The sequence below is a fragment of the Quercus lobata genome, chromosome 1, assembly GCF_001633185.2.
Source record: "Quercus lobata isolate SW786 chromosome 1, ValleyOak3.0 Primary Assembly, whole genome shotgun sequence".
Taxonomy (NCBI): Eukaryota; Viridiplantae; Streptophyta; class Magnoliopsida; order Fagales; family Fagaceae; genus Quercus; species Quercus lobata.
The window spans coordinates 18,999,915-19,071,292 of record NC_044904.1 but is presented as its reverse complement, the minus strand read 5'-3'; the positions used below and the strand labels follow the sequence as shown (position 1 = coordinate 19,071,292).

Sequence of the window (71,378 nt, the reverse complement as noted above, 5' to 3'; positions counted from 1 at the left end):
AAAAATAAAAGAGCGATGTATTAAAAACCAAATAAGAAAATAGTCGATATTCACAAAATAAAAAAGGCACACCACAATATAATCAATGAAAACCTATAAATTGTAAAAATCCAAGATCCTCTCCTTTGTTTGCCATATCAAATAAGTAAACATAGAAAGACAAAATACATGCAATTATTTACCTCGTGCATGTATTTTCTTGTCACATATCTGACATAGATGGATAGAAGTATCCATATATCATAATAAAAAAGATAATAGTAAAAAAAATATCAAGAGCCCATTAAACTCACATGTCTATCCAAAATAATTGATAAAAGTAATATAGGAAAGTCAAATAAAAACAACAAAACTTTTATTTCTATCTAAAAAAATAACTGCACTCACGAACATGCATGACTTCTAACCCCAACTTATTTCTATTTAAAAAAAATTTCAAACCCAAAATTCTAAGCCCTGCCTGATTAGATCAAAACCTTGTGTGGATTATTCAAATTTCAAAGTGAAACTCATATCAACGAGCATTACAAACAGAGAAAAAAGGCCTAAAGGAAAGCAAAGATATTCTCCTCCATTTTATAAACCCTAGCATAGTCTTCTCTTCAAACCCTAGCTGGCTAAACATGGCCAGTATGTTTGAGCTAGTTCGGAATGTCTACTACTTCTTCATGGGTCTGTTGGTCATGTACGTCTCTTTCCTTTCAGACCAATATCTTTGGTCCAAAGAGACAACACCAGCAGCTTTTCAGTATATAGAGGAAATATGCATTCAACCCAACTTCAGAAACTACACCTTTGATTGCACCAAGCTTTTGACACCCGACCCTGAGAACGTCAAAGCTGTAACTTCTAAGGAAGATCTTCTCATGGTTGCTTTAAACAAGACTCCTACTTTGGCTCAATCCCTTCTAGACGACTTAAACGAGCTCAACTGCTCGAGTCTCGGTTGGGGTTGGGTCGATAACAAGTCAGAAGTTTTGGATTGTATAGATGAATTCGATATAATAGTAAAGCTGTTCGATGAAGCTGTGTCTTCCTTGCGAGGTGGAGATCCAGCTACGCTCGATTATGTCTTCAGACACATTGAGATATATCAAACAGCTTGCATGAACAGGTTAAGAGAAGTCAGGACCAGTTTTACAAAGAAAGATTCAAAAATGTCAAAAAAGCAAAGGAGTTTGCTCGTTGCTCTTTTCATCACTTCGTCCTTACTGAAGAAGAGTATTGAGTTAGGCGAATCGACACGGGATTGGCTCACTCATTTCCATTCGTAAGAGTTTAAAAGGAGAGACGATGTTAAGCCTGATATAGTTGTTGCACAAGATGGATCAGGCCATGTCAAATCTATATTTGAAGCTGTTGAATTAGCTCCTAAGTTTGGAAGCAGACCTTTCGTTATAAAGATAATGGCTGGAGTTTACAGAGAATACGTTGTCATCCCCAAGGACAAGACTAATCTTCGATTTGTTGGTGAAAGCAGTAAAACAACTATCATAACTGACAATCGATATCATTGTGGAGTATCGATAATTGAATCTGCTACCATGTGTAAGTCTCTCAATGAAACTTTTCTCTTTTGATATTTAGTTCTATTGTTCATAGTTGTTAATATCTTACATATAGAATGAGAAAAAATATCGTATCTTAGATATCTTTTGACCGTGGAATCTTATGAACATATCAAAAAATCATAAACATGTAACATGTGGGTCTAAATTGAGTTTTTTTTTTTTTTTTTTTTTTTTTTTTTAATTTGTGTTTTGATTTTAGTAGAACAAGTTGTTAGACTTGTGTTTTAACACAAAATTGTTAGGCTACTTGATTGAGTTCAATAAAAAAACATGTCTATGAGTTTTTTTTTCTCATAATTATCTCTTTCTTCTACAAAATTTACACCACACTTGAGTACTTCACTTTTATTTTATATAATAAAATGGCAATATAGTTTTTTTTTTGTAAGTTGAGAAGTTAGAATGCCAAGAAGAAATGTAAAGAAAAATTATTAAAATAGAAGAACAAAAGGAATTAAGTAATAGTAAATGTTGATGATGAAGAAGAAAATGTCAATAAAAAAATAATTTCATAAGATGATAAATATGATAATAACATTAACCTTAATGATATTATATTACATATTTTGTCGTTTTGTGACTAAGTACGATAATGAATGGCTAATTTTCTAATTTCCTTTTTTTTTAACATAACTTTTTTGGCAATTCTGTGTAAGAAAAGATATAATTTTCTTTTGATATTATTTTCAGCTGTATGTGGTTTTGGATTCACTGCTGAAGAACTAACCATTGAAAACACTGCCAAACCTACAAAGCAAGCTGTTGCACTTGCTGTTTCTGCAGATAGAGTTGCCTTCTATAAGTGCAACTTCACTGGATACCAAAACACACTCTATGTGCATAAAGGCAACCAATTTTATAAAAATTGCATTGTGGAAGGCACAATGAACTTCATTTTTGGAAAGGGCAGTGCTGTGTTTCAAGAGTGTCTTATTTTGGTTAAAGAGCCATTGTTAAATCAAAAGCATATATTAACTGTTGATGGAAGGAATGAGGACCCAAAAGTTTTGGGAAATATGGTATTAGCATACAAAAGTCTGTTATTGGAGCAGCAGCTGATTACACTTCGTTGAAAAAAATCTAGTAATACTATATTTCTTGGACGAACATTTGGAAATGTGAATCAAACAGCCATCATTCAATGTTATATTGGACATTTGATTCATCCTAACGAATGGTTAGTGTTAAAGATATATTAGCCCATTAGTATAGGCCCAAGGCCTAATTCTAATGGGCTAATATATCTTTAACAGTTGGATTGGAATGATCAAGGCCAGCTTGGTTCTACAAACAACGTTGAACATGAAAACTTTGGTGTTGGGACTAATTTGGAAAGTGTTAAAGGGAAAGGATACAATAGTAAACTCCCATGAGAGGAAGTCGAAGAGTATAGCGCAAGAAACTTCATATATGGCGAAAGCTGGTTGTCGGAGACTGGGTTTCCCTTTGATTTAGATATTGCTTAGTATAGAATTTTATTTTATTTTTTGTTACTTCAATAGTTACTACAGGGAAGATGGAATTTGATTCATTTGAATGCAGGATATTGTGCCAGTTGTACAAGGCTATTGGCATTAGTTTATAGTTTGTACAAGGCTCTTTTCATTTTTTTTTTGAGAATCTGGCTCTTTTCATTAGTTTATAGTTTGTTCTCTCAATGTTCTTAGTTTAGTAGAATTATCTATCTTTACATGATTTTGGACATGAAGTTACCTAATTTATGTCTTCTAAGTTATTTATTTCTTTTTAGTTTTGTAAGATCTTTTATGTCATCTTTTGGTTATTTTATGTTGCATTTTATTAAAGTGACCCAATTCCAAGGTACATTTTCACCCCAACCCCCCCCCCCCCCCCCCAAAGGTAAAAGGACCAAATACTTCAAAAAGAATAAAAGAACCTAGCTAGCAATGGAATCTACAGAACTGACCTGTAAATGAGAGACCAATGGAGGGAAATACCCACTTTCCTGAAGACAATCAATTGAAAGAGAAAAATAAATTTGCATCATTCACTATAAGAATATAAATTTTAATCCTAGTGTTGTTATAACCACTAGAGAAAATGAAGTTAGTAGAGTCATGATCAAGGTGATGCCCCAGAGGCAAGCCAACTAGAATTCTTGTCACTAGAGATCTAAAGATTAAAACTTCAATCCAACCTGCTCTATCCCTAGGCATGGTAGGCCTCTGACTCTAAGGCAATTTGGCCCAATGTCTATAGGGATGGTTCCCTCATGGTCATGGCCACCTATAAAGCCTTTTTATGTATTAATGCAATTATGTATATGATGATGTTCACTTCTAGAAGTTTAGTTGGCTAATCATCCTCATAAATTGCAATGGAGTAGTCAGATGACTCAGAACAAGTAGTCACCTATATGAAGCCTTTTTGTCTTAATGCAATTATGCATATGATGCTGGTCGCTTATAGAAGTTCAGTTGGGCTAATCAATTTCACAGTGACTCCGTTTGCCATATCTTAAAGTCACCCAAATAATAGTCCTCTATGTCCGCTTCAAGGTGGCAATCATTTTACTTTATTTCTGAAGCTAAACTTACATCTTACCACTTACGAATAAACTTTCATAAGTTGTTTTGTTTCAAAAATTAACAAGAAGTACACCTTTTAACTAATGTTTTTAGAATACTGTTGATTTACAATTTTTGTTCAATGAGACAAACCTTTTAAGAGTAACGCTACATGCCTACATACATTCAAACATTGAGTCAACAAGCTTTTACCCACTGATAGAATTTTTTACTTAAAGCAGTTGTGATTATTTTTAATCTCTAGAGTTGTTGTTTAAAGAATCTCAGTAAGTACATATTAAGAATGCTAACCTCGGTCAAATCAAAACAAAACAGTATACTAATCAGGAAGTATTAAAAAAATATAATCAGCAACATGTCGGCTAGCTGAACTAAAATTATCTCTAGCAAGACTTTAGGTTCAGGTAACCAAAAATGTTAGGCTGGTTCACAAATCACCATGCCAGCTTTTGCATACTAACTTTTCAATACAATAATGAGCAAGTCTTATGGTATTGATGATGGGTCCAGAACTTATACCATACCATGTGCGAGGAACTGATTGTGTGGAAAAAAAAAAAACTAATAGCAAAAAGGAAAGCAGAGAGATACTTCCATGGATACATTATTACAGAAAGAATTATATTCTTTATTGTATTTCACAATTTTCCCTGTTTAAATGTTTTATTCAACAGGCAGAAGACAACGTGCAAGATACTCCGCCCCATTCCATCTCGATTCGATTACACACGACATAAACCCAGCCTCCTAACAAATTTTTAGATTGAGAACAAAATACACTTATGTACTAAAATAGTAGGTATATATGAAACTAGAGTAACTCTTTAACCTCCTCAGGAACCCAAACCCACAAAAAAAAGAAAAGGGAAAAGAGAAAAAGAAAAAAGTGAAAAGTGAAAAAAGGAAAACCACAAACTCAGGTCACCCCTAGTTCCAAACTCAAGGTGAGCTGCCTTCCAATTCCATAACTTTTACATCCTTTGCTTTTCTATGAATCTTGTCTCGTTGCATCTGCATCAATAACATTCATATTAATTGAAGTTCTATATAATAATAAACAATGGCTTTCAACAAAATTTATGGTAATCAGTCATTTACTTGGGAGGTTGTTTACTAGCCAACCACCATTTTATTGCCCAACAATTCAAAAATGTGAGAGAGAGAGAGAGAGAGAGAGGAAATATACAATAATACATGGTACAAACTTGGTACAATTAATCAGCAAAGAACCACATGTTTAGCTATTAAATACAGACCCACAAAAGGACAATATTCTTTTCCTGTGTGAGAGGTCTTGGGCAACCACCTAGCTAGGGTTTTTTTATGTATATTTTTATCAACATTTTTTTATGGCTAGCTTTGTGATCAATGTTGAAGAATAAGTAAAGTGACCCTGACAGCATTTTAGATGATTCACACTCACATACCACATAATTCAATTAGAAATACCAGAAACCATCAGTGACAGAATTACAGTACACATGAGGCCAGAAAGATATGTTCATGAATTAAGTTAATGATATCCAAAAACCCCTTTACTAACATAGCTTGAATATAAAGGGAATGTGAGAGAAATTAGAACCTTAGTATTTTTCAGTGATGTCGGCCAAAGGATAGTGGGGGATTTTTCATAGGCAAGTGGTAAATCGAGAATCCTGTCCAACGGCTCCAAGCAACCGGCATGCTACCTCCATCAATTTTCCTGCATTCATCAATTTTTATTTCAGCAGAAATTAATGGGAAAGATGTTGCTGCCTACCCAACTACTCCTAAATTAATAATAAAAATCAACAAGAAAACCAAAGTTAAATGATTAATTTCTTTATGTGATTTCAGCTTCCTAATTAAAGATGAATTTAAAAGAAGATAAAGGAAAAAGTTCCTACTTTTGTCAGCTAGACTAGACAGCATGCTTTTAGGTAAATTGAGGTTAGGCATGGGCATTATCATCAATCATGGTTTTCTGACTCTTTTGCTTCAGGGGATGTATTTCATATTAGACAAAGTTTAGCTACAAAATTGGTTGTAGCGTAAGGCTACAACCTTACTCAATGTCTTATTATTAGAGGTGAATTTTGACAAATCTACAATTAGATTACATTTTCTTCTTATATCCTTCATGCTTACAAAATTTCTAGAAAATTAAAGATCAATAGCTATGTCGTCAATAAATTGTTTAAATTACAAGTTTTTGTAATTTAAAATTATGCATAAAATATAATCGTATAGATCTTATAGTAAATAATATCTGATTGACACAAAATTTGATATGTGTATTAAGAGCATAAAGAACATGCAATTCAACAGTTTGATTTTTGAAATATGTAATAATATTAATAATATTGAATAAGGTTGTAGCCTTTATAGTTAAATTTTGTCATTTCATATTTAAACATAAACTATTGCCAACTTTTACAAATTCAACCTAAGGTTAAGTCTTAAAACGCAAATTGAAACGTCCATATATTTTGGTCCCTAAAGACCTAAAAATAGTTCATTATTACATAATTATGCAACAAACCACAACCAACGAAATGTAATTTTGTATTATAAACACAAAAACACAATAAACCATCACAAGATTTACAATGTGTTCATCAAACTTAAAAAAATAAGCTATCAATCTCCTAACTTTACTCAAAAGTAGTGCCTCCTGATATTAATTTTCATTGAATTGAAGAAAATTTTCTGTCTAATAGCCTTTACCTTCCCTCTCAAATACTCAAGATTCACTCAAAAACCCCTAAAAACTCAAAAGTTGAAGTCCCTATGATGTTAACTTTCTTCCTAAAATAAATATTAATATTGACAGGGGACTATTTGCAAAAGTGAAATTAGAAGGTTGATAAGGTTGATTGCTTGATTACCCAAAGTTTAGGGAGGTGGTAAATGGTAAGAGTGTAGAGTAGTTTTTTTTTTTGGCAATTTACCCTATCAATTTTCCATGTTAAACAAATTAAGGAAATAGCAAAAATATACAATCAGGATTAATTAGAAACTACAAAAGGTCCAGCTGTTAGCTAAAAGAGAAGGTATACATGTTTACTTATGTGGGTCAATACAAAGTCATGCAATACAATAGTCGTTGGAAATAAAAGGTAATCAGGAAAGATACCAAAGACAAAACATCATTATCATGACTAACTGGATTTTGTGCTGTTTTCAATTTTCTAATTATAAGGCCCTGCCCTACCCTACCATTCAATTATAAAATTCTAATACCCTCACAAAATTAATTTTTCCTCTTAGTTGCCCACTTTCTTATTAACTCATCCATTAACCCACCCCAAACGCTTTTTTCTTATTAATGCTTCTTTTGGGTTTTTGACAAGGTCAAATTTTCCAACTGATTTATAATTCAGCATTATCTTACAACAAATAGTGTAAAATATATTTTAAATAAGCACACCAGAGACACAACAGAAATTTGAGAAAGTATTTTTACTTCGTACCGAAGAGTGATTTTAAATTTTCAATACCTTCTAAAGATTTTCTATATTATCAACACTCATAAAGAATGAGAAACAGGTAGAATTTCATTATCAGAATATAAATAAAAGTCTTTTTTTGATATCCAAGTTGATTGGTGATCCTATTTTACAAATTTACTGCCAAATCAACAATTTAATGGCTTAATTGTTCGGTCCAATGTTTCCAAAAATTTTAAAATTTCAACCTAATATAAGAAAACATTAAAATGATAAAATACCATGAATGAACTATTGAAAAGTAATCCTAACAAACTAGGTTCAGTTTTGGCATGGTTCAAATGTAAATTCTGCTTGGCAATAGTGAACCTCAAGACTCATGATCAACGTAAAGCAATCCATAATGACATACAAGTAATTCCACATCCAATAACTAACCTAGTCTATTTCACATCATGCTAAGCACCTCGATCTTTCATATGCTACCCAAATTTCCGCACTAAGATTCCAAACTCCCAGTCTAAGTCATTTCCTTTCACTTTCTTTCTTCAAAAGCAAACATCCCATTAAATTAAAGACCCCAAAATGCAATTCTTTCTACCCCATACTTTACTCCACAATAGCATCTTGACCCAGTCACAATATCTCACTTATACTTCACTACACCTAACCCCAAAAAGAACAACAAAACCAAAAAACAAAACTGTCACATTCTATAACACTTCAGTATGTATTTTCATGATTAGTCTGCTGATTTTGATTATCATCCCCACCTAGCAATACCAGAATCCGGACAAGCAACACAGAATGAACTTACATTTCATAAAATGGCAATTAAATCACTATCATAAATGTTAAAAATAATGATCAAACAATTAAACTCACACTAATTTAATTATCGACCAGTAAAAAAAAAATTCACATACCTCTCCTGGGCTTGGACACAACCTTGGTGGGCACGGCGGTTTTCTTGGGCTCCACCTCCTCCGGCGGAAACAAAACACCGTCGATCCCTTGCACCGAGATCCGGCCATCGGTATAAATATCCGGGTCGAATAAATAGGCCGATCCATCACCTTGTCCAAACTTTACAGACCCATCAGCTTCCTGGGCCACCACTTTATGCGGCAAACGCAGCGTATCGTATCTAACTTTCCCAAACCTCCTCACCGCATTGTACATACTCTCCTCCGTCTGGTACTCCGGCACCAAATGGTAGTACATTATTTGCTCCGGTGCCCCTGGCTCACTCAACTGCTCCGTCGTTAGCTTAGCCATGGCTTCGTCGTTTGGAGCCAAGACAGTTAAAACGTAGCCTTCTGAAACTAACCGACCCATTTCGGTTGCTAAGGAAGTCAGGTTCACCAAAATATCAGCCATTTCGTTGTACCCGCCGTAGTGAAGAAGGGTGTGAATGAAGTCTTTTACTTGAGCTTCGCCGTTGAAGTGGTGGTGGGGTCCGCCGGGTCCGGGTGCCGGTGCCGGAGCTAGAGACGGGCCAGGTGCTAAAGCGTCGAAGATCGGAAGAGCCGGCGGAGAACCGGGATTCGCAGGCGGTGCCGGTTTCTTCAAACGGTGAGTTCTCGGGTCGACTTCCGGGGCTCCTTCGGGTTTGACGGCGGAGATTGAGCGGAGGCTACGGCGTTTGTTGAAGTCGTCTTGCACGGACTGTGGGATGAGCAAGCGTTCGATTCCGTGGATGACTCCGTCGGGTCGGGTCAGGAAATCTGGGTGGATGAGCTTCGCGCGGTCAACGGTTTTGTCTCCGGTCTTCTCGTGGTGGGTGAGGAATAGGTGGTCGTGTGAGAGAGTGCGGTGGTGTTGAGTTGACTCGGGGTGAGTTGGCCACTGGTTGGATCCGATCCGAGTTGGGATAATGTGGAACATCAAGAGCTTTTGGAGCGACTTGAGATTGCCAGGCTCGAGCAAAAAGCGCTTGAACTCAGGGTCTAGATCGCGTTCGAGAGCTTCATTTCTGGGTGCGAAGATTGTGATGTTGTGCTTTCCGACAGTCTCTTCTAGCGTCTGCAACAGCAAAGCCTTTTCAACCAACTCGGCGAGCTCAGTGTAATGCGAGTCCAGAAGAGCGACGAGGACCGAGTTGGAGTTTATTTGGCCGGAGTTATTCGCCGGAGAGGACGATCTGAGGTTGGGATTGTCCGGCAATGCGAGGCATATTCCGACGAAGAAGACAAGAATAGATGATATAAAAACGAGCTTCGAAACGCCATAGACGTGGAAATCCATGGCGGACGAAGAGTGCGGTGGATTCAGAAGAGAGAGAGACAGTAGAGAGAGTTCTTCTGGGTTGTTGTGTGTGATATGGTTTATGCGGTTGTGTTTCTGTGTTTTTCTTTTTGTTTGGTCATTTGTCATTGATGTGTGCTTTTTTTTTTAGTTTTTACTGTTTCAGAGTTTGTGTGTGATTGTGTTTTTTCTTTTTGGTCAATAAATACACTGGGTTTTTTTTGGGGTGTTTGTTTAGAAGTTGTGGAGGAGTTAAAGTAAAAGTGTTGGGTTTGGTAAGGGAGAGAAGGTGTCGGTTGCGATGTGAAACAGTGAGGGACTATAATAAGTCTATAAGTAGAACTAGTATAGTAGTGTGTTAAAGAAGAGTAATACTATTAAAATAGAGAAGTGTGGAACGTGGCAAACATGGAATTAATAGGTCTGGCTGGCTGGGCGTGACGGCAATAGTGGGTTCGGACAGGCTGGTTAAGTAGGGTCCAGCTGTTGGTCCAAAAGCCATAAATAACAGCTTGAAGGCTTTGAAGTCAAGTCTCGTGGCTCATGGTGGAAGTGGCTTTGATGGGAGAGTTGAGAGTTTGACTCTTCTGTTCCGGGGTTGACTGTCGTAAGTATTAAGTCCAAATACATGTTGTACGTCTACTAGCTTCGTATTCCACATGACCAAAATACATGCACATACGACACCACAGAACAGTCTACGGACAGGAATACGGGTGCAATATGACTATGAGTACTAGAAATTTGAAAACATGGTTATAAATATTGGGTCATGGATCATATTAAGAGATTCTCTTAAAACAGTTATTAATAAATTATATTAGAAAAGTTTTTTAACATTATTTTCATGAAAAATATAAAAAACTGTCAAAAAAATTAATTATTGTATCATTTTTTCATAAAATATTTCTAAAAATAATTTATAAATCAATGCTCTTAGAGTATTAACATTGGGGGTGTAAAAACCCCCTATTGCTATTTTACCCCCTCAACCCTTAAAATCATGCCACATCTAAGTATGTAAACCCAAAATTTTTCTTTCCTGCTATAGTAAGGCTGCATATGCAACTTCACTATTCACAAGTTGTATTCTTAAATCCTATTATTTTATTAACTCCCACTTCTCTCTCTCCTCCGACTCTCCCTCTTTCTCACTATTCTTTTTTGCCTTTCTCGATCTCTCCCTCTCCTCCCTTCTCCGTCTCTCTTCCATCTCTCCCTATTCTCTCTCCATTTCTCTCTTCTCTCTCTATTTCTCTATTCTTTTTTCCCCTTCTCGGTCTCTCCCTTTCTAAATTGGTGATTTTTTGGTTCAATGGTGGTGTTTTGATGGTGGGTTTTAGTGGTGGAGTTGAATTGGTGGCCAGGTTTGGTGGTGATCGTTTCGGTGCTTGCTAGGTCTGTTTAATGGTGGGTTTCGATGATGGTTGTTTTGGTGGCTGGGTTTCGATGGTGGTTGGGTTCTATTTGGGGTGGTGGTGGCGGTGGTTGGGGTTGGTAGTTTGGGTTTTGGGTTTTGTTTGGGTGTGGTGGGTTTCAGTGTAGGTGTTTCTTGGTTGTGAGCCGTCGAGTCAACTCGGACTCATTTCGATGGAAATTCAAGAAGAAGAGGATAAAGTTGTGCTTGAACCTATTGAGCTTGGGTGAGCTCTAGGGAGTGTAGGTATGACAAGTGGTGAACGGTGAAGATGGCAGTGGGTGGCTAAGAGAGAGATAGGAAGAGAGACCGAAATTAAAGAGAAAAGAGAGAGAGAGTCAATTTTTTATATTATTTTAATAGGTTGTGAGTAAAAATAAAAATTGGGATGTGAGGTGTATTGTAAAGTGAGTTGGTATAATAGATAAAAACAAGTTTTTAGATGGTAAAATAAAACTTTTATACCATCTCCAATGCTAGTGCTCTTAGAGCATTCGTAAAGGAGAATGAAGGTGAATTTAGTCTAATAATAATAGAACAGTAGCAAAAATCATGGAATTCTTTTGTATATAATTAGCAAAAAATAGTAAGAGTTTAGAGGCACAATTTCTGGAGTAATTCTTAGGTACTCTCGGAGTATGATAAATGGTACTTCCTCCTTTTACATTTGTAGGTGCTCAAGAATTTTTGCCTTTGGCTTTGGTATTTTTGGCTTGATTGCCTAACCTTGCCTTGGCATGAATTCTTGTTGTCCCACATTGGAAAGATCTCTTTCCAATGTGGGACAACAAGAATTCATGCCAAGGCAAGGTTAGGCAATCAAGCCAAAAATACCAAAGCCAAAGGCAAAAATTCTTGAGCACCTACAACATTAATGATGATGTTTATTCATTAAATTCATAACAAGGTTTATCATGAATGTGAGAGGAGAAAATACTATTTATCATGCTCTGAGAATACCTAAATATTTTTCCAATTTTTGTTACAACTTAATAAAGTGAACCGATGTAAGTGTGATGGTGAACAATTATTTTTTTACTATTTCCAGTCAACCATTTCAATAGACGGTAACAAAAATTGTGTTAGTAAACTTATTATATAAGATATATAAGTATTAATAAATAAAAAGAATGCTTGAAAAATACTCCCTCTTAAATCTCATTAAATATAATATTTATGTCCAAATATCAAATTATGTTGTATTTATAACATGCTGAACATTTAAACTCTTTGTGTTAACCTTTCAAGCTTTCACCATTAAAGAGGATTGAGATGTTCCTAACAGCTTTTTGAAAATAAAGTTAAATTAGTTTTTCGATGATAGCAGCTGTTATTACTGCTTGGTAATTCCTATTAACTAATGTGTATTTGGTAATTCCTGTAAAAGTTTTAATCTTTTGTCTCATATTTTTATTGACTTTTGTCTTAAGTAAATAAAGTAACGGCAATAAGTTTCTTTAAAAAAACAAAAAGCAAAAAACAAACAAATAAAAACCAACCAATAAAATAAAACTACTCCCAAAAGTATATTTACTCCTTCGTATCTCTAAAAACAAAAGTGAGTAAAACTGTAAAAACAGTAAACTCCGAAAGCCAGTCATGTTAGGCCACCTGGAGCCCATCATGGAATGGCTCGGCTTAGAACTCGGAAACAGAGATGGTGACAAAAAAAAAAATAGTAAAGTGGGGGACCGTGGAGACTTTTGGTTAACCCCTGATACGCATATAAATTTTGCGGGCAGAAGCTGAGCTGTTGCTGTCTGACAATATATCTTGTTGTAGGAGGCAATAAATGCATCATTCTGGAGAGAAAGTGAGAGGCTGTGATTTTCTTAACAATAAAAAATAAAAATCAACGGTTTACTCTTTATTACACTATAGTACTATACATTATAAATTATAAATTTAATTCTCTATTCTGATTTTCTTTCGATTCTGAATTCTGATTTTAATGTAACCGATTCTCCACCAAAAAAAGGGTCCTTAATGTAACCAAAACTTGAGAAATATATTTCAGCCTAATAAGAAATGTTTTTAGGCAGCATAACTTTAGTAAGATAGAGAAAGGAACTATTCCAATATAAATAAAAATCGTGGGTTTTGTTCGAATAATATTAAAATGACTTTAGGTAATGTATGCCTTGAGAAGGATATGGAAATGAAAAATCCGTGGTAGTGTTACTTGATAAAATTCACACTAAAATTTGGAAGCTTCAAAGTGATATTGGAGTAGTATTGTTAACAAACTGGTTTTGAGCTATTCTCTTGTCAATGTTACAAGCAATCTTAGGCAAATACAACACTCTCTAGAAGTTCTTACTCTCTCAATCCTAAATTTCTCAAGTACCCCTCTAAGTATGGGGTAAAACCCTATTTATACACTCGGCCCATCCTTTCAATAGTGGGTTGCCATAGGGAATGTAAAAAGATGTTTGTTCCATCATGTGTCTTTTCCCTCTTATTGATGATGGAAATGGACTTTTGGAGTATGAAACATTATTTATTCTAGTGATTCAGCATTAAATGCGGTTTGAGTTAGGTACGGACATTCAATTATTGTGTAGGTGACTATTACTTGGGTTGCAAGCCACCTTGTCTGGCTCATCGACTAGATTTTTGGGAAGTGCCTTCTTCCTCAATTGCCTCATCAGTTGTCCTTTCTCGAGCGAGACTGCCCTGCGGTACAGTGAGCTTCATCGACTATCCTCAGCAATAAAGAAGGCCCTTCCCCATTAGAATTAGCCCCCTATTCAAATATGAGCCTTCTCTCACGTGGCTTAGGTTGGATCTGATACCTCGAGCCATTTTGTTCACCCATTGGGTCTGCCATCATAGGCCCAAGAAGCACATTTAGGGGGCCATCCCCCTACAATTTTTGTTTATGAGCTTATAAAAATTAGATTCATCAACCTTGTATATTGTTAAAAATTGTATACAATTTTACTACAAAATTGACTATTTATATCTTCGATAAATGACAAGTAATGATTGATATCTTATAAATTTATTTAAAAATTTACATAATCAAATATAAGGACACATTTTCAACACACACAAACATGCATTAATCGAGCCTTAAATTCAATAGCACATTGTAAGGACACGATTTTTGTAACGAACCATAACAGTATTGGGTTCGCACGTAAAAAGGCCCAAACAATATCATTTGTAGAGCATGAGTTTGAAAGGCTAGGTCTTGGTCACCAGGCGGTGGGTTTTTCGTGATATCCATACATGGTTAAGTCGTCTTCGCCCCTGGAGTCTTTCTCCTGGAGGCGGGCTGGGAGGCTCTGGTTTTTGGCCATTTTTCCCAACCCTTTTTCCTGATTGTTCCCTTCCCCTTTTATACTAGCCTGTGTTTTTTTATCCTCCGTCCACGTGTAGGATCGACATTCCAAGACTGATACTTGTCCCATCAGCCCATACCCAGAGTGGTTGGGGGTGGTTGTAAAAACTGGAAGGTATGGCTCTGTCAGGTGCAGAGTATTGAATGACAGTAAAGGCAGCTTTCCCTGGTCGTTATTCCTTCCAGCATACCCTTTTCCATTGGCGCAGATATTTTAGATTTTTCCCAAGTTATTTCTATACCATTTTTGCCCTTTCTTTTTATGGGACCTCGGACATGCCGAGGACTGAGTCGTCCTCGGCTGTGTCCCAAGGCCATTTTGTACTTGTTTTAATGATCCTGAGCTATAACCCTTTTCGACTCGAGCCTTGGGCCCCAATGAATAAATGGGATTGGCCCACGAATTGTTGGGCCCCACAATAACCCTTCAAAACCCTACTGTCCGACCTCTTGGTTGGAGAGGAGGGTTTTGATAATACCTAGCCTTTATTATGGCTTGTTTAGCTCAGCCTCTTTATTAATGTTGGCGTTTCTTTATCTGCTCAGGAAACGTACCGGTCTACGAGACATTCCTTTGAATTCATTCACAACGCGTTCCTGCCGTTTGGTTTATCCAAAACGCGCCTTTAATGACTTACATTTACGAGACTATTTAATTTCGATGGTTTGTTGACGACGCGGGGAAGTGGTACGGGTACATTCTCGTTTACCAATTTTCTTGGAAATCTGGATCGATTAAATACCTTCCGTTCCACCCTTCGTATAAAAAGGGAGGCAAGAGGATATTTCTCTCATACAGAGACCCTTTCAATCCCTCTGAAGTCTGAAACCTTTAGCTTTCTCCAGAGTTTACTTTATTCACTAGTTGTATCCTAGCTCGTGATACACTCGAGATAAGAGAAAATAATGAAAGAACCATACCCCACCCAGAAACTCCACATTCTTACAAAGCTTAAAATGGCTCGGTCAGAGCAAGAATGGGGGAGACTCAAAATCTTTTTTACCCTCCTCTCAGCCAAAATCCGAAGCAGGGGCTCGTCACGTCAAACATTCGGCGTGACTAAGTTGAGGTCACCTATTATCAGTACCAGCAGCTCTCTCATGAGCATAACTAATATGGTACCAGCGTGTTAGGAGTCAGGACTGAGGCAGGGACTAAGTGCCCCTGCTTCTTCCTCTCTTCGCTCACTGGTGTCTCCTTTTGCCTCTCTTTCTTCGTCTTTCCACCACCAAATCCATCCTGTTACTTTTCCTTCTCCCTCATTTGCTCATCTTTCTTTCCTTTCATCTCCTCCCTCTTCTTCTCCTCCTTCTTTTCATTCATCTTCTCCATCTTCTTCTGGAGAAGGTCCTTCTCTTAATATGGGCGCTACTGGGGCAGAGTTTGGAGGGATTTCGGAGGCGAGTTTAAAAAGGCATCTGACTGTTTATTTGTCTGCATTGTTGTTGTTGTTTTTTTTTTTTATTATTGTTTTGGTGATCCACCTTTTGTATAGGCTTGTTTAAGCCCCTCTTTGTACGTTGTAATACATCTTTATATTAATAAAAATTGTTACTACTTTACTTCGCATGTTCTATCTCTATATTTCCGAAATGATAACGCGATGAATAGACGTACAATCTTGTGAATTCTTTTTACTTTTAAACTTTGACCGACGTCTAGGACCAAAGTCCTAGTTAATAAAAAGATCTTGCTCTGTGTTTATAGAAACAATCCGGCTTAATAATACTGAATCGAACAGGTGATACTTAGAGCTGAAACTTCTATTAGGCAGAAAAAGAAAGGACATTATGATAAGCTTACTGAGTCAGCCTGGCGCAATACCGCCGACCTTAGAGTACAATACTTGGGGCCGTAATCCCTTATCAAAGAGAAAGGCGCTATTATGAACTTGCAAGTGCTCTTCGGCACAATAATATAGCATTGAATTAATGACACCTGGGGTCAAAATATTTGCTAAGGGAAAGATATTATCATAACTTTAATAGAGTTGTTTGGCACGACAACGCCGACCTGCGAAAACAACACTTACCCCAAAAATAGCCGAGACGACAACTGAATGCTCGATACGGTGTAGGAAGTAACCATCCGAAGACATATCACCTGCAAAATGAACAGCCTCTCTAGGTTGCTGAATAGTGGGGCGTTTCACCATCTTCTTAACACTTTTAATAGCTTTAACCTTTTATAGTATTTGAGCCGAGGACTGAGTAACTTAGAATTTTTATTGAGTAGCCGACCTTACGAAACTCAGTTTTCTCATCCAAGTAGTTGGTTACCCCATAGGTTTAAGTCCGAGGACCATACAATACCTTGGTTCTATCCAAAACTCAGTTTTCTCATCCAAGTAGTTGGTTTCCCCATAGGTTTGAGTCCGAGGACCATACAATACATTGGTTCTGTCCAAAACTCAGTTTTCTCATCTAAGTAGTTGGTTTCCCCATAGGTTTGAGTTCGAGGACCCATACAATACCTTGGTTCTGTCCAAAACTCAGTTTTCTCATCAAAGTAGTTGGTTTCCCCATAGGTTTGAGTCCGAGGACCATACAATACCTTAGTTCTGTCCAAAACTCAGTTTTCTCATCCAAGTAGTTGGTTTCCCCATAGGTTTGAGTCCGAGGACCATACAATACCTTGGTTCTGTCAAAAGCTCAGTTTTCTCATCCAAGTAGTTGGTTTCCCCATAGGTTTGAGTCCGAGGACCATACAATACCTTGGTTCTGTCCAAAACTCAGTTTTCTCATCTAAGTAGTTGGTTTCCCCATAGGTTTGAGTCCGAGGAGTAGTTGGTTTCCCTATAGGTTTGAGTCCGAGGACCATACAATACCTTGGTTTTGTCCAAAACTCAGTTTTCTCATCTAAGTAGTTGGTTTCCCCATAGGTTTGAGTCCGAGGACCATACAATACCTTGGTTCTGTCCAAAACTCAGTTTTGATAAGTAGTTGGGGGAATTATTCCCTCGGCTTGGCGTAGGACCTTGGTTTAAAGGGACCAGCTCCTCGGCCAAGCCCTTGGAACCATCCGTGCTATTGACGCTACAAAGCGCAGCCCCTAGTGAAGAAACGTAGCCCCTAGTGGGATTTTACTCTAAAACACTATATCCAACTACTGAAAATGATGTGAAGGATGGTATCAACCCACCACCAGTGCCAAGACACAAGCCTTTCCCACAGACGGCGCCAATTGTAAGGACACGATTTTTGTAACGAACCGTAACAGTATTGGGTTCGCACGTAAAAAGACCCAAACAATATCATTTGTAGAGCATAGGTTTGAAAGGCTAGTCCTTGGTCACCAGGCGGTGGGTTTTTCGTGATATTCATACATGGTTAAGTCATCTTCGCCCCTGGAGTCTTTCTCCTGGAGGCGGGCTGGGAGGCTCTGGTTTTTGGCCATTTTTCCCAACTCTTTTTCCTGATTGTTCCCTTCCTCTTTTATACTAGCCTGTGTTTTTTTATCCTTCGTCCACGTGTAGGATCAACATTCCAAGACTGATACTTGTCCCATCAGCCCATACCCAGAGTGGTTGGGGGTGGTTGTAAAAGCTGGAGGGTATGGCTCTGTCAGGTGCAGAGTATTGAATGGCAGTAAAGGCAGCTTTCCCTGGTCGTTATTCCTTCCAGCATACTCTTTTCCATTGGCGCAGATATTTTAGATTTTTCCCAAGTTGTTTCTGTACCATTTTTGCCCTTTTTTTTTATGGGACCTCGGACATGCCGAGGACTGAGTCGTCCTCGGCTGTGTCCCAAGGCCATTTTGTACTTGTTTTAATGATCCTGGGCTATAACCCTTTTCGGCTCGGGCCTTGGGCCCCAATGAATAAATGGGATTGGCCCACGAATTGTTGGGCCCCACACACATTATTATGTTAGAGTCTGGCCTGTTTAATAATCAAACCTAAATTTAGGCTAAAACTTAGCTCATTTGTTAAAATAATGAACACCAACAAGTTTTTTCTCGAGCCAAGCCAGCTTAGTTCTTTTACAACCCTAGTTTTTTTTTTTTTGTAAATAATATAGTTTTAATGGATAAAATTGTATGCGATCATATAATGGCTATCAATTTAAAGGGAAATTATTACAAGACCACTATAAGATTGTTATGCTATATAGTCTTGAATGTTAGACAATTATATATATATATATATATATTTATAAAACAAGCATAGCTGAAACAAGGATGTTTAAGGAGGATAAATAGAAATACAATAAAAGATAATACATGAAATAAATAAACTTGTTTAAAGATAGGAGTAACTCCTATCAAGGAAAAGATGAGGGGAATTGCTTGATATGGGTTGATCACATGCAAATATGAGTGATTGATGCAACAATAACAAAAAAGTGATTTAATTCAAGCGAAGTGAAGAGACAAACATATAAAAACCTAAAATAACACTAAAAAAAAAAAAAAAAAAACCTTTTAGCTTAACTACTTTTTGAGAAACAATTAGAATGTAATTTAACTAAAAATATGGCTTGTGTACAATGCATCTATGTACTGGACATGATATGATGTATACACGTATGTTTAAATCATATTGTATCCAATATATAGATGCACTAGAAACAAGTTTCACCCATTAACTAATACTTCTAAGGTTTCCAATGGTGATATTTGGGATTAATCTTGCACTAATATATAAATGGTACGTTGTCAATAAAAAAAAGAAAAAAAGAAAGATTTGGGCCTCAATTAAAAAACCAAAAAAGAATACATATAGTAGTAATATTTTATTTATATATTTTTGTTTGAGTGTCGGAAGGGTGACGCGGAACACGACGTACCTCCAGACGGAGGGTTATTTGTCTCCGTCATAATATCCTCCGAACCAAAAATGAGGCACTATTTTAATAGGGATAGGGTAGGTGTAATGTAACCCTCAATAATTAGGTATTGCCGTAATGTAACGGTGTGATGGGCTGGTGTGTCTGTAATTGCTTTGCGGGAACACTGAACAGTGAACCCGTGTGTGTTTTGGTTATTCTTCTGACACTTTCTAAAATGAAATATCAATTTTGTCGGTGGCATTGCCTTTCTTGTTTTTTTTCATCTCTGGTCATAGCTTGCCATTTTGCCTTGCCTTCTAGTAACTCCAAAGCCCTCTTCATCATATGACTTTTTATGCCACCTTTCGTTTTCTTTATATCCTTTTTCTTTGATTACGTGACATTAGGGGGAGGGGTATCCTTGACTTTTTTCGGGCTTGATAGGCTGAAAATCGAGCCCCAAAAATGTTCCTTGCGTTCTTTGGGTTTTTATATCCTTTTACAATAACTTTTTTTTTTTATCATTTTAAAATAAGCTTTCTCTTTATCTCCCTCAATAATACATGTGATATTATTATTCATTACCATCACATGACATGGAATCGATGAGTCTACATTGAATACCTCTTTTTTTAGCTTTAAAAAAAAAAAAAAACTTTCCTCTTTATACATTAATTTACCATAATCTTATAACTTAAATTTGTTTAATGGCCCATATATTATAAAGTTGTTATCAATTTTTTTTTTTTTTTTTTTGGGTCAAGTAAGAAGTACTACTTGTCAAAAAAATGGACCACACCCAAGTGAGAATAGATGAAAAATCAATTATGTATTTGTCTTTTAGAAGAAGATCATATGTATTTAGATTTTTAAGGGATCTAGTAGTTCTTCGATCTTTTAAAAGATTTTACGTTTGTAAGTTGCTTTCCTTTGTAATTGTGATCTTGTTAATCATGTATTAGTTAAGTTAGATGCAAATTTTTAAGTGTTTGTTTATGTGTGGTCTGATTTCTTGCTTGCTTTGAATCAATTTAGTGTATAAATTGAATTGTAGCCTTCAAATTCAAATTTTCACATTGAGCTGGTCACGACACCTTAACTACTACTCTGAACGACTTGAAAACATTAACAAGAGACTAATACTAATCTATAATTGATTTTAACCCCCAAAAAAAAAAATCTATAATTGATTTATACTCAAACTCAAACTCAAACAGACTCAAATGGGAAAGAAGAAGGCTACACTGATGCATGCCCACTGATTCTACTATCCATGGAAGAAAAATAACGTATAGAGATCGGCTCTCATTGTCAAAGTTTTTGGAACAACCACTGGTTTCATATATCTAAACTTCAAAGTTACGGACCATTTGGATTTTGGAACCCGCAATGGTATCTTCAGTGTATCAGTCACGGACAACTGGACAAGACTTCTTCATTGTCATATTCAAGCGAAGTGAGAATTTTTGGGTTTTTATATCCTTTTACAATAACTTTTTTTTTTTATCATTTTAAAATAAGCTTTCTCTTTATCTCCCTCAATAATACATGTGATATTATTATTCATTACCATCACATGACATGGAATCGATGAGTCTACATTGAATACCTCTTTTTTTAGCTTTAAAAAAAAAAAAAAACTTTCCTCTTTATACATTAATTTACCATAATCTTATAACTTAAATTTGTTTAATGGCCCATATATTATAAAGTTGTTATCAATTTTTTTTTTTTTTTTTTTGGGTCAAGTAAGAAGTACTACTTGTCAAAAAAATGGACCACACCCAAGTGAGAATAGATGAAAAATCAATTATGTATTTGTCTTTTAGAAGAAGATCATATGTATTTAGATTTTTAAGGGATCTAGTAGTTCTTCGATCTTTTAAAAGATTTTACGTTTGTAAGTTGCTTTCCTTTGTAATTGTGATCTTGTTAATCATGTATTAGTTAAGTTAGATGCAAATTTTTAAGTGTTTGTTTATGTGTGGTCTGATTTCTTGCTTGCTTTGAATCAATTTAGTGTATAAATTGAATTGTAGCCTTCAAATTCAAATTTTCACATTGAGCTGGTCACGACACCTTAACTACTACTCTGAACGACTTGAAAACATTAACAAGAGACTAATACTAATCTATAATTGATTTTAACCCCCAAAAAAAAAAATCTATAATTGATTTATACTCAAACTCAAACTCAAACAGACTCAAATGGGAAAGAAGAAGGCTACACTGATGCATGCCCACTGATTCTACTATCCATGGAAGAAAAATAACGTATAGAGATCGGCTCTCATTGTCAAAGTTTTTGGAACAACCACTGGTTTCATATATCTAAACTTCAAAGTTACGGACCATTTGGATTTTGGAACCCGCAATGGTATCTTCAGTGTATCAGTCACGGACAACTGGACAAGACTTCTTCATTGTCATATTCAAGCGAAGTGAGAATTATTGCAAGGTTATTCATGCAGGCCATGGTTTATTGTCCGACAATTGACTATAAACTATGGCACCTCTTTTTTGTAGTGTCATTATCTAACTTGGCTTTAGACCATTGGAGGCAAAGATTTTCCACCAACTGCGGTTTGGAGCAGTGGTTAATGACTATGCTATGGTTTAGTTAATGACTTCTAATGTGATGTAATTAGATAGCAGCATGTTTTGATCTACGAAAACAACAATTGCACAATCCAAGGTAGGAGTGTTAATTGGATCATATAACGTGTCGAAACATGAGTATTGTACGGCACCGAGATCCCAGGCCCATACAGGCCCTGGACCCAGTCCCATATCGACCTTGGGCGCAGGCCCATACAGGCCCTGGGTCCAATCCCATATCGGCCTTGGGCACAGGCCCAGCAGAAAGGTCCAGTTATCCTGCGCCCTTCTTGAAGCTTCCTTAATGTACAGACAAGTGTAGGGTATTGAATTCCAAGAGGTGATCGGTCAAACGTTCCCGGTCAAGTATATGAACCGTTCCCGAGAAAATGTGATATGCACAGGAAACTAAGTTGCCGAACATAATCGGTCAAGATGGAACCAAGTTCTAAGATCATAAATGCTGCACCGCCCTCTCACCTAAACATCCACTTTAATCAGATAATATTGGACCTTCAGTAGCACTAACGGTGGCTGTAATCATAATCTCCCCACTAACCTTGGCTATAAATAGAAGAAAGTTGGGAGAAGAAGGGGTTCAGAAAAATTGAGGGAAAACAGTCAAGGAGAGAGTATCAACTGAGTGTTACTTTGAGTCTCTCTGCCGAGAACGACCCATTGTAGGAAATCCTCAAGCCCACTACAAATAAATTGTGAGCCCAAGTGATCTAAGGCCCAGAAGTCTTATACTTGGTTCTTACAAGTATTTAAATACATATTTAAATCTTAACTTGACTCATTAAATAATCATTTAAAACCTCTCAATCATGGTTTCAAAAACCAGACCGGTTGCTTCAATCAAACAGAATCGGTCTGGTAAAAATTGGCGGTGCAACAATAAAAATTGTTGACTCAACCGGTAAAAAAAGAAAATCGGACATATTTTTGGTTTTTTTACCGTTTCGGTTTTTAAAACCATGCTTTCAATCTTAACACAACTCATTAAGTGGGTTGATATATATGACTTGACTCATTTAAAACTCGTTTTTTTCTTTAGGTAAAAGGGTTAGAGAGTTTAGAGTTTCAATGAGGAATTCATCAATATAAGTATATAACCATTCAAATTCTTTTAATTAATTAAATATACTTAGAATTCAAATTTATATAAAATAAAAATGACATTTATTTATAATTGCAAGTTAAGTAGGCTAACACATGACCGAGATTGGCCCATTTATTAAATGTGTGAAAGTGTGACACAAATCTATTTACACCAAGCACTAACTTGCAAAACACCGAGTCACATTCGCAAGTTGTGTCAAATATTGACACTCCTAATATAAGGAGTAGAGAAATCACAAGATAACATCTTGCTAATCCCTTTTGACTCACATTTAGAGGGTACGGTGTCAAATATATGTTAAATTGTCTTTGAGGATAAGTGGGTTTGAGATAGTATTATAAAATCCAATTTGTATGAAATTTTTCATTAATAGGAATGTTTTATTTTCTAAGATTATATGAACATAAGTTATTATGAATTCATTTAATGAATATTCGAAATGCCACTATATGTGATTTAAATACAAAGAGATAAGAAATTTCCCCCTTAAGCCAACTATGTAACTCAATTTACATTTTTTGGTGTTTCCAATTGAGATATCCAAGTTCAAAATGCCCCTCCCTCAACTATCAAATTATTATTATTTAAAAAAAAAAAATCTCATTGAGATAGATTTAATGGAAATGGATCATTTAAAGTATAAGTCTTAACCATTTACTAAAATACATATTCCATGGAACTAGATTTCCAAGAGTAAAAGACCAATCAAAGAATTAAATTGGGCACTCAATGGTATGCAGTGATAATAGAGTGCCAATTAATTATTTTGACTTTATTTCACTATAGATATTTCATGAAGGGCTTAAATGCAGTTTTAAATAGTTAAGGGATATCTTGTACAATTAAATATATCCTAGAGTACTAGTGCAATTATATTTTTATACTAGAGTACAATAAAATTAATGAAAAATTTTGGTTTAGGTTTGAGATAAGATGAGTCTAAAGTCCATTACAACCGAGATTTATTTTTCCTTTGGTAATATCTCGAGCTATGTATTTAAACACCCACAGGGTGTGCTCAACCAACATATATATAGTGTTGTTCTTCTAAAAAAAAAACATATAATGTTGTGATCAAAATTGAATTTTATTGAGAGAAAAACTCCCTAGAGCAATGAAGAAGAGAAAATTCGTATTTTTCTCATTTACTTACAAGCAAAGTGTTTCAACTTTCAAGAATTTTTTTTGGATTTTCTGTTTAGAAGCTTCAAAGCTGTGTCAGTGTTTTTATCTATATTTTAAGATGGAATAATTACACTTAACTCTTTTGTGATTCGGACGTTTGCACGTCTTTATCTATGGTTTGGAAAGTATTACTCTACTTACTCACGATTTGTTTTGTAATGCAACCATAGCCAACCTTATTGTAAAATGTTAAAAACACATAAAATTAAAGGACACGGGATGCTTTTTGAAGGAGAAAGAAACCTTTGGGTACGCAATCAATCAAATTCTTGGTCAAATATTCTTCTATCATTTTCTCATTCATACCTACTTCTGCAGTGTCATTTCAAAGAATTTGCCTAGAAATAACATTGGTAAAGTAGCTGAACTTATTAGTTTGATTAGCACCATTTTTAAAAAGTTTCTCTTCAATTAATCTACCTTTTAATGTTCTGTAGCAGTCTAGCTCCTTGTATACGCTAAGACACAATAAATTTCATCTTGTTCTGAGTCTCTTTTCTCTCAGTGAGCTAGTAGGCATGGATTTCATTGAGAATTGAACGAGTTATTCTAGAAGGGAGTAGTTATTTGTCATATATGCGTGCTCACATGAAATTTGCTCATAACTAACTTCAGTTTGATTAGAAGTTTATATGATTGATTGGGCTAAATTATAGATGACTCGACCAATATGTACTAGGTCCCACGACATTATTCATACATTTAAAAATTATTTTGTTATAGTGTTTTCAGTAATAAGCGATATTCAAACACATCCATAGAGTGGGTTTGGATAGCAACGAATTTGCGTTGCTATCCGCGTCTTCATTTCTTTGGATGGATCTTGTGCACTATTCATGGGATCCGCAAGTATCTCTTTCAGCAAATATAACTTCTAAAATGGGTCTCACGAGACTATTTACATATTTAAAAATTATTTTGTTAGTGTTTTTAATTTTTAATTTTCAGAAATAAGCGGTATCCAAACAGACCCATAATGTTGTGATTATTGAATTTTATTGAGAGAAAAACTCCCTAGAGCAATGAAGAAGAGAAAATTCGTATTTTTCTCATTTACTTACAAGCATACTCTGTTTTTAGGAGATATAATAATGGAAAAGCAAATTGTTTCAACTTTCAAGATTTTTTTTTTTTTTTTTGGATTTTCTGTTTAGAAGCTTCGAAGCTCTGTGTGTGTTGTGTTTATCTATATTTTAAGATGGAATAATTACACTTAACTCTCTTGTGGTTTGGATGTTTGCACATCTCTATCTATGATTTGGAAAGTATTACTTTACTTACTCGAGATTTGTTTGGTAACGCAACCATAACCAACCTTATTGTAACATGTTAAAAACACATAAAATTAAAGGAGATAGGATACTTTTTGAAGGAGAAAGAAACCTTTGGGTACGCAATCAATCAAATTCTTGGTCAATATTCTTCTATCAGTTTCTCATTCAAACCTACTTGGCTACTTCTGCAGTGTCATTTCAAAGAATTTGCCTAGAAATAACATGGTAAAGTAGCTGAACTTATTAGTTTGATTAGCACCATTTTTAAAAAGTTTTTCTTCAATTAAACTACCTTTTAATGTTCCGTAGCAGTCTAGCTCCTTGTATACGCTAATACACAATAAATTTCATCTTGTTCTGAGTCTCTTTTCTCTCAGTGAGCTAGTAGGCATGGATTTCATTGAGAATTGAACGAGTTATTATAGAGGGGAGTAGGTATTTGTCATATATGCGTGCTTACATGAAATTTGTTCATAACTAACTTCAGTTTGATTAGAAGTTTATATGATCGATTGGGCTAAATTATAGATGGCTCGACCAATATGTGAGGATTTGAACATGGACTGTTTGGTGAATGTACTTAGAAGAGTGGGCATAGAGTCACTACTATATGACATTCTCTTTGTGTGCAAGTCACGATATATGAACCTTGTTCCTTCATTCATGGCAAATTATAAATTTTCAAGAATTTTTGAAGAATGGTCTTTGATTGAACACAAGTTTATAAAATAGTGTAACATAAGTGGGTTACCATTGCCTAACGAAAAAAACCTCTAGTAAGTAAAGTAATACCTTTTGAATCAAAAGTAGGCAATACGCAAAGGCTCAAAAGCCCAAGTAGAGTGTAATACTAATTATCTATTTTAAGATTCATGTACAATTGTGACTTGTGCAAAACTGGAAGTAGATCCTGAATATATATATATATATATATATATATTTTAGATAGAGTTTCAACGTATAACGTTCATTCTTGATTATTTCTCTTTATTATCAGATATTATATTTGACAATAAGAAATTTTACTGGTTAAGTTAATTGAAACCCACAATGTATCTTGAATTTTAGTTTGCTATGTAGTATATGTATGAGATACATATGTTTTTCCAACAATTGTTTGAGTTAATTTACAAATATTTTATTATTTCAATTAACTTAAATAAACACACATTTTTATTTATTGCGTGTGTTATTTAATTTGCTTTTGACTTTTATTAGGTTTTGTTCCAATTATTACCTAAGCAACTCAACTTGATCAATAAATTCATATTCCAATTCAATTTTTTTCTCATATGAATTTTAAAAAACAAATATATATATATATATATATATATTTTATATATATACAAGATAGAATTCTAATCTAACCTAATCTAAATGTATATGTGTGTGAAGCTCCCTTTTGGAGACTTGAACCCCGGCCCTTACCCCCCGCACTCCACAAGCACTTATACTTGTGAAGTGACCATCGCACTAAGGGTATAAATTTGTTTTACATAAATATTCCATTTACTTATCACCTACAAATAATTAATATATGAAATTAAATGCATTTACTCATATATTCTTGCTCTTTATAATTCTAAATGCATCATTTATACAAAATTACATAAGTTTTTCTACTTTTATAATTATTAAAAGTAGCGATTTATATTTTCAACAATGCATTATGGTGGAATACATTTCTAGGAGTTACTAGATGCCACCTTAATTTTATTTATTTATTTTTTTAAGAACTAGCCACCTCAACTACTTGTTGGGTCCCGAATGATATTATTACTTGAATTCAATCCAAAATAGCAATCATACGCAAGAATATAATATTTACATGAAAAACATTTTCTCCTTAAAGGGAAAATCACGGAACAAACTCTAAATCAATTTACTATTATTAAATCAATTACAATAATTCTCAAGTTTATTCCTAACTTGAGATTCACCAAATACAATAATAAATCTTCCTGTGTATGTCTCATGGCTAAAGAAAATTTAATTGTTTTCTTTGGGTTATAGCCTACAACCTTACTCAATATCTTTTTATTGAAGGTAAATTTTGACAAATCCACCATTGGATTACGTGTGCATTTGGCATGGCTTAAAAAGATTTTTTTTTTTTTTTTTCTATTCAGCTTATTTTTTTCTACTATTTATAGGTCACATTGTACTTTTTGATACTATTTGTAGGAACGAATAGTTATTAAGGGGTTCCCAGTTAAAGTCTCATAAGTGGGGGATGAATGGAAGGAGATCCGAGGAGGAATACCTCCTTGGATACGACGAATGTAGTCCAAGTGTGTACTCTGGCAATTAAAGTGACTCTTCAAAAGGCTCTAACAATAAAAATGTGCCTCATAAACATACAAGAAAGAAGGAAACTCAAAATATCTAAGGAAAAACTGCTACCACCACATTAAATGCATTGCAACTACTTTTCTGGCCGCATTTATGTGGAGAAGACCTCTGAACAGTGCTGTTTTGGCTACCACAACTCACAGAAAGCAGAAAGGGGTGTCTGATGGGACGAGCACTCAAGTAGGGACTTAGATAATCAACAAGTGTAGGATCAAGATGATCCAAAAGAAGCTATATAATGTGAGAGACCCTCCATGAGAAGGGGATCCGAAAGGGGAGAGAAAAAATAGTATAGCAATCCAAATCATTCTGATATTCTAAAGTGATCACTATATACAAATTTAACCTCCTCGGACTGAAAGTTTATTGATATCAGCATCATTTATTTGTGTTTGATCGCCATGCAATTCAATACTAACCATTGTCTAATTCATTAGGACCTAATTCTTTGATCCATTCTCTATAAATTCATTGTATTGGGCTCATTGGATCAAGACTCCACACATTTTGGGCTTGGGTCTTGAACTGTGACCCTACACAATTCATAAGTCTCAATGTACTATTTCAGTTACCTTTTAACTTTATTTATCGGTTTCAGCTAAATAAGCTATTTCCAGACACTACATTTTCTTCTTATATCCTCAATTTTTGCAAAATTTCTATAAAATTAAAGATCAATAGTTATGTCATCAATAAATTGTTTAAATTACAAGTTTTTGTAATTTAAAATTATGATTAAAAATATAAGCATATAAATCATATAGTAAATAATATTCGATTGACACAAAATTTGACATATGTATTAAGAGTGTAATGAACATGCAATTTAACCATTTGATTTTCAAAATATGTAGTAATATTTATTTTATTAAGGTTGTAATTTTAGATTACAACCAATTTTGTAACTAAATTTTGAAATTATTTATCTCAAAGGTGATAACATTTTGCTCTCTCCTCTCTATTTTATTCTTCACACACATCTCTCTCCTTATTGTCCTTTTTTTTCTTTTTTTTGGTAGCACACCTTATGCGGCGCTCCTTGCTTTTATAAGCAAACCAACTGCCTCTTATTCCTAATCCTATTTGAATTTGGGGCCTTTGCTGGTCTTGTACAAAACTAAACATGACAAACCCATATATGGGCTTTGCTACCATGTGGGCTGGACCTTGCACGTGGAGAACCAACAGTACTCGGGTTTTTTAATTTGTATTTCCTTCTCATTATTATTAATTTTTATGAAATTTTTGTTCTCATTATTAATGTAATATAAACCACTGTCAATGACATTTTGTTCAAATGTTATTATTATTATTATTATTATTATTATTTATGTTTTCAAGCGAGTTACCATGGTTTGAATATGCCTACCTCATATGTATCATCTATTTTATACCATAAATAACATGTTTTCATGTTTGAGATTTAACATTTTGTGTACTAAAATACCTTTACATAAATTCTTAAACTCTCTAAAATACTCATATTTTTTAGTTAAATGATTTTAAATTAAAAAACATAAACGGGTTAAAAAAGTAATTTATTGTTTCTAAGTTTTAGGTTTTTTCCTTTATTTTTTCCATTTAGTTTAAAACTTAGGAAACTATTTTTATTTTATTTTTAAACATTATTCCACATTACCTTACTTCTTTCTTTAAATAAAAAAAATACACATGGTTAATTATATATCACTTTTAAACATTATAGCACAAAACCAAAAACAAATAAATAAAAAAGACCATGCAATGTACGTGTAATAAATCTAATGTATATATAAAGAAATTGTAATAAAAGACTATTAAATTACATTGATGGTGAAAATTGAAAAGTGTAAGGACACGATTTGTGGCGGACCGTAACAGTGTCGGGTTCGCACGTGAAAAGGCCCTAACAATATCATTTGTAGAGCGTGGGTTTGGAAGGCTAGGCCTTGATCGACAGGCGGTGGATTTTTCATGGTGTTCGTACAAGTTTAAGTTTTCCTTCACCCCTGGAGTCTTTCTCCTGGAGGTGGGCTGGGAGGCTCTGGTTTTTGGCCATTTTTCCCAACCCCCTGTTGGTGCACCTTCCTTTTTATTATATAGTCCGTCTTGGTTGATCCTGACCCTCCACTTGTAGGTCAGGCAGGAGCTTATTTCTGTATCCATCCCATCAACCGTCCCGTCTAACTTTTTATTAGTTGCATGGATCGAAGTTTACACCGTCCAAACGTCTTTTCTCATTAATCAGCTCTGGGTATTGGCAGGTGCATTTACTGAAGAGGGGACGCATTTTCCTTGGTCCAATTTCACACCCTGCTTCCCTATGGGCCCCATTCTGTTCACATCCCCTTGAGGGGGCTGTTTGGGGATTGCCTACACCATGGTGTTGGTCTTCCCATTGAAGCTCTGGAATGCCGAGGACAGGGTAAGTTCTCAGCCGTTCCCCTTACTACCTCGGCCACTGATCATTCGTCTTCGGCAAGATACCTCTCCGGCACGGGCCCTGGGCCCAGATAGAGTTTGGGCTGGATTGCAGACCTCTCGGACCCACAATAGCCCCTCAAAATCCTGCTATCCGTCCCCTCGGACGGATAGGAGGGTTTTGATGACATCAGGGATCTGCCAATGCCTATCAATCCTTGTCATCTATCGATTCCCGAGGTTTTTCACCTGCCCAAGGCACGTTCCTAGAGCCGTTGGAAGGCGAAACGTGGCCTCATTAAATACGGGCGGCTTGGTGCTTCCCACGTTCAACGGTGTGATGGAAATCGAACGGTGGTGATCTCCTGGCCTCTTTGGGCGGGAAAAAGGGCATGCAGTTTACCCTAGAAAGTATAAAAGATTTTTTGGAGATGGATCTGTCTCTCCAGTTCTGTACTTAAGAGTTTTAGTGCGTGTATCCAGGGTTCATCCGAACTTCCGCCCAAATTCAAGTCTATCTCAAGCACATATAGCCCATCCGAAGCGTAATTCTCCTTTTATGTAAGTTCCCTACCTCCATTAACTCGTGTTTTTTCTTTTTTGAGTTTATTTCTCTTTGGCTCCCTTTCTTTTCCGCCGCGGGTTAGGTTTGTTTTAGTAAATGACAAAGACGACTAAATTGAGATTGAGGAAGTTGGTCGATACTGAAGAGGCGATGAATAAGTTCATCGTTGATTATAGGATTCCCCCCAACGTAAGTTTGGAGCACTGTAAGATGGGGGAATGGCACATTAAGAGGGGAACGGGCACGGTTGTAATTCCCGTCCTCGCCTTTGTAGAGGGAGGTATGAGAATCCCTATGGGACCAGTGACGAGGGGTTACCTCAGGCATTTTCGTTTAGCCCCTACCCAGTGCGCTGGCAACGTTCTTAGGATTTTGGGTTGTGTGGACGCTTTAAACGAGAAGATGGGTTTAAGACTGACCTACCATGATGTAAACTGGTGCTATAACCTCCAGAAATTGAAAGGAAAAACCTACTACATGAGGTCGAGGGATGATAGGGTTCGGTTGATCCAGTGCCTCCCTAATTCCAACAAGGGACTGAACAAGGATTTCCTTATCGTCTCTAGGGAGTGGCATGATGGCGATCTATGCCCCGTAGTAGAAGGAGAACCAGGTGGGGTATTAGGAATGGAAGAGGGATAACCCTTTAAACCATTCTAACCTAACGTCTTTCGATAACTAACCATGCATATATGTTTGTTGCTTTTGTAGATGAACGTGCCTATACACGACATTTTCATTTAGTCAATCGAGCAGACTCGGAGACCGTTTTACAAGCGGCGGTTTTTGTGAATGACAGTGATGGCCAAGTCCGTGCAGCTCACAAAATACTAGGGTACCCTCCGGTTCAGAAGTCATTCGGGGACGCGATGCACGTGATCAATGCCCGCCGTCCTTGGCTTCCAAAAATTACCGTGATAGAGAAGGGATTTTTAATCTCGCAGGAGCCAGCTGTCCCCAAGAACATCCCCCTGGTGGGCCCCTCTTCGTCTCATCAAGCAGCAGAGGACGAAGGTGAGCCAGATCAGCCGGAGGAAGGGTTCGGGGTATTTGACTTAGTTTACCAATCCGAGGACCCTCCTGGTGACCTAGGTGACCTAGCCTTGTTCGAGGCGGAATTGTCATTCCGGGCATCGAAGCTGATCTTGTTCCCATCTCCCAAGATGTCATCGACAAAAAAGCAGAAAAGTAGAAGCCTTGGTTGGGCTTTTGTATTCGTTTCTATTTGAACGATTAACTTGTTTCTTTTCCTTTCACAAACTTCCTAATTTATTGATGGTTTACAAGCATTTGAACATGTATATATGAAATCTTATTTTTCCTTTTTCCTTCTGATTACATCGTTAACCGCCCTCGTTGATACGCACTATTTGCTTATGAACTCTGCGCTGATTCATTTTAACATGTACAAATAGCTATGCATGCAATACATTTATCATCATGTTCCCCAAACCCTAATTTACTTGCACCCACAGAGGCCTTAGATTCATTTCTAACCTTCGTCTTACGAAGATATAAGCACCATTTTCGACGTCACGCATAATAGCTAAATCTCGCTTAGTGCCTGGTTTTCCTCATCCAAGTAGTTGGATTCCCTATAGGCTTGAGTCCGAGGACCATGCAATGCCCTGGTTCTGTCCAAAACCTAGTTTTCCTCATCCAAGTAGTTGGCTTCCCCATAGGCTTGAGTCCGTGGACCATGCAATACCCTGGTTCTGTCCAAAACCTAGTTTTCCTCATCCAAGTAGTTGGTTTCCCCATAGGCAAGGACTATGCAAGTCCAAAACCTAGTGGTACCATAGGCTTGAGTGCCCTGGTTCTGTCCAAAACCTAGTTTTCCTCATCCAAGTAGTTGGTTTCCCCATAGGCTTGAGTCCGAGGACTATGCAATGCCCTGGTTCTATCCAAAACCTAGTTTTCCTAATCCAGGCAGTTGGTTTCCCCATAGGCTTGAGTCCGAGGACTATGCAATGCCTTGGTTCTGTCCAAAACCTAGTTTTCCTCATCCAAGTAGTTGGTTTCCCCATAGGTTTGAGTCCGTGGACCATGCAATGCCCTGGTTCTGTCCAAAACCTAGTTTTCCTAAGCCAGACAGTTGGTTTCCCCATAGGCTTGAGTCCGAGGACTATGCAATGCCCTGATTCTGTCCAAAACCTAGTTTTCCTCATCCAAGTAGTTGGTTTCCCCATAGGCTTGAGTCATGCAAGACCATGCATGCCCTTGATTCTGTCCAAAACCTAGTTTTCCTCATCCAAGTAGTTGGTTTCCCCATAGGCTTGAGTCCGTGGACATGCAATGCCTTGGTTCTGTCCAAAACCTAGTTTTCCTCATCAAGGTTTCCCCTTGAGTCCGTGGACCATGCAATGCCTTGGTTCTGTCCAAAACTAGTTTTCCTCATCAAGTAGTTGGTTTCCCCATAGGCTTGAGTCCGAGGACTATGCAATGCCTTGGTTCTGTCCAAAACCTAGTTTTCCTCATCCAAGTAGTTGGTTTTCCCCATAGGCTTGAGTCCGTGGACCATGCAATGCCTTGGTTCTGTCCAAAACCTAGTTTTCCTAATCAGGCAGTTGGTTTTCCCATAGGCTTGAGTCCGAGGACTATGCAATGCCTGGTTCTGTCCAAAACCTAGTTTTCCTCATCCAAGTAGTTGGTTTCCCCATAGGCTTGAGTCCGTGGACCATGCAATGCCTTGGTTCTGTCCAAAACCTAGTTTTTCTCATCCAAGTAGTTGGTTTCCCCATAGGCTTGAGTCCGAGGACTATGCAATGCCTTGGTTCTGTCCAAAACCTAGTTTTCCTCATCCAAGTAGTTGGTTTCCCCATAGGCTTGAGTCCGAGGACTATGCAATGCCTGGTTCTGTCCAAAACCTAGTTTTCCTAATCCAGGCAGTTGGTTTCCCCATAGGCTTGAGTCCGAGGACTATGCAATGCCCTGGTTCTGTCCAAAACCTAGTTTTCCTCATCCAAGTAGTTGGTTTCCCCATAGGCTTGAGTCCGTGGACCATGCAATGCCTTGGTTCTGTCCAAAACCTAGTTTTCTTTGGCACTGGAACTTGGTTTTACGGGAGTTAGCTCCTCGGCCAAGCCTCTAGAATTATTCGCGCGATTAACGCTGACAAACGTAGCCCCTAATCAAGAAGCATAGCCCCTAACGGAACTTTATGCTGAAACTCTATAACCAATTGTTAGGAATAAAAAAGGAACTATTTCGACCTACCGCCTATGCCAACACACAAGCCTTCCCACAGACGGCGCCAATTGTAAGGACACGATTCGTGGCGGACCGTAACAGTGTCGGGTTCGCACGTGAAAAGGCCCTAACAATATCATTTGTAGAGCGTGGGTTTGGAAGGCTAGACCTTGATCGACAGGCGGTTGGTTTTTCATGGTGTTCGTACAAGTTTAAGTTTTCCTTCACCCCTGGAGTCTTTCTCCTGGAGGTGGGCTGGGAGGCTCTGGTTTTTGGCCATTTTTCCCAACCCCCTGTTGGTGCACCTTCCTTTTTATTATATAGTCCGTCTTGGTTGATCCTGACCCTCCACTTGTAGGTCAGGCAGGAGCTTATTTCTGTATCCATCCCATCAACCGTCCCGTCTAACTTTTTATTAGTTGCATGGATCGAAGTTTACACCGTCCAAACGTCTTTTCTCATTAATCAGCTCTGGGTATTGGTAGGTGCATTTACTGAAGAGGGGACGCATTTTCCTTGGTCCAATTTCACACCCTGCTTCCCTATGAGCCCCATTCTGTTCACATCCCCTTGAGGGGGCTGTTTGGGGATTGCCTACACCATGGTGTTGGTCTTCCCATTGAAGCTCTGGAATGCCAAGGACAGGGTAAGTTCTCAGCCGTTCCCCTTACTACCTCGGCCACTGATCATTCGTCTTCGGCAAGATACCTCCTCGGCATGGGCCCTGGGCCCAGATAGAGTTTGGGCCGGATTGCAGACCTCTCGGACCCACAAAAAGTCTAAAGATATTTTTTAGTGGAGGAAATTTTTATAATTTTGTTTCGTGTAAAACGACAGAGTGGAGGAATTTTTTTTTGAGATGAAGGGTCTGTTTGAGATTCGCTTATTTTGTTGAAATTGAAATTTTTTTTGCTGAAAGTATTATAGATAAATGTAAAAGTTAATTAAAATAGTATAATAAGACCCATGAATAATATAAAAAAGTGTAATAAGATCCATAAATAGTAGTAAAAATAAATTGACAAAAATAACTATTGCCAAAGGCACAAGGAGTGGCCGAAGTTTAATACTGTATTATTCAAAGACTATCTTCTCTTCCCATTCTCGGTTTCTCCCAAAAAAAAAAAAAAAACTTTTTTTTAATATATTTTATTTTTAAAGGATAGGTTATAATTAAAATGCTGCTGCAGCTGCATATTGATGATGGTGAGTGTGGCAGTGGAGGTGGAGGCTAAAAACGAGAAAACAAAAGCACCGCTCAACAGGACTATTTTAGTATTTTTCATCATTGGGCAGAAAATCGAAGTAAAATTGATAAAATAATCCAAAAAAAGGAATAAAAATAAAAATGATAATAACGCGGAAGTTTCCTTTCAGGCTATTTTTTATCTTATCTATCAAAATTGGCCAATGCTATTTTAATCCGCATTATAATAATAACATTAAACTCTTGCCATATGGCGACAAGAAATATACAAAGGTCAATCATTCGCACTTCACATGTCATGCACGCATTTCTAATCAATTTGTTTGGACGGTTAAAAAGACAATTAAAAATGTTTTTTTTTTTTTTTTTTAAAGCTTTAGCACTCCTATCTTTTTATTCTTTTTATTTTATTTTGAAACTTTACACCTTTATTGTTTAAACTAAATTTTACTTTTAACCCATTGTGTTGTTCTTATTTCGGTCCCTTCAAACTTGAATTTCTTATTTTGGTCCATTTAATTCTTCCATAATGTCTCTGACTCATTTGGGGAGAGAGAGAGAGAGAGAGAGAGAGAGATTATTTTGCTTTGTTGGCACTTAAAAGTTAGATCAATAATGTAAATGAATGAGAGGCTTAGTTTGGGGAAAAAAAAAAAAACTTGGTACCAAATCTGAAAAAATAAGGGACTAAATAAATAACCCCAAATTTTATGGGTTAAAATTGTAATTTAACTTAAAAAAAATAAATTACACTATTTTTAGAGCGAGTGAAAGAGATTACAAAGGAAAGAAAAGTAAAACTTATCTGTTATTCGGTCATAGGAGAAAAAAAAAAAAATTAGAAAGAAAACATATCAATTTGAGCTAAAAAATGAGCAGAAATGACAAGAAATCTTCACTTAAGAATTTCAATGTTGACTTTTAGTGGTTAAGAAATTTACTTTTTTGGGCATGAATTTTTCTTGCTTTCTTTACTTAATCCTGTATAAAATTTTATTGACTTCTATTTAAAAAGAAAAAGAAAAAGAAAAAACTTAATCAAGTATTCAAGTATACAAAAAAAAAAAAAAATTATTTTCTTCCTCCTACAAACCAAAGAAAAATAAAATATATATTTTTATATTTTCTTTTCTCTTTCTCTCCCCACTTTCAACGCATAGGTATTTTATCTTTCTTTACTATATTTATTTTCTCTTTCCAATTACACGTAAATTAATTTGATTGGTTTAGAAGGAAAGACAAAAAGGAAAAGAAAAGTCGAGGATAGAATAGTAGGTAAAAAATGGAGAAGTGAGCTGGGAAAGGGAAAAAAAAAACTGATCTGAAAAAGAAAAAGAAAAAGAAAAGATATTCTCTTTCATTGAGAAAATCCACGTGGCGCGACTGTAGTCAGTGGGAACGCTAAATTTTCTCGATCGATTTTTCGTTTCCCTTTGCGCTTTGCGCTTTGTCTTTGTCCTTGTCCTCCCTTCTCTTCACAACACCACAAACAAAAGTCGAAAGTCGAAGTCGAAGTCGAAGTCTTATGTCAACTCCTCTACTCTTCGCCTGCCTCGTCTAATCTCCCCCAATTCTCTGTCAAAAGTCACGTTTTCTAGGGTTTCGAGCCTCGATCGTCCCTGCCACACGGAGATTGATTCGTCTCGATTCTTCTATGGAGGCAAATTCGGTGCGTTTTTTTTCATGTTTTGTTTATAAATTGTGTTGTTTGGTTTGGTTTCTGAGAAAATTTTAGGAGGAAAATTTAAATTCTGCTGGTTTTTTTTGGCCTATTGATAAGGTTCCGAGTTTTCTCTGTTAAACAAATAGACGGTGTAAATTTCGAGTTCTCACTGGATTTCTTTTAGTTTTGTTTCTGTATTGGTGTTTGGTTCGGACAATCTGTATAAGATATGTATATTTACGATTAGACAATTGGTAGAGTTGAATTGTTACATTTCTATTCTTATGAGCTTTGTCTTGTTATCTCAAGAGCTCAATTTTGATTTTCATTGTTGTGATTGTTGTGAATTTGATTCGATTTCGTTGAAGGTTATTTGTTTTTTTGTTGTTGCTTTGGGGCTTTTAGTGTGTTAATTACCTGCACTGATACAAATTAGCAAATTTCCATTAGGTTTGATTTTCTTTCTCGGTTGTGGGTTTAAAACTCTGCTACATGGAACATTGGGTTTTTGCTTTGTTTGTTGTTTTGAAAAGATTTTAATGTTAGACGATGATTTGGAATATGTACAAATTGTCAAAATTAGTAATTTCAGAAATTGGATTTTTCTAGGTTCCGGGGATGGAGGAGGAGGAGGACAAGACGTCAGAGGCCCATTTGACGTCAGCTGCGGCCTTCGTTGAGGGTGGAATCCAGGATGCCTGCGATGATGCTTGCAGCATTTGCCTTGAAGCATTCTGTGATAGTGATCCTTCGACGGTATTATATACTTATTGCAAAATTCTGTATCGTTTCTATTCTCGAGTTGGTATTTGATGAATTATTTTAACTAATCCAATTCTCTATATTTTATACAGGTGACCGGCTGCAAGCACGAGTTTCATCTGCAATGTATTCTTGAATGGTAGTGCAAATGAATTCAATTTTAAGAGCAATCAATTTATTTGCCTTTTGCACTGCTGTGATTGTCGATAATAACCATGGGTCAGGTGGTATAGGGCTGACATGGGGGTGTCGACATGTCACTTTGCAATAATATTTGTGCTTCATCATTGCATATATGAGTCAAGTGATGTGAATGAAGATTGGATTTAGGAGCCCAAGTTCTGTTAAGGTGTCAAGAGCAGGCTTTGCCTCAAAGTTCATCAGTTATAGCTCTGTCATTTAAAAAAAAAAGATTGGTAGTGCATGTGAGTTCAAATTTGAGAGCATGAAGTTATTTACTTTTTCCACTTATGATTTCTGGTGATAATCAGGGGTCGGATGGGAATGTCAAAACCCATAAAAAAAATATTGTTTGTTGGGTTTTTTTTGGAGAGGAGAGTAGTGACTTTTTTTTGAAAAGCAGCTTGAGGATATTGATGAGCATCATAGGTTGTTTTATTTGCTCCAAGCTTTGGCATTGCAAATTTGAACCATTTTGTTTGTTGGCCATTTACTTCCTTTGTTGGTCATTTGTAGGATTGATTGATTGGTTAATTTAATGTTATGTTTTTTTTTTTTTTTTTTCCTTCATATATATATTTCGAAATACTTAATGGTAACAGTCTTTTATGCTTATTTTATTGAGAATGGTTTGTCGGATGCTTTTCAAGAGTATGGCTTCTATTGTAGAAAATCATTTCTTTTATATAATAAAAAAATTGTATTAACATAGAGAATTAGACATGGGCTTAGGGATTTTATTTTTATACTGTATCCTAAAAAATCTTTAATGAAAAGAAGTTCTAACATTGAAATGTTTATTGTGTAGAGATATAGGTGTAAATAGCTTGGTGCCTTGGGCTTAGGCCTTCTAAATCGTAGTAACTTTTTTTATCTGTGGTCTGTCCTCAAATTTGCTTATAGAAGAAAAATCTGTCTTCAAATTTGCTTTCTTTGCTTGGATGTTGCCTTAGAAGTTAGAACAGATCCTGACTGTCGATAATCTTGTAAATATGGAAGTTCTTCCAAGTAAATTGGTGTATCATGTGCTGGAGGAATGAGGAAACAGTGATTCTTCCTTCTCTCAATCTGTGCAGTTAATATTTCAATGTGTTGCTTTTTGTACAAGCTCTTTTAGTTTCATACTGTCCGTTGAATCCTAACTTCCCTTTAGAATGTCCTGATATTTGGCAGTGTCTGATCAAATTTCCATGTCTGGGCGCAGATGTTATATTGATTAGAAAAATTCATTAAAATAACTTTATTTTAATCTTGTAGGTGCCAAAGAAGTTCCCAGTGCCCCATGTGCTGGCAACCCATCAGCCTGAAGGATCCAACCGGGTTTTTGCTGCTCTCTATTTTTGTTTTGATTTTCTTACTGGTTGTCACATGAAAGGTATATATATTAATTTATATGTTTGTTTTTTTATTTTTCTTTCAGCCAGGAATTGCTTGAGGCAGTAGAACGAGAGAGGAGTTTTAGGTTTAATCCTTCTAGAAATGCCACAATATTTCATCATCCAACCCTGGGGGATTTTGAGTTACAACATGTTTGTACTCTGCCTATGCTTTTGTGCTTCTTTTCTCTTGTTAATAAGTCACATATAAGCTAAATTTACCTGGGAAGGGTCATGTACAAATCATTGCTTTTGTGTTTTAATGCAGTTACCGGTGGGTGCAAATGATGCTGAACTTGAAGAGCGTATAATCCAGCACTTAGCTGCTGCTGCTGCAATGGGACGAGCTCGCCACATTGCTAGAAGGGAAGGCCAAAGGAATAGGTCATCAGCTCAAGGTCGTCCTCAGTTCTTGGTATTCTCAACTCATCCTAATTCACCTCCTGCTACTTCTGCTCCAGTCCAGAGGGGGGAAGGTGAACCAGCTCCTGCAATTGCAGTAGCTGCTCTATCTTCACCTCATACAACTGTGGGAGAAGAACCTTCACAACTGACTTCTTCAGTATATTCTCCCCAAGCTGACCAGGTTTCAGCCTCAGCATCAGGCTCAACTGTTCTTGCTGCCAATCAACATGGATTGGATAGGTATCCCTTTGATGCTACATCATTACAATTCTTCTACATTATTCTAAGTTTGTTTATATTATATAAAATCTTTATTTTTATTTTTTTGCCATGTACTACTATATTTACATAATTTTTCCATCCAGGAGGTCTCCTAGTCAATCGTTACCAAGTGGTCCAGATAGAGCAGGACCTTCAGAAATCCAATCACTTTCAGAATCAATAAAGTCTCGATTAAATGCAGTGTCTATGAGGTATTACTTTATGCGACCATTTCATGTTTTGTATGAGGGTGATAAACTTGATGACTTCTTCCCCTTCTATGACTTGGTCTATATTTATGATTAATTTTCTTTTTAGATACAAAGAATCCATTTCAAAAAGCACAAAAGGATGGAGGGAGAGATTATTCTCTCGTAACACTTCGATGTCAGACATTGGTTCTGAAGTTAGAAGAGAGGTAAATGCAGGGATTGCAACTGTATCACGCATGATGGAGCGTCTGGAGACCAAAGAAACTGGTAGAACAAGTTCTGCATCTGAATCAACTAGTATAGAGAATAGTTCAGTTACAGAATCAGACAACCAGCGCACATCAGAGACTAGTGGTGCCATTTTGTTGGGAGACACAAATAAGCCAGCTGCATGTGCTGCTGGTTCCAGTTCGACATAAGCATTATTTCTGCAATTGCATCACTCAAATCATTTCCTTTAGAAAAGGTAAGCTTCAAAATTGAATTTGCTGCACCGAGTAATTGCATATGTCGAGTTAATAAGCTCTAGCTCAACTGGCACCTCCTTGGCTCCTCCCCACATAGGTTCTAGGAGGAGCGTGAGGTTGTGGGTTCACGACCCATTGGGTGTCTATGTAACTTACCAATAAATTAAAAATTGCATTTGTGGGTGCTTATAGTTATTATCCCAACTTCCTTCAACCATTTGAATCATCTATATGCTTGTGTTATTTTGTTGCATGTTTCTCATTCTGTCCGTTGATTGGTATTTCATTATTTTGTACCAGTTTTCCATGCTTATTACATAGTTCTCTATCTTTAGTCTTTCATTTTAATGGCATCTTGTAATCATATTTGGTGTATGATTAATTTTCAGCTTTATTCTCATTCAATCTTTGGCAATATAGTTCTTGATTTTGTTTGAGAAAAAAAATAAACTAAAAGGGCAAAACTTAGTTACAGTTTCTTAGATTCAATACATTAGTCTTCCCAATTAAATTCAAACACATGTTTCATTGACCAATGAAGCCCGAACAGTATTTTCTTCTCCAGGGATGATTAAATTCAGTGCATCTTGTACCTGGGTTCTCTCCTTTTTTTTTTTTTTTTTTTTGATTAATTCAATTTCATTACTTATCAAAAAAAAAAAAAAAATTTCAATGCATCTAGTTTTTACCCAAACTAATTACAACATTCAAGAAACTCTAGCAAATCCGAGAGCGAATGACCACTTAAAAGCGTAATCCAATCATCAAGGAAGGTAAAAAGATCATCTATTCATCTTTAGATCCATTGTAGCTTGTTCAATTCTTTCAAATGTTTGGTGTAACATTCTTTTCAAATAGTCCACATTATGCACAAATGGGTTTGGACTCCAAATATTGCTGCTACATTGTCTAGTAAACCTCTCTATCCAACAGGCCAACAAATCAACTACCCTATTCGGCATAACCCACTGTACCCCAAATAAACATAACATTGGAGATCATAATTCTCTAGCAATATCACAATGTAGAAGTAAATGATCAACAACGAAAATTATATAGTAAACGATAGTATTTTATTATGTGATGAAATTTAAAATAATAAGCATATTATAAAGATAGGGTCCTGGGTACTTGTTATGACTGAAACAAGGCCAACCGTATCACTACTGTCACACTATAAGAATCAGTTTACTTGATAAGTTATATATAAAAAAAAATGCCAACAATAAGAATCATAGAGATAATAGATAAAACCCTAGGTTTTGTAAAAGATGTTCTCATTTAGACCTAAAGGTGAGCAGCAATAGAATGAATAAATTAAAATAAAATTTTTTTGAATGGAAAATGGGAGGAATTTAAATTTTTTGATGATTCATTTTTTGGGGATTGGGGGACTTGAACCCTGGATGTCTTGTTGGAAACGCTAGGAGGTGCCAATCAGTTTAGTTATAAGGCTCTCGGCATTGGGAGTAATTTAAATTCTGTTGAGTCAATTGGAATATTGTTTGCAATCCTATCCAACTTGGAGGTTTAGGGATTAGAAATTTTTCAGTATCTAATCGAGCTTTACTTGGTTAATGGTTATGGCTTTATGTTGTTGAGAAGGATTTCATTTGGAGGCTAGTAACAAAAAAAAAAAAAATGGGAACTCTTGGAGAGAGTGTTGCTTGGATGTTAGCAGGTGTCCCTATTTAGTAAGTGATGCAGTGAGGAGAACTTTGAATTGGCGTAGAAGAATGGTTAAGAAGAAAATTTTAGCAATAAAACAAGGTTACAGCTAGGAGAAGAAAATAGGATTGAAGTGGAATACCCAAACATCAATCTCTAGGCTTAAAGAGATTAAAAAAACATTCAAATTTGAGATTCCGTAGGTTAAATATGAAAAGGAGGCTGTGTACAATGACTCAAAAGAGACAATTTATAATAGCCTCTAGCAACCCTAGATTCCTAATCTTTCATCTTACATATAACAATCAAATCCTAACCGGATACTTCAATAAAGTCACATGACCTTTTAAAATACTTGAGACATAATAATAAATTAAGCATGGCATGGAGAAATAAAAGAAAATGGACTCGTGCCCCTTTTTAATTTTTATTTTCTTCCCTTTGGGCTTAAATTCTCCTACATCAATAAGCCTATGGAAGAATATCAGAAATAGATGGCCTAGCTTTGCTAGATTTTTTTGTTATGAGGCAAGGGATAGCAAAAGGTCTGATTTGGCACAACCGTTGGTGTGGGGATTATACTTTGAAGAATAGATACTTGAAGTTACTTTGGATAGTCAGGAACAAAGATGCCTCAGTGGCATATTACATGGATTGTTTGAAGGGTAGCATTCAGTGGAACCCTTCATTACTAGAGCATATTACGCTTGGGTTGTTCAAGGGATAGCATTCAGTGGAGCCCTTCACTTTTACTTGCAGTATAGGATTGGGAATTAGATTCTATGAAGTTATTCTTGGATGATTGATATGCTGCTATGGTAAATCATAAAGAAGGAGAGGGGGGATTTTTTTTTTTGGGGGGGGGGGGGGGTGTATTTTGGTGGGAAGCTGGTCTGTTCTCTTGAAAGAGTCGTGGCTTTTGGTTTTGGAGGAAGGGGGGGACAGCGAATTCCCATGGAGTGGTATACGGTAGGTTAGAGTTCAACTAGAAGTGGCAATTTTTGCTTGGACAGCCACGATGGGCAAAATTTTTACAGAGAATTTGAGGAAATCGGGTATTATAATTGCTGATTGGTGTTGCCTGTGTAACTCCCGTGGGAGATTATCTGTTCTTAATCCCCAAACCACCATCCTGAATCGATGTACAAACCACCTTCCAATTGACAAAGTGAAATTTAAACTCCTCACTCATTCCACCCTAAAGAAAATATCTTTGAAGATGTTTAACTTAAGTTTCAATTTAGGGTCTATTTTTCATGAGGCCTAGGATTTTTTTTTGATTGGTAAGTTAGACATGCACTTGATGGTTTTTGAATCCACAATTTTACCCCCATATTTCTTTTTAAGGGGAGGAGGTTCCATTTGAGCTAAATCTCATCAGCCTTTAGACCTAGGATCCTTACTTTTAAAAGTATATGAGAATAGATTGTTATGGAAGTATGTTATATAATTTAGCCATTAGTTTAATGAGGTCAGGCCTCAGTGCAAGTGCATTTTGCCCAAAGCAGCATGTAGTGGGTTTGATTGAGTCTAGGAATCAACCTCTCCAAAAAAAAAAAAATTGGAGTTTTGTGCGCTGAGTATGACCTTTTTTATGGGGTGCTCATTTTCACCTTTGGGTCACATAAGTATAATCAAAAGGGTGAGCACCTCATTAAAGTCACATTGCCTCAAGGGTCTTAATATTATATTTGTTGCCTCACTTGTGACCTAATCAAGTGCCTGGCTTGCATTGAACTAAAAGGGTACTGGTTGTGACTTGTGAATATGTAGGACATGAAGTCTGCCATTGAGATGGAAATTTTTTATATTATATATATGGAGTACTTCAAGCACATGGTAGCCAAGCCAAAGATGTAGCAGCTTGTTCAGATGCTTGCTTCCCTAGTTATCATCTTTAGAAGAAGTTTGCAAGACTAGAAGTTACCTTTAAGTTGAATAGGAAAGCTTTGAGTGTGTTGTTGGACCTAGAGATAGAGCTTCTCCATGATATTAAGAACCAAATAGGTGCCAATGTACAGAGGAGCAAAAGCTCATCATAGAGAAGTTAGGAGAGAGGTAGGAGAGGAAGCAAGTGGGACCTAACATAAAATGGTAGTTAGGAATTCAAAATGTGTTAAAACACCATAATGTGGCCCTGAAAATTTATATGTTTCCTTGAGCTACAGTTCTTAGTGTGATGGCAAGTGCCTTATGCGAATACGCAAGTTGGGGGTAGAGTCTGGGAATCAACCTTTCCAAAAAGATGGGGGTAAGACTGCTTATCAATCACCTCTCCTAGACCCCACAGAAAGTGGGAGCTCTGTGTACTAGGTACAATTCTCAGCTATGGTTCTTTAGGCGTTTGGTTTTATGGTATGATATAGCTATATCATGCATCCGTGGTTTACTCCCCAGGGGTGGGTTTAAAGGGCCCTGCCTTGGTTACAAGTCATTAAAAAAAGGTATAATATTGCTATACATAAGAATAGTGTTATCATTAAAAATATGATTAATATGTGAGTTGTTTCAGGTCACTCCTATTTGGGATTAGGTTTAGGTATATGACATCAAGTAGCCTGCCCTTCCAGCTCCGACTAAAACAGGAATAAGGTGATGGCTTGATTCATAATCTAGTGTAAGCTTGGTATTCTAGGGCTTATGGAATGTGTTGGTTCTCACTTTTAAGCAACATTTAAAATATTTGAAATGTTTGTACGTTTCTCTATTTATGTGCTGTTTCCATGGAGAGTTTTTATTGAGGTTGGAATCTAGCCTTTAGAAAGGGCTGATTCCTAGGTTAGGTTCAAGTTGTGGTTGGCTTGATAATTTGTCCTTAACTTGTCTTTTTGTTCCGAAATTTGTAGAGATAATCCTGTATATTTTTTGAAGAAAAAGGTGGTGTGGTGTTATAGCCATATTGTTTTTGAAATTTGGTTACCCTTGTGATAGTTATGTGCATCTTTACTGTTCTGTCCTTTTGATTGATAAATTACATATGCATTCAGGGAGTCTAAACCTAGTGATCTTCCATCTTGTCCTTGAAAGTAGAGGAAGTGCCATTTGAGCTAATGCTTGATGACAAACACACATTTTCCCTTTCCTCAAGGAAAGCAATCTTGTAAATCTTCTTAATAACTAGTGTGCATGTGGATGTCCTGATTGCCTAGACCCAGTGATTCAAAGCCTACTATTATTTAATAGGTTTATTAATTGTTATAATCCTACTTTCACTGCTTAAATCCTATTGCTACTCCTGTAGACTTATGAAAGCCAATTTCTGGTGAGAATTGTAAGCTTAATGAGAGATGCTTCTTTGATATCAGGTGGAACTTCCCTTTCCTAGATATGGCATGCTGTGGATATGATGCTTAGACATCCTCTTCAGGCCACTGCTTATCCTTTTACATGTGAAAAGAGCACTGGGCGATGATATATAATTTGAAATAAATAAACAAGAGAGAGACCTCTTCTATTGTAGAAACTAGTATGTGTTTGTAAATTGATTTATATAATGACCTATTTATGAATATATTATACAGAATCGCTCTGGTTTTTTAAGGATGTTATCAATGTCTTCGACCCTACATGCACACACATGGTCGATTTCATATTACATCAAATTTTCATGAGACATTTCTTTCCTCTCGTCCTTGAACCCTAAGCAGTAAAAGAAAGAAAGGAAAATGGAACTTATTGTTGTTTATCTCATATGAATATCTTTCCACTTCAATTGCGCTGAAGAGAGAACATATCCTTGAAACAAAGGGGAAAAATTAAAAAAAAAAGGGGAGTGGGAGAAGAAAGCAAAGATTTTGATCGTTCCAATTTTATTCAAAGGTCTTGATCAATCAAAAGATTCATATCCTAATATTTCTCTTCCTATTTTTCTAATTGAGATGGGATATTCAATTGTATGTCATCTGTTATCCTCATCACTGTATGCACGTGTATTAGGAACAAATGTTCATTGATTTGGTTGGCTCTTCAACTTTGATGTTTTTTATTTTTATTTTTATTTTTATTTTTTTTAAATAATGTATTTTTAATGTCTCATTCTAGGACCAAAAAATTCATACCTTCACTCACACGGAATCTCAGTTGGGCCTGTCACAACACACAAAGATATTGGGGGTGTGTTTTCTCAAAAAAAAAAAAAAAAAAAAAAAAAAGGACATTGGGGGTGTGAATTTTTTGGTGAAAATTCTGTGAGACTAGATTTATTGAATTGAAAATCCCCAGTTACGGTTGTTGCGAATGGAAGAGAGTAGACAAAGCTAAAATGCTGAACAAAAGCTAAAATAAACTTAGTGTTAATTTATTCTTGATTGACAACGATTTGTCTCATATTCTTTGATTCATCGTGACACATACATATCTAATCATAGTCCCTAACCCTAGCTATTGACGAGCAAATGAGCTAAGTGGGGGATGGGATTATTAGGTGTTCCTTTAGGTGGGTTGATTAATAGTTGAACTTCCAACTCCACTAAGGTAAACAATAGCTGTTAAGTGATGAACAATAATAATCTTGAACCAAATTTTCCATGCCATTGTCCTTAGAGGTTCGAGCTGAGGATCTATTTTATATTACACTCCAACATTTCATCAAGATTTGTAAGGGATCCTGTAAGTGGGTTGAGCCATAATCTGACCTCAACTTTACTCAAGTGGCAATAACTTCAAGTGATAGACAACAATAAATTATTGTTATGCTATTGTCTCTAAAAGGTTTGAACTCAAATCTATCCCATAACCATTGGCACACATTCCTCTATGGGACTAATAATTGGGAATCTAGTTTTGAAATTGACTTTTCACATTTCAATGATGCATAAAAGATGATTTTCCAATGAAGGGTTCTCAAATGCAAGGGCTAAAAAAAGAACAAAAAAAAAGGGGCTAAAAGTTAAACGGGGTTATGTAATTTAAAACACATTTGTTTCCCTTATTATGTTGTTGAGTAATTATAATTTGAGATTTTAAGAGTGCGTTTAGATATGCTTTACTAATTACTTATTTGCTGTAAATAATACAGAAAAGGAGGGGAGTTTATTTATTTTTAAAAATTAATTTTTCGTGTGAGTCAAGTTAAAAAGTACGAAAAGCTATTTGTTCATCTAATATTTTTCTTGTCTGTTAGATCTTGAGAATTTTTTATAATATGTAAAGGGGAAACAACAAGTGGAGAGGAGGATTTGAACCCCGTGTTCTTTCCCTATTAAAAAAAAAAATCAGATAATGCCACTATACAAAGTTTATTACTGAGCAAATATTCTAATGCATAAATAGACACAATATCTTGATATACATGTGCTGAACTTACTTGAAAGTGTTAAAATCCAATTACGAGTTAACACATAAGTAGTGTGTGAATTTGGGTATGAGGAGGAGTGTCCATAGGCTGATTAATATAACTAAAATCGTTCTCCGACCAAGTATTATAGGAGAAGAAAATTTTAGTTAAGTTACCAATAAAATGATATTTTGGTTATAATAGAATTAGGAATTTAAATGAACAATGTCAGACTAAGGCATGAAAATTTCTCTCTCTTTAAGGAGATTCAAGCCTTTTGCGGTTGGCGAAGCCCAAAATCCGATGCAACAAAATTTCTCTTTTTGACTTGTTCCCTCCAGGATGTAATAACACAACAATTCGTTGTATAGCTCGAACCAACTCTGCCTTTCTTTGGCCCAAAATCTCTCAAGTGTTTGGGAATATTGTTGAATTTATTCACTCTTACACATTAGTTACAAATACTTTAGAAAAAGAAGAGAGGGCTCTTTACTTTAACTATTTCTCTTCCTTCACTCTTTATTTGAAAATGCCCATAGCGTAGTTGTATGTATAGTCTTCAAGAACCTCTTATAACCTACATAATATTTATTAGTTTAGATAACTCCTCTTTTTCAATTTAATTTTAACTTACATAATATTACTCTTTGTTTAATTAATTTCTCCTTATTAAACAACTTATCTCTTTTATAAGCTTCAGTTAATTACAAATTAAGTTTTAACATAATTTAATTTAAAATGTACTAACATTATTTAAATTAAATTACGTTAAAATTTAAGTTGTAATTAACTGAAGCTTTATAAAAGAGATGAGTTGTTTAATAAGGTGAAGTAAATTGAACAAAATGTATCTTTATGTAATTTAAATTAAATTAATAAAGAGAAGTTATCTAAACTAATGAATATTAGGTAGGTTATAAGAGGTTTTTGAAGAATATATATATATATATATATATATATAAAATGCTACGACCATTTTCACATCAAGAGTGAAGGAAGAGAAATTGTTAAAGCAAAGAGCTCTCTCTTCTTTTTCTATAGTAATTGTGAGTAGTGTGTGAGAGTGAGTGAATTCAATTATACTCCTAAACATTTGAGAGATTTCGGGCCAAAGAAAGGTGTTTCTTTTGGTGGAGCTTGAGCTCAACCACTTATGCAGAGTTGGTCTGAGGTATACAACAAATTGTTGGGTTGTTGTATCCTGGAGGGGACAAGTCAAGAAGAGAAATTTTGCTACATTGGTTTTGGGGCTTTGCCAACCGCAGAGGGCTTGAATCTCCTTAAAGATAGTGAGATTTTCGTGTCTCAATTCAACTTTGTTTGTTTAAATTCCTAATTTTATTATAACAAAAATATCATATTATTGGTAATTTCTCCAAAAAAAAATATTTTGGTTACAATACTATTAACAATAAAATGATATTTTGGTTACAATAAAATTAGAAATTTAAACGAATAATGTCAAACTGAGATACGAAAATCTTGCTCTTTTTAAGGAGATTCAAGCCATATGCAGTTGGTAAAGCCCAAAAATCAATGTAGGAATTTTTTTTCTTTTTGACTTGTCCCCTTCAGGATACAACAACCCAACAATTTGTTGTATAGCTCAGACCAACTCTGCATAAGTGGTTGAGATCAAAGCTCCACCAAAAGATACACCTTTCTTTGGCCCAAAATCTTTCAAATGTTTAGGAATATTGTTGAATTTACTCACTCTCACACATTACTCACAAATACTTTAGAAAAAGAAGAGAGGGCTCTTTGCTTTAACTATTTCTCTTCCTTCACTCTTTATTTGAAAATGCTCGTAGCATAGCTGTATATACAGTCTTCAAGAACCTCTTATAACCTACATAATATTTATTAGTTTAGATAACTTCTCTTGATTAATTTAATTTAATTTAATTTAACTTACATAGAGTTACTCTTTGTTTAATTTACTTCACCTGTCCCAGCGCTTTTGAAAAGCGCTGGAATAGAGGGACCTATGCCAGCGCTTTTAGAAGCGCTGGGACAGGTCCTTACATTCACCTATGGAGAAAGACCTATCCCAGCGCTTTTAAAAGCGCCGGGATAGGTCTTTCCCCATAAGGGAAATCGGTAACCCTATCCCAGCGTTTTTTGGCTTCCTATACCAGCGTTTTTGAAAAACGCCGTAATAGGATTTCCTATACCAGCGTTTTCAAAAAGCGCTGGTGCAGGCTTTTCTATTACGGCGTTTTATAAAAACGTTGGGAAAAAAACGCTGGGACAGGACGATTTTTTTGTAGTGACCTTATTAAACAACTCATCTCTTTTATAAACTTCAGTTAATTACAAATTAAGTTTTAACATAATTTAATTTAAATAATGTTAGTACATTTTAAATTAAATTACGTTAAATCTTAATTTGTAATTAACTGAAGTTTATAAAAGAGATGAGTTGTTTAATAAGGTGAAATTAATTAAATAAAGAGTAACTTTATGTAAGTTAAATTAAATTGAAAAAGAGGAGTTATTCAAACTAATGAATATTAGGTAGGTTATAAGAGGTTCTTGAAGAATATACATACATACATGTATCTATATATATATATATATTGCTATGGCAATTTTCAGATCAAGAGTGAAGGAAGAGAAGTTGTTAAAGCAAAGAGCTTCCTCTTCTTTTTCTATAGTAATTGTGAGTAGTGTGTGAGAGTGAGTGAATTAAATTACGTTAGAACTTAATTTGTAATTAGTTAAATCTTAAAAAAGAGATGAGTTATTTAATAGGTGAGGTTAATTAAACAAAGAGTAACTTTATATAAGTTAAATTAAATTAATAAAGAGGAGTTATCTATACTAATAAATATTATGTAGGTTAAAGAGGTTCTTGAAGACTATATATATATATAGCTATGCTACAGGCATTTTTAAATAAAGAGTGAAGGAAGAGAAATAGTTAAAGCAATGAGCCCTCTCTTCTTTTCTAAAGTATTTGTGAGTAATGTGTGAGAGTGGGTGAATTCAACAATATTCCTAAACACTTGAGAGATTTCGAGTCCAAGAAAGGTGTTTCTTTTGGTGGAAGTTTTGAGCTCAACCACTTATGCAGAGTTGGTCTGAGCTATACAACGAATTGTTAGGTTATTGTATCTTGGAGGGGACAAGTCAAAAAGAGAAATTTTACTGCATCAGTTTCTGGGCTTGACAAACTACAGAAGGCTTGAATCTCCTTAAAGAGAGCGAGATTTTCGTGTCTCAGTCAAACATTGTTTGTTTAAATTCCTAATTTTATTGTAACCAAAATATCATATTTTTGGTAGTTTCTCCAACAATAATATTTTGGTTATAATAAAATTAGAAATTTAAACAAACAATGCCAGACTGAGGCACATAAATCTCTCTCTTTTTAAGGAGATTCAAGCTCTCCACAGTTGGCAAAGCCCAAAAATCAATGCAGCAAAATTTCTCTTTTTGACTTGTCCTCTCTAGAATGCAACAACCCAACAATTCATTGTATAACTTAGACCAACTCTGCATAAGTGGTTGAGTTCAAAACTCCACCAAAAGAAATACCTTTCTTTGACCTGAAATCTCTCAATTGTTTAGGAATATTGTTGAATTCACTCACTCTCACACATTACTCACAAATACTTAAGAAAAAGAAGACAGGGCTCCTTGCTTTAACTATTTTTCTTCCTTTACTCTTTATTTGAAAATGCCTATAGCATAGCTATATATATATATATAGTCTTCAAGAACCTCTTTAACCTACATAATATTTATTAGTATAGATAACTCCTCTTTATTAATTTAATTTAACTTACATAAAGTTACTTTTTGTTTAATTAACCTCACCTTATTAAATAACTCATCTCTTTTTTAAGCTTTAACTAATTACAAATTAAGTTCTAACGTAATTTAATTTAAAATGTACTGACAGTTTCATTAGTAGGTACAAATTAAGTTCTGTCTTAATTTAATTTAAAATATACTAACAGTTTCATTAGTAGGTTATTACGTATATTTATTTGATTCTCCAGAGGAATAAAGAATAAAGAATATATATAAAAATGGTATTTTAAAATACCATTTTTAGTTTCATCATTAGACTAATGGATCTCTTAAAAAATTTCGGACAAAAATACTGTTCTTTAATTTTATACTACCTTTTTGGAAAAAGAATGAGAAAAACGTTCGTTAGTCCTCTCTAGAGGAATAAGACTGAAAATATTATAAGTCTCCAAGGAAGATGCGAAATGGAATTTAACTCCGTTTATATTTTTTTTCTCAAAAAAAAAAAAAAAAAACTCCATTTATATATTCTTAAAATGCTATTTATCTATTGTGAAATTGGTGGATTTAATTTTATTAGGTTATAGACATTTAAACAAAGATTAATTAAAATAAATTTAGTATCGATTATGAAATAATATGATAAAATCTAATCTAACCTATTTTAAAATAAAAGAACAAAATAGGAATTCAATAGCAGAGTAACTTAAAAACTTAAATCCTTCCAAGTTAGTGCATGTCTTCATAACAACTTGGGCCATGATCGAGTGCTCAATAAGCAAAATGTGAACAAACCATAAAAATAAGGATTTTGTTAAAGGATGCTATAAAAGTATTTGTCAAAAAATTATTTTAAGAAAAATTTTATTCAAAAGGAAAATAAGCAATTAATTTTTTTGATAACCTTTTCTATTTCCTATAAAAATAGTATCAAATTTTCCTAAAATGGTCGTGGTGACCATAATTACCTAAACTTAGAATCACTGAACATTCTTTCTAGTGACACCAAGAGCATCTGAATAGGATGGATAAATTGTCATTAGACAACGAAAATAGGTTTGAGATGAAATGGAGGGATGATTATTTTTAATCAAGGTCCAAATTTTTTAATCATTCTAATACGGAGAAAAACATAAGAGAAATATTAATATCTGACACTACGTAATTAAAAAAAAATCTCTCTAGTAAAAAATAATAATTTAATATAGAGTGTATTTCTAGTTTTCTATTTTACATTTCTCTCCTACCAAAAATTTATAATAAAAGATATTTAATATTTTATTTTTAAAATATTTTTTTACACCTTCGCTATTTTTTATTTCCCATCATGCCTATAAAACAAAACTTTAATTCTATAACTCATAATTTTCCCCCAAGTAAATAACAGCTCCCGGCAAAAACATATTTTTTAAACCTCATAATTTTGGGTGTGGATGATTTAAACTTTAAATTTAAATTTTTTTATTTAAATCTTACAATTTCGAAAAGCATCTCATTTAAATTTTATAATTTCATATATATATTGTGGGGGTAAAATTCACAAGTCAACAATGGGCCTTGAGCCCTGCGCGGAGTCCAGCCATGACAAAAAGAGAAAATGGGATCAGAAGACTTCCAGCCCAATCTTGTTGGGCCCGACTTATTTAAAAGACGTCCGAGGGGGAATGTCTCCTCGGACACACCAAATGCGGATCCAATGTACGCCCTATCCACAGTGAGGAACCATCCCAAGCAAAGGGAAAATGTTAGACGTCCAGGAGGCAACCACAACTGCCGCATTAAGTGCAAGGAAGCTATTTTTCTAACCGCATTAATGTAGAGAAGACAGGCGAACAGTGTTACATTGGCCAATGCAACTCACAGAAAGATAAGGTGGATGTCCGATGGGACAGGCACTCAAGTGAAGGTCCGGATGGTAAACAAGTGTAAGGTTCTGATCAATTTAAGGGGGCTATATTAGAGAAGAAGATCCCCCTGAAGAAGATATCGGGAGTTTTAGAAGAAAAAGCAAGAGAGAAAGAAAAGAACTTGGTAGTCTTTAAAACATTACAGGAGGTGCACTTATATGTCTCCTCGGACCATATATCCTGTGGACAAAAACAAGATATTCTTACGTTCAGATTGTTGCATGGCATACACTTAACTTACGTTCACTTCGTCCAGCCCTAGTTCTATAACCCGCTCTCTATAAATTCATTGTCTAGAGTCCTTTGGACCAGAATCACTCATTTGTTGGGCCTGGGCCCTAAAAACTGACCCTACAATTGGCGCCGTCTGTGGGAAGAACTTGTGTCTTAACAAGTGAAACTGTAAGAAAAGGAAGGATCAGGTCCGCGTCAAACCGGACGTGCAGATTCCCAACGCCAAGACAACTTCCTGAATCTCCAACGGGAGAAAAATCAGGACATACAGCGAGAGGGCAGTGTGAACACCACCCACACGAGCAGAAGTCACTCGAAAGGAAAAGATCATGCGTCCCGTAAGCGAGACGATTGCAAAGCCTTACAGCGAGAAATCGATGACTTAAAGAAAAAGCTGAGCCGAGCAAAGCGAAAACGTCCTTCACCCGGCTCGGACACTAGCACTGAGGAGGATAATGAGTATAAGCGGCGATCAAGCACCCCTCCCAGCGAGACTTTCTCCTATGAGGAAGAACAACCTCGCAAACGCGGTCGCAAAAGCCCATCATATCAAGGCCTGGCTAACGATGCTATGAGCAAGGCCCTGGATCGCATCTCCCAGTCGCCTTTCACGCGTAGAATAGAAAGGGCAGAGCTTCCTCGGCGATTCCATCAACCAACCTTTGCTATATACAATGGTCGGACAGACCCAGTAGAGCATATGAGCCAGTTTAATCAGAGGATGGTCGTCCATTCCAGGGACGAGGCGTTAATGTGCAAGGTGTTCCCGTCCAGCTTGGGACCCATGGTGATGAGATGGTTTGACGTCCTCAAGCCAAATTCCATAGATTCCTTTAAACAGCTGACATAGGCTTTTGGTTCCCGTTTCATTACCAGCAGCAGAGTCCCTCGGCCTTTAGACTCTCTCCTATCATTGTCCATGCGGGAAGGGGAGACACTGAAGGCCTACTTTGACAGATACTGGGAAATGTATAATGAGATAGAAGGAAATTACGATGACGTCGCCATTAGTATATTCAAGAGGGGCCTGCCGACAAAGCATGGCTTGAGAAAATCCCTTACTGGGAAACCAGTCACCAGTGTGCGCCAACTTATGGACAAAATTGATAAGTACAAAAGGGTCGAGGAAGACCAGCAGATGGGGACGGGCAAAGCTAAAGTTGTCCCTCAGGAGAGGAGAGACTTCAGGTCGGACCGCATTATCAACAATAATAGGCCGAGAAGAGATTACCCGGAACAGTCCGGTTCCACGGGGGCAACGGCCGTCCATGCGGTATTCCGAGAGCCATTACACAAGATCCTAGAAATGGTGAAGGGCGAACCGTTCTTTCAATGGCCGAATAGGATGGCAGGTGACCCCTCGAGACGTAATCAGAGTCTATATTGCGCGTACCACTAAGAGCCAGGTCACACCACTGATGATTGCAGGAATCTAAGAAACCATTTGGACCGACTCGTCCGAGAAGGGAAGTTGAGGCATCTGTTGCATCGCCCTGAAGGATGGAAGGAACAGTCAAACATTGAAACCAGACAAAGTACATTGAGGCCACCCCTGGGCACTATAAATGTCATTTTCGCCACACCTGGAAGGACCGGTTCTAGCCCCTCCAAAGTAATGTCAGTGGGCAGACTCCAGACCGGGCTGGACGATAGGGAGTCTAAAAGAGCCAGAGTAACTACCTCGCCTTTAATTGGGTTCTTGGATGAGGACAAACAAGGAACCCTCCAACCCCACGATGATGCTCTAGTTGTCACGCTCAGAATTGGAGGTTATGACGTGAAAAGAGTGTTGGTTAACCAAGGCAGCGCCGTGGAAGTAATGTATCCTGACTTGTATAAAGGATTGAACTTGAAGCCAGAGGACTTGTCGGCATACGACTCCCCTTTGGTCAATTTTGAAGGAAAAATCGTCATCCCCAAAGGCATGATTAGGCTGCCTGTACAAACATATTTAGACGTGGTGGAGGTAGACTTCATTGTAGTCGATGCGTATTCCCCCTACACGGCCATCGTGGCCCGACCATGGTTTCATGCACTAGGGGCTGTGTCATCAACTTTACACCAAAAAGTGAAGTATCCATCAGGAGGGTGAGTGAAAGAAGTCGTTGGGAACCAAGGAATGGCTAGGCAATGCATGGTGTCAGCAATCTCACGACGACCAAATAGTGAACCTTCCACCTCAGCCGAGAACGGCTTATAGAAACTAATGACCCCGGTCCCAACTGCGGGTGGCAGAGGACCAGCCATGGAGGTGAGCTGTGAGGATCTGGAGAAGGTACTCGTCGGATCAGACCCTAAGAGGTTTTTTCAGGTTGGCTCAGAATTGCCACCCCATGAGAAGTCAACACTAATTGATTTTCTCCGACAGAATGTGGACGTATTTGCCTGGGATCCCTATGAGGCTTCTGGGGTTGACTCAGATTTCATTTGACATCACCTTAATGTTAACCCGGCTATAACACCTAAGAAGCAGGCTCCTCGGTGACCGTCAAAAGAACATACCGACGCTGTGAGAGAAGAGGTCACAAAATTGAAGAAAGCAGGGGCTATCAAGGAAGTGTTCTACCCCGAATGGTTAGCCAACACAGTCGTGGTAAAAAAGAAGAACGGGAAATGGCAGGTCTGCATAGACTTCACGGACTTAAACAAGGCCTACCCGAAGGATCCTTTCCCTATGCCACAGATAGACCGATCGGTAGATTCAACTGTCGGACACCCCTGAATGAGTTTTTTGGACGCCTTCCAGGGCTACCATTAGATACCCCTGGCTGCCGAAGACCAAGAAAAAACTACCTTTGTCACCCCAGTCGGAAACTATCATTATAAGGTGATGCCCTTCGGCTTGAAGAATGCCGAGTCGACCTATCAAAGGATGATGACCAGGATGTTTGAACAGCAGATGGGTAAGAGCGTTGAAGTGTATATAGATGACATGGTGGTAAAAAGCAAATTGGTGGCCGACCACATCAGAGACCTCGGCGACGTCTTTCAAATTCTGAGAAAGTACAAGCTGCGACTGAACGCATCCAAATGTTCATTTAGGGTAGGATCAGGAAAATTCTTGGGTTATATGGTGACCCACAGAGGCATAGAAGTTAACCCTGACCAAATAAGAGCCATTCATAGCCTGCAGCCTTCTTGGAATCCCAAAGAGGTCCAGAAACTCATCGGCATGATAGCTGTTTTAAACCGTTTCATCTCACACTCAGCAGACAGATGCAGGCCATTCTTCCTCCTATTACACAAGTGGAAGGGTTTCGAGTGGACTGAGGAGTGTGCTTTAGCTTTCCAACAGCTCAAGGAATACCTCGCCCGACCACCAATTATGTCCAATCCTGATGCCGACGAGGTGTTGTTCACCTACATCGCGGTAGCCTCTCATGCAGTGAGCTTAGTACTAATCCGAGAAGACAACGGCACGTAACGACCAGTCTATTACGTGAGCAAATCACTGCAGGAGGCAGAGGCCCGTTATCTCCCCCTCGAAAAGGCTATCTTGGCCATCATACAAGCCACACGAAAGCTTCCCCACTACTTTCAAGCACATACTGTAGTTGTGCTGACTCAACTTCCGTTGAGGTTCGTCCTCCGCAACGTCGACTACACAGACAGAATTGCAAAATGGGGAACAATTTTGGGCGCTTTTGACATTAGATACATGTCTCGCACCGCTGTAAAAGACCAAGTCCTCGCCGATCTAGTAGCAGAATTTGCGGAGCCCACATTAGAAGGAAAGGAAGTGTCGGGATTACTAAGTGCTGATGAGAAACTGATCAGCACAGTCTCTCAGCATGAACACAATTGGTGGAAAGCACACATCGACGGTGCAACAAACGAAAGGGGCTCAGGGGTAGGACTCGTTTTAGTCTCACCCGAAGGGATAACCATAGAAAAGTCGTTGAGGCTCGGATTCTCAGCCACTAATAACGAAGCCGAGTATGAGGCGCTATTGGAGGGAATGCCAATGATCCAGAAAATGGGTGGAAAATTCGTGAACATGTTCTCGGATTCGAGACTCATTGTGGGACAAGTAAATGAAGACTTGGAGGCAAAGGATGAAAGAATGCAAGAGTATCTGGTCCGGGTTAAGCACTTGCAGACCCATTTCTATCACTTTCGTTTGACGCATGTACCCAGGAGTGGGAACACTCATGCTGATTCTTTCGCGACGCTGGCCACCTCCTCGGCTCAGCCCCTTCCTCGGGTTATTTTAGTGGAAGATCTCTTCTGTCCAACAACGGAGAAGGCCAATGGAATTCGGGAACACAACGTCAGGGTAGGACTGAGCTGGATGGATCCTTTAGTGCTGTTCTTAAAGCACGACACCTTGCCAGACGATAAGGTTGAGGCCGACAAAATCAGGAGAAAAGCTTCTCGATTCTGGTTGTCCGAGGACTCCAAACTTTACAGACGCTCGTTCTCAGGGCCATACCTGCTGTGTGTGCACCTAGAGGCTACTGAACTCATCCTAGAGGAGTTACATGAAGGGATTTGCGGAAGTCATACGGGAGGTAGGTCCTTGTCCCATAAGGCCATAATGCTGGGTTACTGGTGGCCGATCATGCATAAAGAGGCTCTGGAATATGTGAAGAAGTGCGACCAATGCCAAAGGTTCGCCCCGAACATACACCAGCCAGGCGGAGAACTTAACCCGCTCTCCAGCCCTTGGCCATTCGCACAATGGGGCCTAGACATACTAGGACCATTCCCCAAAGCGGCAGGGAACAAGAAATTTCTTCCCGTCGGCACCGATTACTTCACAAAGTGGGTAGAAGTTGAGGCACTGGTAAACATTAGAGACGTCGATGTCAAGAAGTTTGTTTGGAAAAATATCATCACTAGGTTCGGGACCCCACACACCCTGATCTCGAACAACGGGCTCCAGTTTGACAGCAAAGCCTTCAAAAGATATTGCAATGAGCTGGGAATTATCAACCGATACTCCACACCGGCTTACCCGCAGGGGAATGGACAGGCGGAAGCCATCAATAAAACCATAGTGAATGGGCTGAAAAAGAGGTTAGACGACGCGAAAGGAAGATGGGTTAAAGAATTAGCCCATGTCTTGTGGACATACCGCACCATACCTCGCAGGTCCACGGGAGAAACTCCCTTCTCAATGACCTACGGAGCCGAAGCTGTCATTCCACTGGAGATAAACTTCCCAACACAGAGGACCACTGCCTTCTGCCCCATTGCTAATAACCAACTTCTGGAAAAAAGCTAGGATCTCATTGAAGAAAAAAGGGAAAGTGCAATGGTCCATCTAGCATACTATCAACAAAAGCTCAAGCAGGGGTACGACGCCAAGGTGAAGTCAAGGCTATTGGCGCTCGGAGATCTGGTACTGAGGAAGGTCCTGGGCACCACGAGAAACCCTGCATGGGGAAAACTTGGACCAAACTGGGAAGGCCCATACTGTATCACCTCCTTAGCCGGCATAGGAGCCTACTTTTTGGAAGATTTGGATGAACATGTAGTGCTCCGCCCTTGGAATGTAAATAACCTGAAAAGGTACTGTTATTAATGAATGATGTAATTCTTGGTACACCACCGCTATTCAATCGTTTTCACAAGGTGTTAAATAGAACCCATGTCCTGCTTGGTTCCTCGGACCACAGACTTGGGGGAAATTAACAATTCACTTATTTTCGCAAGGTGTTAAACAGAACCCAAGTCCTGCATGGCTCCTCAAACCACAGACTTGGGGGAAATTAACAACTCTTTCATTTCCACAAAGTGTTACACATTGATAATCATTTTCTTTTACAAGTTCACCCATTCGTGCTTGGTTCTCAACAGTTAGTGGCAGAATAAATGTTCATTTATGATGAAAGCAGAAAAGTATCAGCGCAACAAAATTTAGAGGAAGATGACAACATTCATTGAAATCCAAAAAGCGTTCTTTTTACATTCAAAAAAAAAAAAAAAAAAAAAAAACAAACAGTACAAAATGTAGAGATTAAAGAAAAACAGTTACAGATAGGTCCTTACACTATTTTTCTAAAATCCTAACCCCTGAGAAGGCTCAGGACGATCATCTCCCGCCTGAGGCCCCAGAACAGCCTCTTTGGCTTGCGCAACAACGTCCCTGATGGAGAGACTGTCCTCGGGCGATTTATCCTTCGCGACCGGCTGAGCCCCTTCAGCCTCGGGCACATGGGAATTCGAGATTGGGTCCTTCGAAGGAAGAGGTTCCTCAGGAGCAGCCAACTCCGAAATCTCACGAATATCTTCCGGGAAAAAGATATTCTTGGCTTTCTGGAGATCAGAGTCCGCTGGGACTGCCGCCCTATCCAAGGCTACACCCCAAGACATTGTGATGTAATCCCTGCATACAGCAGCCACCTCTTCAGTCAGCCTCATTTCGGTGTCCCTTACACCACGATCATATGAGGCCGACTCCGCCTTCTCAGCCGCCTCTCTGGCCACGCGAGCCACTTCCTTGACCTTTGCAAGCTCGGCTTTCAGATCTGAGACCGCCTGCTTCTTCGTCGCGAGGTTTGCCTCAGATAGTTGCAGCTGCTTGCGCAGTTCCTCAGCCTACTTGGTGATGTTTTTATGTTCGGCCTTGGCGCTCACGCGAGCCTTCTGCGCCTCCTTCACCTCGGTGCTTAGGCGATCCTTTTCCTGCCTAAGGTCGCCGGCAATTGTCTCAGCAGTAAGGCGGGACTTAGCCTCGTTGTGTAGGTCCTCGCGAGCCTTCTTGGCCCATTCCTCGGCGACATAAATTTGCTGAGTGACCTAAGCAAAAAATAGAGACCAAGTTAAAAGATAAGGACGAACAAACCTATACAGAGTAAGAAAGCTTGATAAGAGAGGTTTTACTTACCATAGCCATGTCCTTTTTTAGCGACATGAAAAGTTCTGGCTGCTGAGTAGCCCGAAGACCTTCCATGTCCCGAGGCAAAAGGAGGGGCTGTTGTAGGGCCTCGGCCAGGAATGACGCCTGCCCTCTTTCTGCCTCCTAGAGAGTGGCGTCCCAAGAGATCGGGGCACAGTCCAGCTCAAGCCGTGGCGACAGGTTTGCTGTTCCCTCCGAATGGCAGCTTCGTCTCGACTGTCAACGGACCTAGTCCTCTTGTCCTTGGGCTCTTTACCTTTCTTCTGATGTTTGGCCTTCTCAGGGCCGACCTCGCCCTCTTCCAGTTCCTCCACAGGCCTCTTTTGCCTCAAGTTGGGCATAGGCTGTTGATGGAAATGACGATGATACATCTCAAAGACGAAGATAACATTAGTGACGAAGGAAGCATCCTTGACGAAGTCATCCGGAACAACGAAGGAAGCATCCTTGACGAAGTCATCCGGAACAACGAAGAAAGCTATCATCACTGACGAAGGCAGGGAGTCATTCAATGCAGTCAATCAATGACCTGAGCAGTTACAAAATCAACCCAGCAGACCGTTGGGAACCTCTTAAAAGTCTCATTATTGGACCAGGGGCGTTACTTGAGAAAGCATTAACCACCCCAACGGCTAGCCCCCAAGGCCGCAGGTATAAAGCTCTCACACAGTCAATAGAAGGTACGATACACAAAGACACATACCCACATCTTGATTTCTATTTACCATTCTAACTATGGCATCGGAGACGTTGTGGCAGGCACCACACTAGTGACCATCATTAAGCATACTCTCTCGCACAACGAAGGGTTTCGTCTGCTCACTCTTGCTGATGATCTTGTGCATCATCAGTTTGGCGCCGTCTGTGGGAACGATATTTTCAGATTCATATCTGAGAACGTAGCTCCCATCAACCCTTTACATTCAGATGGAATCCAACCCAGACTCAGCAGCCTTGGCCCAGCAAGTCCAGGCCCTTACAGCCACCATTGAAGAACTCACCAAACAGAACCAGGAAATGAAGCTGCGGTTCCAGCAGGTTCAACAAGCTCAACAGGAAGAGAACCGGTCCAAGGGTAACACGGAGGAAGAAGGGGATAGTCAACGGAGGGAAACCCCCCGAAGACCAGTTACTCCGGACGAATAGAACTCAGATCTTCTTCGAGAAATGAGGAAAGAGATGGACGAACTAAGGAGCGCTATTAAAGAAAAGACGGATCGAAGCGTAGACAAAATGATAAGGGCTACGGATTCGCCATTCACTGCTGCGGTACTCGAATGCCCCGTGCCGTCAAAGTTTCGCTTGCCTCAATTGGAGCCATTCGACGGACTCACGGACCCACAGGATCATCTTAATACCTTTAAGACGACTCTGGGTCTTCAGCAACCACCTGACGAGATATTGTGTCGTTCCTTCCCGACGACTCTCAAAGGAGCTGCAAGAGAATGGTTTACTAAGTTGCCAAACTCGTCCATAGACAATTTCGATCAGCTGAGTAGTGCCTTCTTGCGCCACTTCATAGGGGGACAACGCCCAAGGAGGCCAGTAGATTACTTACTCACCATAAGACAAGGAGAGAAGGAGATTCTGAAGTCATATGTCAAGCGATTCACCCAGGAAACTCTGGAAGTAGACGAAACTGATGACAAGGTACAGCTGACGACCTTCAAAGCAGGGTTGAGATCCAGAGACCTCGTGGCCTCTCTTGCAAAGAACCCTCCGAAGACGATGGCGGAGATGCTCCTAAAGGTACAAAAGTACATGAACGCGGAAGATGCCTTAGTTACCATAAAAGATACCGAGAGGTCAGGAGACAAGGCCAAGAGGGAAGACGACCGTAGGGGGCAAAAGAGAGACAGACCAGAACGTCGGAACAATGACGGGAATAGAAGGAAGGACGATAAAAACCCTCGGACGGTAAAATTTACTCCCTTGGTTATGCCTGTTGACAAGATTTTCACGTAGATCAAGGACGAGCACTATCTCAAATGGCCCAGGCCATTACACTCATCCCCCAACGTACGTGACAAGAACAAGTACTGCCGGTTCCATAGAGACCACGGCCATAACACAGAAGATTGCAGAGACCTGAAGGAGCAAATAGAGGAATTAATACGGAAAGGGAAGTTACAAAAGTATGTAAAGAAAGGAGAATATAGCAAGTTCAGAGACGACAACAGGACCCAGCGTGAATCCTTCACTCGGGATGATGACCATCCGTCCCAGCCTCCCCGCAAGGTGATCGGGGAGATAAACATGATCACAGGGGGACCATTCTCAGGAGGATCATTTAGATCACTCAAAAAAGCATACCATAGACAAGTGAACAGCGTCCACACCATGCCTCCGTCCAAGCACCGACGAACATTCCAAGATATGTCCTTCAATGAAGGAGACACCGGGGGAGTAAAGCAGCCCTACAACGATCCCCTGGTCATAGTGCTGAATATAGAAGGGTTCAATACCAAAAGGATCCTTGTTGATAACGGGAGTTCAGCGGATATCATCTACTTCCCAGCCTTCCAGCAGCTGAGATTAGATCCAAAAAGGTTTCGCCCTTTTGACTCTCCACTCGTCAGCTTCAGTGGAGATAGGGTCTACCCCAAGGGTATAGTGACACTGACGGTGACGGCAGGGACCTACCCATTGCAGTTGACCAAACAAGTAGACTTCCTGGTGGTAGATTGCCCCTCATCCTACAATGTCATTATTGGGAGGCCCACCCTCAACAAGTGGAAGGCAGCGACGTCAACCTACTGTTTGAAGGTGAAATTCCCGACAGACAACGGCGTGGGTGAAGTGAAAGGTGATCAAGTCCTGGCAAGGGAATGCTATCAGGCCGTACTGGCAGGAAAGGAGAACCACACGTGGATGATTGAAGAAAAAGAGGAAGACGGAATGGAGACCTTGGAAACAGTGAAATTGGTAGAAGGAAATGCAGACAAGACGACCAAGATAGGGACGACGCTAAGCCCCGAGATGAGAACAAGACTCATAAAGTTCCTTAAAGAGAATCTAGATGTCTTTGCATGGAGTCACGAGGACATGCCGGGCATATCTCCAGAAGTCATCTATCATAGGCTGAATGTGGACCCCAGCAAGAAGCCCGTTCAACAGCGACGAAGAACCTTCTCCCCAGAGCGAGATCAGGCGGTTGCAGAGGAAGTAACCAAACTCTTGACGGCTGGATTCATCCGGGAAGTATATTATCCTGAATGGCTCGCCAACGTCGTCCTGGTAAAGAAAGGGAACGGAAAGTGGAGAATGTGTGTAGACTTCACCGATCTGAACAAAGCATGCCCAAAGGACAGCTTCCCTCTACCAAGGATAGATCAGCTCGTGGACTCCACCGCTGGAGACAAGTTGCTGACGTTCATGGACGCCTTCTCAGGGTACAACCAGATAAAGATGGCTGAAGAAGACCAGGAGAAGACAACCTTCATCACAAGTCAAGGACTCTACTGTTACAAGGTGATGCCTTTTGGGCTGAAAAATGCTGGAGCTACGTATCAGAGAATGGTAAACAAGATGTTCAGCCAACATATTGGCAGGAACATGGAGGTGTACATGGACGATATGCTCATCAAGAGTAAGGAAGAGTTCACACATCTGGATGACTTGGAAGAAACTTTTGCAACCCTCAAAAAACACCAGATGAAGTTGAATCCAAGCAAGTGACTTTTTGGGGTAGCTTCGAGGAAGTTCTTGGGATTCATGGTGTCCCAAAGAGGAATAGAAGCAAATCCAGAGAAAGTACGAGCTATCATTGACATGGACTCACCCAAAACCGTTAAGGATGTTCAAAAACTCACAGGAAGAATAGCAACTTTAAACAGGTTCGTCTCTAGGGCCACAGACAAATGCCTGCCCTTCTTTAAGACATTGAAGCAGGCTTTTGCTTGGACCGACGAGTGCAAAGCAGCGTTCCAAGAGCTAAAGCAATACCTGAGCAGTCCGCCTCTCCTAAGCCCGTCCAAAGAAGGAGAAAACCTATACCTGTACCTGGCGGTGTCAGTCTCGGCAGTAAGTGCAGCTTTGATTAGGGAAGAGGGCAAGAAGAAACTTCCGGTTTACTACGTTAGCCAAGCTTTCCAAGGGGCTGAGTCCAGATACCCAAGGATCGAAAAGATTGCGTTTACACTAATAGTGGCCTCGCGCAAGCTCAGGCAATATTTCCAGTCAAATCCCATTTTTGTAATGACGGACCAACCAATCAAGAAGTCAATGAGCAAGCTAGAAGCAGCAGGGAGAATGGTCCAGTGGGCAATCGAACTTAGTCAATTTGACATCGAGTACCATCCAAGAACAGCGATCAAGGCACAAGCTCTGGCGGACTTTATCGCCGAATTCACGTTCCCTGACGAAGACAGGATTACCGACGGAGCAGATAAACTAGTAATACAGACTGATGGTTCGTCTGCCCAAAAGAAGGGGGGAGTAGGGGCCATCATAACCACCCCCGACAGAGAAGTGCTGAAATATGGGGTCCAACTAAAATTTCCAGCCACCAACAACGAAGCTGAATACGAAAGAATACTGACGGGACTGAGGCTTGGTAAAGCCCTTGGTGCCAAAAATTTGTTGATCCAAAGTGATTCAAAACTAGTGATTGGACAGATCAAGGGAGAATACGAGGCAAAAGAAGAAAGGATGCAGAAGTACCTCAAGTTGGCAAGACAGCTAGCTCAGGAATTTGATACAGTGGAGTTCATACAAATCTCAAGAAGTCAGAATATGGGGGCTGACGAAGTGTCAAAGCTAGCGTCATCAAAAGAAGAAGGGACTAGCACGGACCTGGCAATGGAAGTCCAAAAACACCCTAGTATCGAGGAAGTTGTAACCTTCACCATCCAGAGCACTGATACCTGGATGACGCCCATAATGTCCTTCCTCCAGGACGGGCATCTACCTCAAAACACTGAAGAAGCCAGAAAGATCAAGAAGAGGGCAGCCATAGTCACGATCCTGAATGACGTCTTGTACAAGAGAGACTTCTCTATGCCCTACTTGAAGTGCGTCGACGAGGAAGAGGCCAAATATATCTTGGAGGAAGTACACGGAGGAATATGTGGCGACCATGCCGGCTCCAGATCACTAGTAAACAAAGTGGTAAGGGCAGGATATTTTTGGCCAACCATGCAGGTGGACGCTGCTGAGATCGTTAGGAGGTGCGACAAATGCCAACGATACGGGAATGTGCAGTGGCTTCCAGCAGAGAAAATGACGACCATAGCTTCCCCATGGCCATTTGCATAATGGGGAATCGATATCGTCGGTCCTCTGCCCCAAGGTAAAGGTCAGGTAAAATTCCTTCTTGTTGCTATTGACTATTTCACAAAATGGGTTGAAGCAGAGGCCCTAGCAACGATCACTGAGGCTCGGATCCAGAACTTTGTGTGGAAGAACATAATCTGCAGGTTCGGGATTCCCTCGACGATCATATCAGATAATGGAAGGCAGTTTGACAGTTAAGGCTTCAGGGAATTCTGCTCAAGCCTTGGGATCAAGAATCAGTTCTCATCCCCAGGGCATCCTCAGGCAAATGGACAGACAGAAGTGACGAACAGGACGCTGCTCAAAATTATCAAAATCAGGCTGGACGAAGCAAAAGGTGCCTGGCCAGAAGAACTGCCCAATGTCCTGTGGGCTTACAGAACCACAGCCAGAACCCCGACAGGAGAGGCACCGTTCAAGCTTACTTATGGTACAGAAGCAGTAATCCCAGTAGAGATTGGGGTAACGAGCATCAGACGAGGAAATTTCACAGAAGGACTCAATGACGACGAATTGCGACTCAACCTGGACTGCCTGGACGAAGTAAGAGACAACGCATCCAGTAGGATGACAAAGTATCAAAAAAAGATGGCCGAGTATTACAACAAAATGGTCAAACTCACGCGACTGGACATAGGTGACCTCGTCCTGCGCAAGATCACTGCAGCAACCAAAAACCCTACTCAAAGAAAATTGGGCCCTACATGGGAAGGGCCTTACCGCGTCATTCACTACTCAAGACAAGGAAGTTACCATCTGGAAACCCTGGACGGACAAAAGCTCCCTCGGCCATGGAATATTGAACATTTAAAGAAGTACCATTAGTAAATGTAATAGACGAATGCATTCGTTCTTGAGATTAATAAAAGAATTATTCTTCTGATGTCTTTGTGCAGGCAGTACAGGTCAACCATAAGGCCCATAAAAAGTTAAAGTAACAAGATTCTGCCTTGACGGATGTAAGTTACTAACGGCCACACTGAAGGGTGTAAAAAAAAAAAAAGACTAAGTAATAAGATTCCGCCTTGACGGATGTAAGTTACCAATGATAACCTCATGGGTATAGAAAGTTAAAGTAACAAGATTCCGCTCTGACGGATGTAAGTTACTGACGACCCACCTATTGGGTATGAATCACTAAGTAACAAGATTCCGCCTTGACGGATGTAAGTTACTGAAGACCCACATAATGGGTATAAACAACTAAGTAACAAGATTCCGCCTTGATAGATGTAAGTTACTGACGAAGACCCCATGGTTATAAAAAGTTAAATGGCTATGTTCCGCTTGGACGGACATAAATTACTACGTACACAATCCATGGCAAGTACAAATGACAAAAGCCCTCTTGACGAATTCACATAAAGAAGAAGGAAAAAAAGGGAAAAGCCATACATCAAATCAAAACAACACTCAAAATACGTTCAAGATCGTCAAAACAGTTAACAAATTGTTGACGAATAAACATAGCGCAAGACGCTAAGATACGGACGAGCGTAAATCAAACCAAAACAGCTGTTGAAAAAAGGTAAGTATGCTTCATTTTAACCCATAACCACTGGGTGATTAACATCGTTTTTCAAAATAAATGATTGTTCTGGAATTAGATAAAAAAAAAGGGCCCTAAAACAAGAAGGGCATCCACCAAAAATACAACAAAAAGGAAAAATTTTCTAAATGACAAGGTCAGGCATCAGTAGCAGCGTCCTCAACGGCAGGTGCGTCGGTGGCAGGCTCTGGAGCATCACCATCTGGGGCAGAGGACTGAGCAGCTTCGTCCAGAGCCATCTCCTTATCTACCTCCTCCAGATCCAAGCTCTCCATGTTGACCCCAGATGGATGCTTGACAAGATACCTCCTGAGAAGCTCGAAACCTTTAAAATACCAACTGAAGAGTACAGTATTGTACTCGTCAGTGGTCTGGAAGGCCTCCACCGACCTGGCGGCAATAGTTGCGAGCTTCTCCTTGGCTGAAAGAAGCTGCTTATCCTTCTCCTGAGTCAATTTGCGTTCAACCCTGAGGTCGTCATCCAACAATTTAACCTTCTCCTTCAATGAGGTTGCCTCGTCCATGGAGGTAATCAGGTTCTTCTTCAGATCAGAGTTCTCTTTCTCCAGGGCCTCCATCCGGGTTGTCAGAGATGCCACCTTGGCCTCTTGGGTGAGATACTCAGTGATAATATGGAGGCTCTCTCCCAACACCTGGAAGAAGTTATAGAGTCGTCAGTAAAAAAAAAAAAAAATGATGAAAAGGGAAAATGAGGAAGAACTCCTCACCTGGACGAGCTTGTGAACATGACGAGAGGCGACGTCATTCAAAGACATGTCTGAAAGAGCCTTTAGGTCCGCTGGGGTGACAACCTCGTGAGCCCTGTCCACGGCCAACCTTTCGTCGTCCCATATTGTTGACGAGTGAATGTCAGCCTTCTCCTTCTCCTTCCCTTTACTAGCCACGCGCTGCCTTTTAGAGCCAGGAGTAGCGATCTCCTCTATTGACGTAGTTGGAGAGGCAGTTCTCGTCGTCTCAGGAGCTACGGGAGGAATGGTACTAAGGGGAGTGGCAGCAGGGCCCTTCCCGATCACGCGCACAATCTTCTTCCCCAGATTGGACAGCGGCTCGTCCTTCTTTGATCTCATCTTCGCGTACATATCCTTGTTAAATTTTGTCGTCATCTCTGCAAGAAGAAAACACTTATCAAGAATGCTTAAGTACACATAAGAAGAATCAGCACTGACGAAGATAATACTTACTTTTTTTGCCTTCAATACCAAGTTGACGAAGAACGTACGGTGACGGGTCGGGACCGAGGTTGTAAAATGCAAGAGACCGAGGGTCAACCAGTTCGTCCCAGCTCTCAATCGTCTCCGCGTACCCGATCGCAGTCTCGATGCGCTCCTTATACCTGCTCTTAAGCCTAGGTCGTCTCTTAACTATGCCAAACAAAGAAACAAAGAAGTTAGCAAAACTAGAACCTCAAAGGTGGCAAAATTAAACGACGGGGAGAAATACTGACGCACCTAAGGCCGGGGTTCCCCACCGACGGAGCAACCTCGGGATATCACCCCAATCACTGCTGGATTAAGTCTCGAAGTTGTCCCCAGACACAAAGAAAAAGCGTGACTTCCAATACCTGAAGGACGAGGGCAAGCCCTTGACAATCCTAGTCTTTCTCTCCCAAGGGACTAACTCATAATACCCCCACTCCTTAGATTCTTTCAAACGGTACAAGTAGGTGAGCTCAGCCATCCTGATCATATCCCCGTTGGAGGCCAACCATATTTGCATACAGTTGATCACGATCCTCCACGAGTTAGGCATGAGTTGCCCGGGGGCAATACCAAAGTGATCTAGAAGTTCCATCAGGAACGGGTGGACGGGGAATCTAAGCCCGCAGGTGAAAGTTGACTCATAAAAACATACTTCACCTGGGAAAAAGTGGCAGGCCCTATCTTCTTCCCTGGGTAGACAAACACGAACCCTAGACGGAAACTGAAACCTATCCTTGAACCTATTTACGGTTTCGACGTCCAGACCACAAACCTCCTCGAGGGCGTAAAAAGCCCTAACCTCCCGTGGGCCAGAGACGGCTGTATCCCCTTCAGCCGAGCCGTCACTAGATGACAACCCAGTCTCAAGGTCACTAGACCTAACCTTAGACATTGACCCTCTCCTTGCTAAACCCTCGAAGCAATTTAGCGATTGACGGAGCAAGGGCAACAAGTCGCCCAAAACCACGCTCAGACAATTGCCCTCAAACACAAAATTTTCTAAAAACGGATAAGTACCCAAAGACCCCCTATACGCGCAAAAAGGAAGGAGACCGACGGGCAAGCTATCCTAACCTCCAAACTATCAACCATGGAAATGTAGAAATTGAAGGGCAGAGAAATACGACACAAACTAAATCCCCAAAAAGAAAAACAGAGACCAACAACAGAAGAGAAATAAAAGGAAACATAGAATCAGAAATTATGCTGCAGTAAAAGAAAAAAGAAGGAAGTAAAAGGAAAGAGAAACGCACCTCTAATGGCGGAACAGCGAAAGCACAGCGCAAGGTGATTTGGAGAAGAAAGGAAGTCTCAAGAGAACGCTCAGAGTGTCACTGGGGAATTTTTCTGTCTTTGCTCTCTGAAAAGTAAAAGAAAAATTAAAGAGGAGAAGTTTTAAACTTAGGCCAAAAAGCGATTGAAAAACCAGCGGGAAACCCAAGGGTCATACCATTAATTCCACAGATCATCACGCGCCACGTGGCCATGATTGCGTGTAGCGCCGCCACTAAGCATTAAAAGTGGAATAGAACCCCAAGAGTCACAAGAAAAACTTTTCATCTTCTGTGATCGTCATAACACGTCACCAACGACCCCAGAACTTGGGGGGCAACTGATGGAAATGACGATGATACATCTCAAAGACGAAGATAACATTAGTGACGAAGGAAGCATCCTTGACGAAATCATCCGGAACAACGAAGGAAGCATCCTTGACGAAGTCATCCGGAACAACGAAGAAAGCTATCATCACTGACGAAGGCAGGGAGTCATTCAATACAGTCAATCAATGACCTGAGCAGTTACAAAATCAACCTAGCAGACCGTTGGGAACCTCTTAAAAGTCTCATTATTGGACCAGGGGCGTTACTTGAGAAAGCATTAACCACCCCAACGGCTAGTCCCCAAGGCCGCAGGTATAAAGCTCTCACACAGTCAATAGAAGGTACGATACACACAGACACATACCCACATCTTGATTTCTATTTACCATTCTAACTTTGGCATCGGAGACGTTGTGGCAGGCACCACACCGGTGACCATCATTAAGCATACTCTCTCGCACAACGAAGGGTTCCATCTACTCACTCTTGCTGACGATCTTGTGCATCATCAGCTGTAGAGCTGGGTCGAACGAAGGAGGAAGGGGAGGAGGAGCTTTGGAAGTGGGTTGCTCCTTTGGGGCATCCTTGGAAGACTGCCCTTTGTTCCTGTTAGAAAGGAGGCCCCTGAGACCGGACCTAGGTTTCAGATCCATGCCTTCTTCCTCGATTTCTTGGCTAGTATCGGCTTGGGCAATTACCAAACTAAGATTAGGGGCCGCCAAGGCTCAGTCTAGGTCTGAATCAGAGTCTGAAAGCTCTACTGGCCTGGCCAACACCTCTCCCTCCTCGGCAAAGTGGAACTGGTCTATTTGGTCCTCCAAGGATGATTACGAGGAATCAGCTTCCTCCTCAGGGACAACTGCTGCGGGAAGGACACGCTGAGCAGGTAGCTGGACGGGAGGTAAATCTCTCGATGCAAGAAATCCCGGTATGGAAACATCAATGCGTGCTAATCTTGGACTACCAGCCCTGATGGCTTGACCAGTGTCCACCAAAGATCGCGAAAGGGGAATGTAGTCCAAAATCAAAGGAGTGGCCCGCAATTGTCCGTCTGCGCTCATAAAAATCTCAGATTTCAGGAGATAATTTAGCGCCGGGACATTGACCAAGCTCAGCCGAGGAGACGTTCGCTCTTTATCTGCAAAGCCCATAGGAAGGGTTACGTTAGTCTGAGGAGGCAAGTAAACCAAACCAATGCTAAAAAAAAGAAAGGAAATCTCAAAACTAAGGTCCCCTTCAAGGGATCTAATTCTACGATGCCCCACCTGGTGTTCCTGCCCTGACCGGACAGTGAATACCGTCGTGCCATGGTCCGGAGACGATCAAAAGGTCGTCCTTCAAGCCTTTGTTGGACTTGGGAAGGCAAGATATCAACCTCACCTCGTCGGACCTGGATTTTAGGTAATATGAGTCGCCAAATTTATGGCATTCATATAGATGAACCACATCGTGCCATGAAAGGTTGAGGTTCATCTGATTATTCAGGACGTCTGTGCA

The 71,378-nt window shown here is 38.7% G+C and overlaps 6 protein-coding genes across 6 annotated transcripts; 5 read left to right on the top strand and 1 right to left on the bottom strand.

Annotated features, from left to right (window-relative positions):
• Nucleotides 1–623: 623 nt before the first annotated feature.
• Nucleotides 624–2,944, top strand: LOC115950386 (pectinesterase 3-like). The gene is made up of 4 exons (XM_031067594.1): nt 624–1,114; nt 1,286–1,548; nt 2,262–2,590; nt 2,825–2,944. The coding sequence occupies exons 1-4, from the start codon at nt 624–626 to the stop codon at nt 2,942–2,944; spliced, it is 1,203 nt and encodes a 400-aa protein (XP_030923454.1).
• Nucleotides 2,945–4,685: 1,741 nt separating this feature from the next.
• LOC115982145 (fasciclin-like arabinogalactan protein 15) lies at nt 4,686–10,142 on the bottom strand. The gene is made up of 3 exons (XM_031104671.1): nt 8,475–10,142; nt 5,703–5,822; nt 4,686–5,131 (listed from the first exon to the last, which is right to left on the bottom strand). Exons 1-2 carry the CDS (start codon nt 9,922–9,924, stop codon nt 5,749–5,751), a joined length of 1,524 nt encoding a protein of 507 aa, XP_030960531.1. The 5' UTR covers nt 9,925–10,142; the 3' UTR covers nt 4,686–5,131; nt 5,703–5,748.
• Nucleotides 10,143–36,623: 26,481 nt separating this feature from the next.
• LOC115982137 (E3 ubiquitin-protein ligase RHF2A) lies at nt 36,624–45,763 on the top strand. The gene is made up of 9 exons (XM_031104660.1): nt 36,624–36,890; nt 37,494–37,640; nt 37,739–37,785; nt 39,084–39,146; nt 39,247–39,355; nt 39,471–39,847; nt 39,973–40,080; nt 40,187–40,546; nt 45,521–45,763. The coding sequence occupies exons 1-8, from the start codon at nt 36,876–36,878 to the stop codon at nt 40,497–40,499; spliced, it is 1,179 nt and encodes a 392-aa protein (XP_030960520.1). The 5' UTR covers nt 36,624–36,875; the 3' UTR covers nt 40,500–40,546; nt 45,521–45,763.
• An 8,546-nt stretch (nt 45,764–54,309) lies between these two features.
• On the top strand, nt 54,310–55,821 carry LOC115950378. Its single transcript, XM_031067587.1, has 3 exons — nt 54,310–54,713; nt 54,819–55,478; nt 55,626–55,821. Exons 1-3 carry the CDS (start codon nt 54,310–54,312, stop codon nt 55,819–55,821), a joined length of 1,260 nt encoding a protein of 419 aa, XP_030923447.1.
• A 399-nt stretch (nt 55,822–56,220) lies between these two features.
• LOC115950369 lies at nt 56,221–58,617 on the top strand. Its single transcript, XM_031067578.1, has 2 exons — nt 56,221–56,775; nt 56,848–58,617. The coding sequence occupies exons 1-2, from the start codon at nt 56,221–56,223 to the stop codon at nt 58,615–58,617; spliced, it is 2,325 nt and encodes a 774-aa protein (XP_030923438.1).
• A 5,331-nt stretch (nt 58,618–63,948) lies between these two features.
• LOC115950361 lies at nt 63,949–65,490 on the top strand. Its single transcript, XM_031067568.1, has one exon. The coding sequence runs from the start codon at nt 63,949–63,951 to the stop codon at nt 65,488–65,490; it is 1,542 nt and encodes a 513-aa protein (XP_030923428.1).
• The last annotated feature ends 5,888 nt before the right edge of the window (nt 65,491–71,378 follow it).

Coding starts and splice junctions, on each gene's coding strand:
- LOC115982145 (XM_031104671.1), bottom strand. CDS start 9,924: ATGACAAATGACCAAACAAAAAGAAAAACACAGAAACACAACCGCATA. Junction 5,823..8,474: donor TGTGTCCAAGCCCAGGAGAG/GTATGTGAATTT, acceptor TGATGAATGCAG/GAAAATTGATGGAGGTAGCA.
- LOC115950378 (XM_031067587.1), top strand. CDS start 54,310: ATGCGGGAAGGGGAGACACTGAAGGCCTACTTTGACAGATACTGGGAA. Junction 54,714..54,818: donor GAAATGGTGAAGGGCGAACC/GTTCTTTCAATG, acceptor TGATGATTGCAG/GAATCTAAGAAACCATTTGG. Junction 55,479..55,625: donor GTGAAGTATCCATCAGGAGG/GTGAGTGAAAGA, acceptor TGCGGGTGGCAG/AGGACCAGCCATGGAGGTGA.
- LOC115950361 (XM_031067568.1), top strand. CDS start 63,949: ATGGTGTCCCAAAGAGGAATAGAAGCAAATCCAGAGAAAGTACGAGCT.
- LOC115982137 (XM_031104660.1), top strand. Junction 37,786..39,083: donor CTGCAATGTATTCTTGAATG/GTAGTGCAAATG, acceptor TTAATCTTGTAG/GTGCCAAAGAAGTTCCCAGT. Junction 39,147..39,246: donor AGCCTGAAGGATCCAACCGG/GTTTTTGCTGCT, acceptor TTTTTCTTTCAG/CCAGGAATTGCTTGAGGCAG.
- LOC115950369 (XM_031067578.1), top strand. CDS start 56,221: ATGCCCTTCGGCTTGAAGAATGCCGAGTCGACCTATCAAAGGATGATG. Junction 56,776..56,847: donor TCGCGGTAGCCTCTCATGCA/GTGAGCTTAGTA, acceptor AAATCACTGCAG/GAGGCAGAGGCCCGTTATCT.
- LOC115950386 (XM_031067594.1), top strand. CDS start 624: ATGGCCAGTATGTTTGAGCTAGTTCGGAATGTCTACTACTTCTTCATG. Junction 1,549..2,261: donor AATTGAATCTGCTACCATGT/GTAAGTCTCTCA, acceptor TATTATTTTCAG/CTGTATGTGGTTTTGGATTC. Junction 2,591..2,824: donor CAAAAGTTTTGGGAAATATG/GTATTAGCATAC, acceptor TATCTTTAACAG/TTGGATTGGAATGATCAAGG.